Source organism: Temnothorax curvispinosus, unplaced genomic scaffold (genome assembly GCF_003070985.1).
Source record: "Temnothorax curvispinosus isolate PA1 unplaced genomic scaffold, ASM307098v1 QBEX01004417.1, whole genome shotgun sequence".
In the NCBI taxonomy this organism is placed as follows: domain Eukaryota; kingdom Metazoa; phylum Arthropoda; class Insecta; order Hymenoptera; family Formicidae; genus Temnothorax; species Temnothorax curvispinosus.
The window spans coordinates 33-72,121 of NW_020214197.1; the positions used below are offsets into that span (position 1 = coordinate 33).

General features: G+C 41.6%; 1 protein-coding gene across 1 annotated transcript; it reads right to left on the bottom strand.

Moving 5' to 3' along the window:
• Positions 1-5,247: 5,247 nt before the first annotated feature.
• Positions 5,248-16,545, bottom strand: LOC112453502 (the record flags this gene model as incomplete). Its single annotated transcript, XM_025014291.1, has 2 exons — positions 16,285-16,545; positions 5,248-5,471 (listed from the first exon to the last, which is right to left on the bottom strand). Coding segments are annotated over exons 1-2 (315 nt in total), but the record flags the coding sequence as incomplete, so codon positions are not given.
• Between the last annotated feature and the right edge of the window lie 55,544 nt (positions 16,546-72,089).

Below are 72,089 nucleotides of genomic sequence, written 5' to 3' on the forward strand. Positions count from 1 at the left end.
CTCGCGAATATCCGAGCCCGCTACTCGTAGCTGGCTTAACTAATGACACGTTGAAGCGATATCGTCACAACTTCCGGTTCCACGAAACCTCTCTCGCGACCACGCCCCGCGCTACCATCATCATCGACCGACGTCTCAACAAGTTCGATGAAAGGTACAACGACGATAACCGAAGCTGTCTGTTTTCCGAAAATCCACTACATCCACCGAACGTTCTTATTGAGATCAGAAATTCACAATGTTTGATCCTCCGTCATAATACAACCCCTCGTTTTCAGCATCCCTATATAGCTAGACGTATTTTTTCTCGGAGAAAAAGATTTTATAACATTTTGATACCGTTAATAATCCGTGCAGCTTAATTACTCTACTAATTGCAAAGTAAGTTATGAAACAGCTCGCTTTACAATTATTACACTTGGCGGATTTTGCGCGCGTGAATTTCTCTCTCTATAAAAACATTCTAATACTTGATTTTTCCTCCAATTATGTATAAATTCGTTCGTTGTCTCGACTCTTACCGAAGACAGAGCGAAAAATCTACAATAAGCGTGCTCCTCATCGATAAGGAGTTAATTACGTTATTTGAATTAGCAATTAAAGAGCAGATTTTTCCGCCAACTCCGTAGCGCCACCACATTTCTTTTTTTCGCGAACGAAGTTAGCTTAGCGGGCCAAGTTAATTACAAGTTACGAAATTGGAACTTTACCGCCTGTTCCCGGATCCCAGGACGCAAATTAATCCAGCAGGACGGGAATACAAGAAAAAGAGTATAAGCGGATCATGTTAAAAATATCGTTAACTCTTAACAACGGTCGCATTGGAACAACGCAATTTGAAAATTAAAACTCCAGGCACTTCTCACGACAGGAGCTTTCCACCTTTCTGTGTACTCATCTCACATACACAAAACGTACCCGTTCTACTCATACGTAGGAAGAACGCAACGATTGAATATGTATAATATTCAAAGCATTAGGATTAATTGGCAGATCTTTCCAATTCAAACGCCCGTAATATCTTTTTTTTTGCGCGAACAAATTTCCATCTCGGCCGTTGTCAGAATTAAAAGAAGAATTACCATACATCCACACAAGAATAAAATTCTGAAATTGAAACTAAGTTTTTCCACGGTGGAAAATAATAAACTTAGCTCTTTACTTTTGAAGTTTCATTCTTCATTCACACTTATTATTCGTATTCAACTTGCAACGTAACATTTATGACTTCCACTAAAAGTTTCAGTCTGAAGGATGAATAATACATTTCGTGTCCTATGTGATAAGGGCGATACACATTGTATTTTATTTTCCAAAATACAGCACTTTACCGAAGAAACAGCATATCGGGATAAGAGCGCGCTTCGCAAACACATCTAAAAACGGAAAGAAGTCTTTCTGATGAAAAGACGGGTAACATATATCTGAAAATGAGAGGAGAGTGTAACGCAATAAAAAAGCATACTTAATGGCCCATTAGGAAAATAAAAAAGGATTAAAGTTAAAGTACCATTATGCAAAATTGCTCTCTGGCTCTCTGTTCTTTGTCACACGCGTACCTGTGCGCATCAGCGACATGCAGATGTAATATATAAAACAAACTTGACGTTTGCGTATCGCGAGTAAAATATGCGCGGCGAAAACTACCCGCAGATAATTTAAATTAGGAAGATATTCCGCGGATTATTGTGTCGCTTATTTTTCGTAAATTATGCCAAAAATCGTACTCTTCTGAGCTTCGAAAACCGCGAATATCGCGGCAGCAAATACACACACGGGATGACTAGAATAAGATGCAACTAATATTTAAATAGTGTATAATCTATTTATTATCGCTGGCGAGTCTATAGTATATGTTTATTAAATCTTCAGATTATATGAAGAATGACACATTCGATACAATAAAGTATTTTTATTTTTAGATAATACTTGACGACGAAATCATTTAAAAATTATTAGCAGTTTTAAAATTTTCCACACACACAGTGGCTATATCTATATGACAAATCACTTATTCTTGAACTACTGGAGAGTAAAAAAATTGGAGTACTTTTAAATCAATTTGAAACAGCATTTCAAAATAATATTTTTACAAATAGATTTTATTGCAAATAAACCGTGTAAATTTATATATATAGGTACATACATATATATCTTTTGTTATCTTATTTAAGTAATTTTTATACACACACAGATCGAATTGCATGTGATTTTAGCCACCCTATATTGCAGCCGGGCTGCGAACGAGAGCGTTGTTTACGACCGGTGTGGAAGCGTAATTGAGTGCGCTTAATAAATAAACAAGCTCGTGCTCGGATACGCATCCACGGGATGCATAGGTAGGTGAGCTATAAAAAATGAATTCATTTTTCAGGGAATGTTGGCTCGGGAAATATACCGTCGCGACATTCCACTCAAATCGCGAAAGTACACGTGAAAAGCTATATTGCTACAATAATCGACATTGCGCTCAATCAATTTTCTTCTGATCGATGCAGAAATTATTATTTGCGATAAACACATTAGAGACGGAACAAAGCGTCAACAACGTATTTTATTATTATGAAGACTCCGGAAGTATATCTCGGTTGCGAAAAATCTAAGAAGGAAACTTGAGACAATGGAAGAACTGAATCCGTTCGCCTCCTTCTCTCAAGAAACGAATCTTGATTAATGGCGCAAGTTTGCGTTACCATGTCCCGCGCCGGCCATGTTCGGAATGCATAATGGGTGGAATACATTAAAATTCAACCTCACGGGCGAACCTGAGAGAAGAATCTTTCTCTCTCTCGCCTCTCCTTCTCCCCCCCTCTCTCTCTCTCTCTTTCTCTCGCTCGTTCGCTCGCTTTCTCCCCACAACAGCGTCATTCTAAACGTAGAAAATAACATCGTTCTTCTCGCAATTAGCGCGGCGTCTTTGATCGATGACGGCAATTAGGTCGGTCCGCGTCGAATGCACGCGAGAAGTGCATCGGCTGCACACGCCGATCGTTAGGGAAACCCAAGAAAAATCCTCATGGCAAACCGTAAACGTTACGCGAGTGCAACATCAGTCACGATCTTTCGTTAATGGCCCCGCGATTCGCTGAATAAAGTCGTTCGCCGCAGAGTTATCTTCGGCCGTTGATGTCTCCGTCTCGCCAGCGAATTAATCGAAAAGGATCGAGGATGAGGGTTCTTAAATTGATCTCCCTTCATATCTCTCCAATAGAAAAGAAGTGCAGTAGAATTCGTTTTGCATTGAATGTGATTGCGAATTATATTGAATATATCTATTCCAATCTTTTCTCAAGCAATAATTATATGTAATGGGATAATATAAATATTTTACATTAATATATAGATAATGAAATATCAATACATGAAATATAAATATTAATTATCTACAAAAACAGTATTTGACATTTTCTTTGAAATATTAATTGTTCATATCTTCAGCATCTCTTTGATAATGATACAAAATTTATGATTCTGACAGCTTGATATTCGCAGTGCCACGAAGCATCCTTTAAAGTGCTTCATTCTTTTAAAAAGCACAATAAAATTCTTCCCACATATTCCGCCGATTTAGTTTACAGAAAAGAATTTTTTTAGGAATTTTTTACAGACGTAAAAGGCAGTCCCGCACATGCAGTTAACCTTCACTTGCCTTCACTCTTTAAATTTTTTTCCGTATTTCGCCGAGAGTGAGTATATTACATAAAACCCAGGTTTCTCCGTCAGTGGGAAAATGTCTAAAAATAATTACTAACAATACCGTAATAACATAATGCGCGCTTGCGAATAACAAATAGCGATAGAGATGAAAATTAATATTATCTCTGAATGATATCACAGTTCCATTTATAAATTTTTGTTTTCGCCTTGAATGGCGAGACCAAACTCGTATGACACCGTGTATTAGCACGTTTAATACCGTCTGCAATTTCTAGTTGAAACACGAGCCACGCAGCAATTTCAGCGCAAATTGCCGCGTTTTAATGGCTCCCAGTTGATCCTTTAAACACTTTCGTGCTATATAGCATTAAGTAGCTTAATAATTAACTCTTGTGTAGAACTTGCTCCGTCAGTAAAATTCATCGCGAATTAATTGAAAAATAATATCCTTGCGCACTTTCATCGTGTGTCGTTTAAACGTTTCGTATATTCATTATTAAGTAATTCGCTCATTAATGTATCACACATACAAATTCTCATCAGGCAAAACTTCAGCTCAAGTTAGAGTTAACTTATTATAGAAGGTTATCTCATAGAGTTAACCTTCGCCCCTATTAACATTTGGCACACACTATGCAATACTTATATTTACCTAGCGTTCCTAGAAACGGCAGGTATTCGCTAACTAAATAATAGAGAGATTTTGATCCGTACATCCATAATGGTGGCTCACGTCAATTTCGTGTTGAGTAACCTCAAGGTGGTGACTAATCTGAAAACCGGATCGACAGGACGACTGTCACGGCCGCGCATTAATAATTTCGTTTATTTTACATAAGAATATGCTTTATGCGATCACGTGAATATTATCACGACCTCGCCTTGACCCGATTCCTCCATCTCGAAACGATCTCGCGCCGAGCAGCTGCTGACTCGTTCGTTTGCTCGTGTATTCAAATTGACTTTTTGCGCTTTATTAAGCGAATTATATCGCTAAAATTTAGCTCCACGCCCAGAGATATTTATTCGCGCATTAACACAGGCGGGAAGGGTTACACGCGCAAATTGCAGTATCGGCGCGTTTTGCACCCTTATTCGAATAATCAGCAATGTAGCCTCCGATAATCATAATATAATAAAAATGTAAATTAAATCTCTCCATGTAATATAATGTGGCAGCGGAGTTTCAAAACGGGATAATCTCTGCGTTCAGTCTCCGATATCGCGGACACACAGAAGAGAAAATGTTACTTTCATCGCTGAATAGGCACATATAGAGGCTAGTTTCGTATGAAGAATCCTATGATATTGAAATCTCGATTCACCGAAACTATAGCAAACTCAATTTCTTTTGAATTTCATCTCTTTTCCCTTCATTAATTTTTTTCTGAATTTATTCGTCTTATACGTGTTCGTTATCCTCTCGATCGAAATCATTAAGGAAACGTGAGATGTCTTATCGAAGCAGCCCCCGCAATAATTCGCCACGAAGGCCGCAGAGCCGAGCACTCTCTGCTCTCGATAATATCGTTCGGCACATACACACAAACACACATACACATCGTGTAGAATTTCATGGCTGCGACTTACCTTGTAACTGCCGACCGCGTGCGCGCCATCGTAGATGTAGAGATGGTCGTTGCAGTCTAACTGCAGCTGATCGAATCGGAGCATAAACCGCTGGAGGATGCTGTGAGTCTGGAAAGTAATGGTGCAATCGAGGTCCCTCTCATTTTGCGAGGTAAGAACGGCGCCGTCTATCTTCCTGTAGAGATCCCGCAGGAAGTACTTCTTGCAGACGTCGCTCATCTGGTCTGTAAGGAAACAGACGAAAGGGAGTTAATCGATCTGACTTGCTCGCGACTGAGAAGGGTTCGGATACATCTGCATAAATATCCTCTGACGATCAACACCCTCCACGATATTGATTTAAATCATGCAAACGTCAAAATATAATTGTAAAAAATTCAATATCGCTTAAATTGACAATATACCGGATTTTTTAGAGGCTGCATGTGTGTGTATAATGATTTTTAGGAAAGCTTGTATCACAAATTAAGAGAAATTTTTCTGTAGAAATAGCATCTTGTACTTATTATGATCTGTGTCGCAAACCTGCATTCGAAAGAAAAGAATACCAGCATTGAATTTGCACAACTCAATATTTCCAAAAATTATGAACAAAATGAAAGTCAGCATTTCGGCCGGCTACAATATTTCGCGTTATACGTCTCGACGGAATGAAACAAACATGCAATCGCACTTTTGCTCCATTACGCGCACGCTTTAAAAACCGCGCTTACACAAAGATGAAAATCACATTTTTTTTTTAGGTCAGTCGCGGAAAATTCCACTTTTGCACGCTGATGACACGACGCGACGCGACGCCTCGTATACAAATAGCTCACAATGCTAGCGCGCGATTGCAGCCGGACAGATTTGCGGATTTGCATTTAAAACGAATGATAACGAATGCACGACAGTTGGCAGTCAACGCAGTCGCGAAATAAGTTACAGACGCACTTTGTCCCAGACTAGGACGATATTGCGATCGCCGTAGTTCCTCGACATTACACGCCGTAACATATTTCGGGACAGGCAACAGAGGTTGCGCAGGTTGCAGTTGTGGAACTTTGCGCGCTCGCGTCTTCGTCTCGCAAGTCTTCCCCTTTCCCTCTTTGTTTTCAACCCATTACCATCCCTTTGCCAGCTGGGCTCTGCAACATCGAAATTACTTACTCCTAAGACCCGCGGTTCTCCGTGACGCATGCGTTTGCTCGCACCGCATGCTGAACTGCAGCGTGCAAAACGGTCCTTGCGTCACCAGCAGCCCCGCCGTGTTTTCGGGAGAGTGCGAGTGTGCGGCGAGTAAATAGCCGCGGGTAAATCCAGCGCCGAGCATTGCGCCGCGCGCGATCAATTACGTAGTAATAATTTACCGGTCGTCCCATCGGCAAGATGCAAGTACGAGATAGACGAAAAGCGTTAAGCGATGAATTCTGTCGAGCGCCGTTAATACGAGCGCGAGTGCGATTATTAATGCGATACATGTATTCGCAAAATTGTGAAACGTGTATTATAGATTCTCTCAGAATATATATTAAGCTGCGCGAAAAAGTTTGTCTTGGGAGCAAGTGTTTTCGATTAAATAAATTTTAATGCGTCTCTCGAGATCTTCTCGTGCCAAATTGAACTTCAATCTCTTACGACACATCTGCGGCGGCGGTGGCACATGTTACATTACACATAACGCGGCATATTGTATAAATGCATTTGTTTCATCGACTTGCGTGTACTAACAATAAATTGTGTGTGTAATAACAACTTCGTCAAGCTGTTAACTTTTACTGCCATTGGTATATGAAATTTTACGAGTCTTCCTCACCGCCTCCGCGCCGCCGCCCGCTCGTCGAACACGTACGTTGCGTTGCACAACTGGGTGAGGCGGGTGAACAGGAAAAACGTGACTCGCCGTTAAGTAATGTATTATGGCACGCGCAGGTGGCATTCCGAATCGCCGATATAGAGGCTGCCGTCGATGCCACCGAGCCTATACCTTATACCCCCCGATCACACGTGAATCGAGAACCGATGCGCGATATACTTCTTCCGTATCGACAAACATCGTTATTTTTGTAACAGCACGATGAATTGAAGATGCGTCCGATAATTACAATATGTATACTCCACTCTGCTGAGTCGAGCGTTTCGAAGGGACACAAAAGCGCCATTACTTTAATATTGGAGTAAGCTGGAGCTCTCTCTGTCATCTAGATATTCAGGACAAGTATATAAAAGCGGCACGGCGAAATTTTAGCGTTTGAAACTTCGAATATGTACAAAAGGCCTTTGTGCAGTCGGGCAAAACTGAGGTCTTAAAGAGACTAAATTCAGTACTACTACCCGGAGGGAGGGAGGGGGGATTTTAGAGATCAGAAAAACAAGTACCGGAGACACAAATCTTCGTCGAGTTCAGGATCAGTTCTGATGGCGAACATAAATTTCGTAGGAACAATGAGAATATTCGAGAGAGAACCATTTTCTCAGAGACGACCATGATTTAGCGAATTTAGCGAATAAGTAACTTTATTGTAGCAAGAAATTTCGGATCTCAAACTTCTCTTATACGAGATGATCCCATTATAGACAAAATGTCTAAATTCCTTCCTTAAGATTTTCAACAAGATTTCAATGTCTTCTAAAGACGAATATAAAATAGATTGAATTTTATTAAATTTATTAAAATCACAGTTTTTTTTTTTTAACAAATTAAACTTAGAGAGATTTTGTTCAGTAAAATTAATGAACTATTAGCGGTTTTTAAGCAAATTTAAAATCTTCCTTATCTTTTTAATATCTTCTTGAAGTTTTTAAATCCAAGATATACACGTGATATTTACACTTCAATCGTGTTTGTATTAGAACATTCTATTTCCGATGGATCCATGGATGGAAACGCTTAATATCAGGACGCTTGACCAACGGTCGGTCAGCTCAAAAGCGATTGCGTTCCTCAATAGGAAGCGCCTATTCAGATGGGCAACGATCAAGAACGCGTCCTGCCGTACTTAATCATTTACAGTTCCTCATCGAAGAATCGATTCACCGACTCGTGTAATCGTTTAAATGCACCGTTCTGACCGTAAATCGGACCGAGTCGAATTATTCGACCGATTGGCAGCCGATTGTGCACCGTCAAGATAATGAGTCGACTCGATCTCATTGTCAGTGCAGCCACGATTAACTTTAATCTACCGCGTTCGTTTATCGCGATGAGATAGAATTTCCTTAAATTTTCAGTTACATTTAGAGAAACTAGATTGTAATTTTAGAAGAATTGGTCTCATCTTCGCGCTTCGCGATATTTTATATAAGAAATTTTATACGCTGCAAATTCCCTTCCGAGTGTGTTATTTTAACTCTTATTACACATTTCTTACTTTTAAATCGCGTGATTTAACACGATTAAACGTATTAACTTTTAATTTATTAATACGATTAAACGTGCACATAGAAAAGTACTGCGCTGCAAATCCAAGTATGTTATTTTAACTGAAGCTCTTCTTTCACATTTCTTGCCATTTTAAATCATGTCATTTAACACAGATAAACGTATTAACTTTTAATTTAATACGTATTAATTTAACACGCAACAAAACATGTAAAACGAGCTTCAGTCAAATGTGTTATTTTTAGACGTTTATGCGTGTAAAAATAACACACTTGGATTTACAATGTACGCACCGATAGCGATGTAACATCGCCGAAGGATTAATTTGTTAATTGCTTTACAGTAATGTCGAATCTCTTGGAAGCGAGATTTCCTTGGTGAGACCTCTGTTCATCTTATTTTTTAGGTGAATATTTATTGAATGTTATGCATTGAATGTGTCGCATTTAAGTGTCAGAATCCGTGAAATTATATTATTTTTTTATACTACAATATTTTATTTATTCATCAAGCAACATAGAATATGCATTGCTTGATTGCCATTTTTTACAGTTTTATTACTGCTTTAGCTTGATTACACCTATATATTGCAAGGAAAGTAATTTGTCGATGTAATTAATTAACTGTAGTTATCCGATGTTATATTCCAATTTAGAAACAATCAGTTTTGATTACTTCCAGTGAGTAATTCAATAAAATTACTCTCGATGTTTCGCGAATTATTCCGAGGTCGCAATTTCCGCTTCCTCCGCCTTATATTATGATTCCATTTGAGATGAATATTTGTACAGAAATCCCTTTTAAATAAACGCTCACATAAAATTCCAAATTGTTTTTTATGCTGGTCCGCTGAAATAAAATTTTTAGATGTAAATAATTTTTCATTTTTATTAAAATTAATTATTTAGAATTCACGCCCTCCGAATTCCAAAAACACATGGACAGAGAGTTCACGTGTATTCTTTAACATATATCCCAAACATGTTAGATGTATTATAGCTGATGTATTATAACTGTAATTTTAACAATTTGTAAAGGCGGAACAATTTGCGCAAGGCATTCCGCGCTCAGAAAACCGTGAGGAGATATTTGTTCGACTCGGTTGAGCTTCACCGCGATCGAGATTTCTTCGGTGCCGCCGATTCGTTCCGGCTGGACGAGCCGCAGGAACGAAGGGACGAAAATAAAAAGCTCGTAACGAAGCCGCTACGCGAGGGGGTGAGTGAAGACGCGGCATCGTCGTCGTTCCATACAAGAAACTCGATTGAAAAGTTTCCGCTCGTCTCGCGACGAAAGATAGTTTTCCGCACTGCGCGTCCTCGCTCCTCGCAGCTGCCGATGGACCGTTCGCATCCGAAGCAAGAAGAACATTTTCGGGGCGAGTCTCTCTCACGAAGATTCCCCGTGAAGATAAAAACGCCGCTTTTTCCGCCGGCGGTCACGACTCCGGTGTAAATAAGATATGGCGAAGCGACGATCAGCGTCGTCGGAATGCCACATGCGCGCTGCATCTCGCAATTGTCAAACGGTCTGACTTCCTTCCGCTAGAGTTTCACTTGCCTGCGGATGCCTGCCATCCGAATAGATGAACTACTACCGTCGCGTCCGCACCGCAAATCACATGGAATGATTCAGATTTAGGACGTGTGTAAATAAATGATTGAGACAAAGGTAGGAACAGATTAATAATAAGACGAAATTTATCTCTCTGACGATTTAAGGAAACTTTTGACGCAGATCGTTTGTTGAAACGCTCAAGAATCAGCCTGCATAATAAATATAATTACTCTCCCGTTCTTCCTGAGAAAAGGAATAAGAAGTGCACACGCAGAAATTCAATTTCGACTTGAAATTGACAAAGAAAGGAAGATTGTCTATGTGCACCCTTGAAACTTAATTCGTTGAGATGAATTTAATCTCCCGATGTTAAATATCTTCGCAATTAAATCTCCTTTCAAATATTTGCTGAGAAAAGGTCGACTCAAAAAGTCGAAGAATCCGTCATTGAAAAGACATTGACGTAAGATGAGATTAAATTGCAGCGGATATACATTTATATCAAACTGAAAAACTGTTCTAAAGATAATTAATAACGCGCAAAAAGTTAAGCGGCAAGTAGCAGAAATTTTTCAGAGAATAGAACAAAACTAACAATCAACTTTCCTCGATATTAAACGATACTGCAATTTTTACTCACTTTGCAGTTAAAGTTACCCCCCGCAATCTAACTTTGTCCCGCGGTGGTGGTTTGATGTACCTACAGTAAAAACTTTAATACAGAGTGCTCCCGTTTCTAATAATTTTACTTATAATTCGTTATTGGATTTATGCGTCGCTTAAACTCATAAAATTTGTCGTACACGTGAAATTAATATCGCGCAGCTACTTTATAAGCGTTAATTCGCGTAAACTTCAGCGTAATTTTTTTTTTTTTACATCGCTATAATATTTCCCGATAAACGCCGATAAACGCTCATCATACGATCGAGGAAGCGGTTATTTGGGAATGCGCCCGTTCGCGTTGCAAATATCGATCCGTTGTTCGATGGATCGCGCCGTGTAATGTCACCACGAAGTTTCGAATTTTGCGTGAAGTCGCGTACGAAACGAGCCAGACCACGGGCGAGGGGGCGAGCGGGCTTACGCGAGCAACCGCGGGAAGCGAAACGGGAAGGTGTAGGAAAGAGAGAGAAAGCAAGCGAAAGAGAATGCGAGGGAGGAAGAGAAGAAGACAGAGAGTGCGAGAGAAAGAGAGAAAGTGAGTGAAAGGATGAGGGACATAGGGAGGGAGAAAGAGAGAGAGAGAGAGACGAACGACGTCGAGAGGGAAGGAGACCCTTTGGTCACGATGGTGCGCGTCGGCCCTACGACCCTCTGGCAGCCCACCCCTTCTCGTATGCCACCATCCAACGCGACCCTCCCTCTTGTACCCGGTGCGCGCCCTCCGCCTCCCCCCTCGCCCTGGTTTCCTTTCTCTCTCGCTCCCTCTCTCTTTCCGTCTTTCTCTCTCGCTCTCTCTCTCTCTCTCCCTCCTGGCACGATGTAAGCCCGTTCCGTCGATCAATATTACTCTCTTCGAGCGCACCACGGCTCGTCTGAGCGCCAACCGAGCGCTATCATATTAAGTTCCGAGCACTTTGCTCCGAGCACTTGGAAGGAGCTTCGGCACATCGCGAAAGTTTTCTCGCGCGAATACGCCGAGAGCGCGCGCGATATTATCTGTATCTCTCCCTCGTGACGGAGGGTCGCATCGCCATTTTTACGGTCGTGCCGGGCCACCATATATTTTCTTCCTCGAACGATGCGAATGCAAATTTTTACTTATGCCCGATAAATTCCACGTCATCGGATGCTGCGTCTCTCTCGTCGTTTGAAATTGTCATAACCTTGCCTCTCGTGACATATACCCCTCGATGAAAATTAACGCGAGCTTTCAGCTTGAACGGGGACGCTGTCAATTTACGCGAAATCTGGGAAAAATGTTTTATATAGACGTGAACCTTAATTTTTCTAACTATATTTTGGAAAGCGCGAGAAGTAAGAAAATTATCTCTGAATGACTTTTGATTGACGCGAATCAAGAGATCTAACACTTAAATTTACGTGTTATCAACACGTATTGTCTTTGGATTTTTATTGTTTCGTCGAAACGGTAGTTTACAGCCTGCATGTGTGTGTGTGTGTGTCGCGACGCAAAGTTACTCCCTCTTTCTAGTCGAATAAATTTAAACCCATCTTACAGCAAGTGTTTTCTCTTCAATTTTCGTTCGCGTTGGCGCGAAAAAAGAAGCATCGTGTTCCGCGACTGTTTTGTCACGAGAGCGCGCACACACACACACACACACACACACAATTTGCGAGTTTTTCTCGCAATCTTCCGCCGGAAGAGGAAACCCGAGAACAATACTATCAACGCACATATAACTCGAACGCTCTTAAAAGTTTACCTGGGGGTGGCCGTGACCGGTACGTTCAAACCCCTGTCGCACCTTTCTCGCAGGGATGACTGATCCGCACAGTCATTTGGGCTTAGCAAACCCACGGACCCGAGCTCGACACAGCGGACATCCACATACATTTACACATCACACACACGCATATACACACGTTTCTGTGTGAAGCGAGATAAAACATATAATTGAAAATTAATTTAAAAAATAAGAGTGAAAAATAGATATTATAGTTTAATAGAGATAGCAAAAGCTATAAAACTTATTTTTTACTTATAGCTTTTAATTTAAAAAAATTAAGGGATACAAGTAAACCTCTTTAAACTGTCAACATGATTCATCATACTGTCGAAGAAAATTCAGTAGTGATACGACTGAAATGTAAATGAATAGATGATTCAATAATTTCTGTATTCAATAATGACATAGTTTATTCTTTTTAATATTTTAAGAATATATGTTTTAATGTACTGCAATTTGACTCTGTGCCAAGAATTAAATATCGTCTTTATTAACGTTATTAACAATATTAACGTTATTATAATGAAAAGAATAGTGTATATAGTATTGTCTATACGAAATCGCTAAATTAAAGTCTGTGGAAAGATAGAATGTCTTTTCAAGTGCTGCAGTTTTATGAAATGAGATATATGGCATTTATCCGCGATTCGTCCACGTCAAAATAATTAGGGGTATTCCAGCGTGTTTCTCAAATATTTCAGCGTTTATGATACGTCCGTAAATTCGTGCACACATCACGATTGCCGTCCACGTTGGTCCGATCAAACGTTTTATCGACTATGAAATGCTGAAATCTCGGTCGTGACGCAATACTAAATTCACGTCTAATGAAATCGCGGGAGCGAGAGCGAGGGGGATATGTGTCGATCGTAAAAATTCTTCGTTGCGAGCCCCGAAATTACATATATGTTGGACCCACTAAAAAACGACACTCGTGTTTTGAATACGCGAACTCACGGGGTCGCGACCTGGCCGTAAAAATTCGCGACACGGGCGACCCGCCGTCGTAGAAATGGCACTTAATCCGCGTCGCCGCGCCCGGAGTATCGACGTTTTCGGAAAGAGCTCTCGACCCCAGACTTTTCGTGAAGTACAAACTTATGAACAGGAAATAGCGACGTTTAATTCAAACCGCATTTCCCACGAATCCCGAATTCGAATAATAAAACTTAAAGTCGTACTTATTGCCACGGCGCCTATCGTGTTTCTTATATCAAAGAAAACTTCCTTTTTTTTATGAGCCATGTATTTAAAAAACTTATCATAAACTTATTACTAATATAAAATTGCTTGATTTAGAAACCATAATATCTAGCTTTAATGCGATTCAATACATAATAGATTAATATGTCATTATTTTATTGAATGCGTTTCATTAAGTACTCTATGGTCGCATACATATGTTAATCAATTAATATAATAGTTTATTAATATCCTCGTTCATTAATATAATACATAATAGTTCGTTAATGTTCTATATTAAATTCAGTCATTAAATTAACAATGACAAAAGGAAAAGGTCGATTGATTCATATACGAACCTACATACGAACTATCATTTTACGGCACGCGTATTGCATCATTTTAGATCCTCTATTATTCGTTAATTAATACGATTAATGCTAAAAATAGGATTATTTGTCAAATCCTTCGAAATTTATTTGGATCTAACGTGAAATCTTAAATATAATAACTTTATGTACTTTTAGCTATACATACTGTTCAAAAACTGACACGAAGAGAATTATCCACGCGGACAAACGCGGTGGACGTTCGTGCTGGCTGGTGTACGTGGTCGCGAAATCGATTCTCGCCACGGTATCGTAAACCTTACCAATCCCAAGTAAGAACCGGAGGCGCACCTCGCACAAGTAACGCTAGACACATGTGTCCCTGATGCATTAAGACAACTTTTCCTACTTCGCAGCGTATATGGGCGCAACCCATTTTCCGCCGCGCACGAAGTCGCGGATGCAGTTTCAGGACGCGAAGACGCAGCCGCCGGGAGAATGTTACGGACATAAGCCGTAAAGAGTGAATTTTACAAGAGGGGAACAAAAGGAGCGGAAAAAAGTAGAAGATATTTCATACGGTCGATTCACCGTTTCCGAAAGGGATTCCGCGAGAAATCCTTTCTCCCTTCGCCCTCCTTGACGGACGGAAATAATACTCCGGTTGTACCCGTCTACCCGATTACGAAGGAGAAACAACTTTGTAAAAAATTGACTTAACAAAACTTTCCCATTCGAATAATTCATTCGCAAGCTACTTGCTCAATGAGAGAAACGACCGTAATATTTCATTCGTTTCCAAAGAAGCTAAAGAGTTTCCCCTCAATAGAGGAATGCAACTCGGTTTTATTATAGCTCGCGCGAGCTAAATCCAATATTCCTCTTAGTGCTCTACATATGGATCAACGTAATGGAATTCGAGCAAGACATGATTTGCGCGGCGCGCCGATAACGTCGGGAAATCTGATACTACGTGTCGTACGACTTTGCCCATAAACCGGTATTTTTAGCATACGTTGGTGCCGAAAAGCGAGCGAACGGACACGGCGGGAATATCTCTTGAACCTTGTCTCTTCTTCTTTTCCCTCGCGAAACCGCGCGCGCCGCGCCGATAATCCGTGACGCGAATTCTCGTTCGATTTCATGGCACGAGACGATTTTATTGTGCGACGCGCGTTGTCCGCGCGCGCTTATCGAGAGCAATGATAAATTTTCAGATATCATCTCGAATTCTTGCCTCTCGATATCGGGAGGTGAACGACATCGATGGATGGGGGATGTACTAGCGATGTGTGTGTCTCGCAGGGATATATTCCGCTTTTGTGTCGTGGCCATTTTAAAGGAGCTGATGAAATACGCTCCTTTAAAATCGGAGCGGCTTATGGCCTATAATATTCTCAGATCGGCTTAAATTCTGAAGATATATAGCATCTATAGCTTTAATCTTATTGTTAGATAAAAATAGAAAGTTTTGATCGAAAAGTAATTCGTCGTGTAATCGCATTTTGAGATAACATCGATAAGTGTGACTGGAGTTAAATTAAAGTATCAAGCCAATTGCAATCTTAACTCAAACATTTTTAAATATCACTTGCGGATAAGTTACATGTACACACAACCGATACACTGCCGATAAGTTGTGTACATCCCGATGTTCCACAGTTTACATTTTTATAATTCACTGCCGATTGCAGCGTCATATTCGTACAATGATAACTTTATCTTTTTCTGCTCTAATGTTTTCTAACATTTACCTTATCATTTAATACGACATGGCGACCGTAATTGCATCATTTTATTGTAAGTGCTATTATTCAATTTACATTTAACTAAACGTAAAGTATAGTTGGCTAAACCGATGCCATGCATGCACAATTGGTAAAGAAATTTTAAATGAATCGAAATTAGTTTGATAAAATCCACAATTATAACTTTAAAACGGTAATAAGCATCTTCACATATTTTAAGAACATTAGCACAGTTTTGAAACATTTGTACACGATGCACGAGAGTCAGACATTTACAAAGATTAAAGGAGACATGCTTTATCTAAAATCTCATACAAATGTGGAAGCATTTGAGCCTTTCGCGCTTCAGCACCCCATCCCTGGTTCAACATTACGATCCTCCCTCACGTTACATCGATAAGAGGGCACGAGGTGTACGACGTGTGTGTGTGTGTGTGCGTACTCACAGTTGTCATTCTTGCCATCGACGCGGCCGGCACGCTGGCACAGCACGAGCGCCAGGAGCAGGAGGGCTCGAGTGCCCCCCGCTAGGCACATCCCTGCGGCGGCCTTATCGTTATCGGCACGCGCACATCCTCCACATCCACCCCCGCGCGAAAGGCACAGATAGGGTCGTCGTCTCTTTCCCGCTTCGCACGCACGCACGCACGCACGCACGCACGTACTACCGCGTGACCGACCACCACGACGATGCAACCGCACCCCGCGACGTGTCCCGCGCGACTGAGCGCCTCCGCTCGGTGCGATTTTACGCGCGAACCACCCCCCCACACACATCGTTCCCCGTCGTCGACGTAATCGTCGTAGTCGTCGTCGTCGACGTTGAAGCGAAAGAGAGAGAGAGAGAGCGAGAGGTCGCGCGTGCGCCCTGCGAATTTCGAGAAGGGTGTGGATATGGACGGGGGTTGAAAGGACGTACTATGCCGACACCCACGCTCATTGTTGAGGCGAGTTAATGAGGACGAGCGTAACCGGCTTTTCGACCGGATTACGCTACGTCGCGGCGCGGCGCGGCGTGGACGCGCGAAAACGTATCGCGGAACACGCCGCCCGGAAAATGCGGAGGGAAGTGGTGATGACGATTGCCTCGGGAACGAGAGAGAATCCCAAATGAGATCGTTCGACTCGATGTTGTTCGCCCTCAGGAATGTAATCAGATATCCACTTGCAAACTCGAGATAACTAAGCTCGCGCATCTTTTTTCCATAATTGTTTCATTAAACAAATAATTGATAATTGATCAAGGCAAAAAATGAAAATGTACTTATACATAATATATGTATTAAATATATTAATCTAAACCAAACTGTGACATCGATGAAGTTATTTAAAAATGTAGTTTTGTCGAAATATTTTATTAGTCGTGTTTTTTAAAAAGATCTGGAAGAAGATTAATTTCGATTCCATCGCTTGTATACTCACGAGTGTTTTGCGGAAGGTGTAGTAGCACGTATGCAGTTTTACGAATAAGAGTGTAGTTACGCATAAATTATAATCGCGTCCAAAGACGCGAATTTGCGAGTTCACGTAGGAAAACAGATGTCAACGAATAACTTTAAGTTGAACTTCGACGCGTGTTATTCCGGCGTTCTAAACATCGTCGCGCAACCATATAACCGAGCGCGCACAATGTGTGCCCCTCTGGCGGAGCCAGATGCTGCATACGGAAGTTACAACGCTGGTTACACGTTCCCGCGAAAGCTGCGAATCGCGGCGAACTTCCCCGGTAGCATTCAATTTCGAGGAAATTTAGAATTCGTCGCGGACACCGTCGACCCCCCGAGGCATCGCGTCGGCGCGGCGGGGCGGGCAGACGTGGTGCGGTCGGATGGCAGAAAAGTGAAGGAATTGCAAATCTTGACCGGGTGACTCGCGAGTCGCCAAACACGCGAAGTTTGCGCGGATCTGCAAGAAAGCGGAGGCGGATTGTCGTTGGTGCATACGAAGTTATACCTCGGCGCCCCGAACCGTGAAAAGCCGACCGAAAAGGGGAACCGTCAAAGTGCCAGGTGTGCTTTCGCAGCGTTTCTCGCTAACGGGAAAAATCTCGAGTATGCGTTATGAATATAAGAAAATTGAAATAGCTGATATTACACGGACAGCAGAAGTAAAACAGAACGCGCGGGACATGTGTAAGAGGAATCGATTACTGAAGAAGGAAGATATGTACTCGGATTTTATACATTTTTCGTGCGCACTTCGTTCTCCAGGCTCTGATACTTGAAAAGTTTTCTATGATGAAAATATTGTTTACAAAGAGATTCAATTTTCAGCGAACCTCTGCTCTGCAGTTCTAGAAATGTAAAATATGTTTTAGTTATTTTCATACTTGTTATTAAATTACGAGAAATATACTAGAATATGCAGTTATAAAGATTAATACTTTCTGAGAAAAAAGGTGATAAAATTTACCGTGTATATGGCAATTAATTAAGAAAGATCATATATAGAAGTAATTAAGGCGGCTTCCGCTGAAGTACGTTAACAAATTACAGTCGGTAAAAAAGTAACTTGGGCGTCTTTCGGTTAACCGTTAGGGACCGTTAGGGATTCAGGCGACGAGCGATTAAAACCCTTTCCTTTTGGGCGGAAAATTAGATTGCCGTCGGTGGACGGGGTAACGGGTGAGGTGACGAGATTAAGAAGTCGGCTGCGGAAAACTAAGGAGGTGCGAAAAGTCGCCGTGGTAAATCTCATTTTATAAGCGACGCGAACGAGTTATTGTCCAGCGATCGGTCGATTTTCTCCATTCGGAAAATGCTCTCGTCGGGAAAAAAACTCGGCGAAAAATATTCCGGCGACGATTGTTGCCATGAAGTTCGATCGTGTAATTTTCCTACGGAATTGGTGGGGTGAATTTTTCGCGTGAATTTTTCGAGTTCGCGATCAGATAGGAAACAACGAGAATCCCATTCGCGCGCGCGAATGGGATTTAATCTAATGTAAAAAGTGTGGAAGTTCACTGAGAATTCCATGATCGATTTGCTCGACGAGGTCGTACTTATATCTCCCGTGAAAAAGATCCCAGAATAATACGGAAATCGTTAGACGCGATGAAAATGTTAATATTTTATCGTCATTGACAACCGAGAAAGAAAGTGGTGCATATTTTATCATCGCTGACATATCCTTCGGGTAGACGACATAAAACTAGACACTTTGGTGCACTTTTTGGTACACCTTTTATTTTTATCTTGCAAAAAAATTGATTAAAAAATTAATGTTAAATATAATTTATTTACCTTTTAATTATTATTAACAGATTTACCCTATTGACACTTGAAGAATTTATTCGTGCAATTCTACTCATGTAAACTACATTCACGTCGAAATTTACAGCGTCTCACAAAGCTTTAAACGTGTATTTATTGTTTTAATACAAGTGTCAAAAATGAGACAATTGTTTGACAATCTGGGAGAATCGCTGTGTAAAGACGATGATTAATGAATGAATGGCATTATATCGTGACGTCGATGATTATACGATCACATAAATCGACGGATGACGGAGGCACAATCCAGTCAATAAAATCCCGCCAACTATTACAATGCCACAATTTCCAGCTTCGCGGGTCGTCATACCGCGACGTCATACAAGCGAGAAAAATCGATAACACACGACGTGTCCATCATATCGCGATGTCGTGAAGCGATGGCGTATCGTAGCTAGTCAAAGGGCTAAATCGATATCAGACTGTATTGGGAAACCCTCGAAAAGTAGTAAAATACAGTAGTAAAACATGGCACATTTAATCTTATATTTTATAAATATGAGGTTCGTTATTGGCAATATTTTCTTTATCCCAAAAAATAAAAGATTTAATTTTTAAATTACACTTAAAATTAACTGTTTTCGCCAACGATGTCAATTATTTTTTAAATAATTCAATAAGAACGTTCTTAACAATAATCATTGCTGTTTATCGACAATACAACACAGAATGTAAACTCTAAGAAGCATTATAATAATCGATATTACGCGACAATTCTATAAATTTTTATATTCCTCACAATCAGTCATCTCCAGCATTGCGCATCATTTTGCTTCTTTCGCTCTGCCTTTGTCTCGTATTGCTTTACATATCAGCGATTGTAAAAATCTACTCTTTTACATAATCCGCAAACGTTTTATTACGCTTTTGGAGCGCCACTTATTAACAGGTCTTTTCTCTTTTATCATATTTCTCAATCTAGTTTTCATCGCGCGACGGCTTTTCGCGTACGCCGAAAAAAAAACGCTTACAGCGTTACGTATTTTAATAGCAGCGCTTTAAATTAGTATCTCGGTATTAAAGCGAACTCTCCATCGCCTCGGGTGGTTTTGCACCGAGGCATTAAATCGGACGTTGCAACGCAAAATTTCGTTTTAGAGAATTAAACGGGAGAGATGTGCATTCGAAAGAATGCAGCCACGCTCCTGGCTGCGAGCTATCACGCTCTCGTACTCTGTTCAGATTACGTTTACCGATTAATTTATCTTAATTTCGATTAACTGGATACAAAAGCATGCAACAGCGGACACCGAGCGTTTTTCTCGTATGTCTCTTGGTAAGTAGATTTCGACGTAAATTACGGCTTGGCGACACGGTGAAAGCGGCGAGAGATCAGGATCGTGGTCAGAAAAATGTTCATCCTAAAATACTTTTTGATAGATTTATCTTGAGATTTTCCAAAAAATACCGCCTTAAAAGACAAAATAATGCTTGAAAGCCTCGATTTTATTTCAATGAGAAATAATTAAATATTCACATATGACTATTATCATTATTAACTCTAATAACTGGCTAAATAATTAAATTAATATTTGATTATTATTTCTACTACTATTATTATTACTATTATTATATCGTGATTATCTATAATTTCTTAAATAGTTGAATTAATTTTACATTTAATCGAAAAGTTTAGATTCGCTACAATTTGTAATTGCTACAATCTTAAGTAGCGCACGACGAAATCCACCTTCTCCGCGACCGGAACGGAAATTAATTAAAATGGAAATCGCGAGAAGAAAAGCCGCGGCGACATGGATAACATATGATCATACGACATGTATGATCTCGGGATCTCCGTCTCTTTTAACGATTGCACGGACGTGTTCCTAATGGCCATGCCATTTAAATAATTACACGTTCCGAAATAGTCGGACATTTCTTTCGCTTCTTCTCCTTCTTTTGTTCCTTCTCTGCTCTTTTTCAGATCTCTTAGGAACGGTCAAAGTCGTGTACTAAGGGTGAGAGAAATCGCGATATAAGCGCGAAAAATCGCCTCACTTGTCCAAACGTTCTCTCACAGTTGGGTAAAATGTAGGGAATTTTGTCGCTTTTATTTTTCAAGTTTAGAAAAAGATCAGGAGCAATATTGAAATCCTAAATAAGTAATTACCAGACAACAAAGATTAGAATCACTTTTCAAAATTCAGATATATGCATAACGTGATGTATTTCTTGCTCATATTACTGAATCATAAAAAATTCAAGAAATAGGTACTTAAACGTAGATAATTACACGAATTGAAATTATATGCTCGTGAAAGTTCTGAAGGCGCACATCAATTTCTTATTTAATACTATTGAACACGTGAGTTTCTCCGTTTACCGCCAAAATAGGCATTATTCAAATCGCGCAATTATAAACCGTCTGTACCTGGCTTCCGTTAAATCTGCGAACCTGAGTGCGCCAGCGGCGCGGCAGAAGCACGATAATTCCGCGCCATACCGCTAAGGTATTCCATATCTTTGAATAAATTTCGCGGATGTAATCCGCGTAAACGTAGACGATCGGTTTTAAGTGCTCCGGGGCGGGCTCGTAGCCCGCGGAAATCGTTATGCCGGTATTGTTAAAGCGATGCATTCACACGCAGATCGCGAAACAAATTTGCACCTCGACGACGAGATTTGTCTCGATGCAATCGTTATCGATGCAACTGCATCGCGTCGTAGAGGACCGCCAGACTGTCTTCCCAAGTCAATTACGCGTCTGTTGCATAGTTACGATGAGAATTCGCCCCGAGAGGCGGAATTTCGATCAAATTTCGAACAATAGAATTAATGATAGATAATAATATTCGACAGAAATGGAAATAATCGCTTAATTTTTTTGAGTGATTAATTTCACGAAACATCCTCCATACTCGGAACCCTCTCCTGGCTAAAAGTGGAACACTTTAATGATTTAATAATGAGCGGGCAACTTGCTAATGTTGCGTTCAAATAATTTATAGACAGCCGCGAAACTCGACCGTTTTACCGTGATGGAAATTTAGCAACATTATTCTAAAATTGCTTTTTGTAAGTTATTTTTGCATTGAAATCGAGTGCTTCAACACAAGGACAATTAGACTAAGTATCAACGACGTAAATATTTCACAAGAAATTTTCCTAATTTTATTTTGATACGTCGACGTCGTGACTGCGACAAAAGGCAAACCTTTGACACTTCATTTGTCAATTCCCGCGGAAAATAGCGCAAGGCACACACGTCGCGCGGCGTTTTTCTCGCCCTCTTCAACATGCACGGGGGTTACCGCAGAATTGGATCACGCGTCCGTTTTTTTTTTTACTTTTTATTTCTGTATCCGCGACGTGGCGGTTCGCGATGCTAGGCACGCGTCGCTGCTGAAAATCTCGTTTCGCGATCGATTAGAGTCGGCTGCGGAGAGACCCGCCGCGCCGGTAGCCCGGGGTCTTTTTGCCGCGCTGCTCCTAAAAATGTCGACGAAAATTAATCGTCCGTAAAGCCGGAGCAATAATCGTAAGCATCGTCGTTACTTTCCGAACTCGGCCATTATTGGCCTTCGTCGTCCCGATCTTGCCACGAGAACACAGAAAAGGCCGATGAAACCGTCGAGTGGTAACCTATGGTGTTAATCAAGCCACTAAAGTTTGCACCCCGCGAATGTATTGAAACAGTATTATACGAAATCGAGAATCGATCGAAACGGCAAAAGCTCGAGCATCGCAACGGGACGTCACGGAAAATATAATATAATTTCCTATGTTGACCGAGATGCAGATGCGTTATCCGATAAGTCTCTAAGGTCATCGATTACCTTAGAATTAACTTTCACTCAGGCTTCACGCGACCGCGATCGCTCTCCGACCCACTTTTAAGTTTAAATTGGTTTCTTCTAATTTTATTGCGCGCGAGGTATCGCGCATTTTTATAAGATGTAATATCTCTGCGTTAAAGCAAAATTTCATTAAAAAGTAAAATATAGAACTGTGTTTTCGACAGTATAAACTTACAAACTACTCACAAAGTAGTCAGAAATGTCTCCGCTGTCTGAAGGTCAATAACGCGTTTCAACATGAATAAAGTGGCCTCGCCACATCGGCAATTTTTCCGCCCGGGCGGAATTTCATTTAATTAAAAGGATTCCCCGCGCTCGCGTAATTCGGATAATACCAGCAAACATTCTGCCGATGGACGGCAGTAATCGAGGCTCGTCGTAATGCGAGCCTTAATCCCGGGATAATCTCACGGACGGACTATACGTTCTACCTTCGAGATAACTGTCGCGTAATTCTGGCGGTCCCCCGGTCCCGACGGAAAGATTAAAAACTTTCTCCTCGGCGAGCAGAAGAAACCCGCGTCGTTCGCGTTTTGCGGAATTCGCCGGATACGATTAACTGAGATAGGAAGCAAATCGTCGAAAACGCCCCCCGATCGAGAAAAGATATGATTCGTTGAGCGGCGAATTTGGTCGAGCGAGCGATGTAGTCGCAGATTATTATTGAAGGTAGCTAAGAAAAAGTCGTCAAGGTAGCTCTTTCGAAGGAAGAAAAATTATTCTGCTGCGTTTACCTCGTGTTCATTAAAACGGCGATACGGCAGATTTATGGAGTATTCAAACCGCACGCGATACGGTACTATTTGCATCTTCGAGCGAATTTTAATTTCAAGTTAACCACAGAGAGATAAATCTATGGTTAACTTCATGAGAATTTCGATTTTCCGGCAAAATAGATATGCTGAAACATGCTTGAAGCTATTTCTGAATTAGGAAACTTTTTAAATTGGATCAAAATCTTGGATATTTATATTTATATTAGATCAGAAAGTTAAATTATTTATATTACTTCTATAGAAATAGATTTTCAATGGCATAGATTTTTGACGAATAAAATTACAAGTATAAAATTTATTTTTAAAAATTATATTAAATCTATTGTTCAGACTATAATAATAATAACAATTACATTCGCTACAAATTTATATTACTTCTTATATTTTTAAAGGCTGTCTTTAATCATATCTCGCTGCATACCCACTTTAATCCTCGTTTCCATCGCATCGATCCGCCGAAGTCGCTATAGAAAAGAATTCGTTCTGGAATTTATTTAAAAGAAAAAAAGAAAAAAACGGTAACTGGGTCTCGCACGAACTCCGACATTTGACCGGCAAAAACATATGAAAATCTGGGACACGCTTTTTTATACGAAATATCGATTTGGCGAACGCGGGGTGCGGATCGGATGTAACTATTCGTGTTGCAATCTGGAGCGCTGACTCGGCTTCGAGAACGGAAGTCGTTCATTCCGTTTTTACCCCGTCGATACCGGGTAAGGAGGGGAGAAGGGTAAATGAGACCGGAACGAGAACATCTTTCGAACACGACGGCTGTTTAAATCTTCACGAACAAAGTGAATTAATTAACCTTTGTTCGAAATGTATTCTCGACCTTGGTATGCATAAAGTGGCCCTTCCCCTTTCCTCACCTTTTCCTCGGCGCAAAGTGCAACGAAAGAATGTCTCGGAATCAGAGCGCAAACAACAAATTAACCGGCTAACTCGAAGTTGTAACGAGTTTCAAGAACGTCGTCGCCATTTGTTCCGGACACCTTACGGTGACTGTGCTCGGCTCACAATCAGTTCAACCCTGCTTCTCTCTCTCTCTCTTCGCTGCCTTTCTTGCTTCAGAGTAATGTCGAGAATAATTAAACAACCTGCAGACAGGTGTAGGTGTTAGCTGGCGACCGGATATTCCACCTCACGAGAAAGAAAGATTTCTTCCCCGTAAATATAGCCCCGCGTAAATATAGTACATAATCCCTGAATAAACATTCCGAACGCGGCGAATGAGTAAAACCTTTTAACGTCGAAGTAAACTTATTTTTATACCGGAAAAAGATACTACCGTATTCAGCAGATACGAGCAAAGCATATAAGCATATACATATTATATATAGGTGTATATAAAGCTGTTAATTAATTATTGCTTCAGATTCTACGTTTCTGTATACGCGATGATATCAATCGGATAGAATGCAGGAGTTCAGAACTACAGTTCATATAAGATTTGTCGTAAATACCGCTTCGTATTCTCGATGCAAACATAATAAATTATGGGCCATGCTTGACTTGTGCCGCAAAACCCTCAATTAACACTCGGGTTTGGCATAACCGCGATCGTTAACAGCAATTTCATTCACGTAACGGCAATTTCGTAGTGAAATTTGTGCACATCGTATAGCGAGAATGGCCCTCCCTTATTTTCTTCGCGCGGTTCGAAGCCGCGAAATATAGCTTTGCCTATCAAACGAAACAGCAATAAATCTTGCAAAATCGACCGCATACCACGGTAATGCAAACACGATCGATCACGCGTACGACATGAAAAGTCGCGTAATGTCTCCCCCGACAGAGAGGCCTCTTTTTTTTTGTTTTATCGTCAAATCGACGGCTTTCGGAATACCTGAATTTTATATGGATCCTCCCCCGCGGTCTCTCACGGCCGAGTTCTCATTTCGCCAATGGCGCAGCGAAGTGCGGCAAAATTGGATTACCACCGAATTCGTGTGAATTCATATATATATGTGAATTCATTCTTGTGATATTTTTTTTAGATTAATAGGTCAGACATTTTTAATACAAATGGGATTAAATTTTATACACATGAATTATCTAAACCTTTTAAATTTGGAAGTATGTATATTCACATTTATTTTCCTTTCATTTCCAATTTTATCTTCTCTCCAAGAAAAAAATTCATGGTTCTATACTTTGCCCACGATCCTGCAATCCGTCGCTACGCCTCTGTCCTTCATCGAATTTGCTTGCGCTTCGGCGAGAAAATATTCGACAATGATATATCGCGTTAAAGCAGACTACGAGGGGGGGGGAGCGACAAAGGCGAGAGGGGCGCGGGACAGGAGGATGGGGACCCGACGAAATTCGTATTAGTACTTGTCAAAGGCAAGCAGCGAGGTAGAAACGCGCGAGAGATCGGGAAGCATTTCCCCGGTTATGTCGAGCGGACGATTCGCATTTTCTTTCGCGTTTTTCTTCGCGACTTCTCGAGAGTTTTTCCCCATCCTTCCGCACCTCCCTCGCTTCCTTCTCCCGCTGCTTGCACTTCGCGGTCCACCTGTGCATAAAGAGATGAAAGACGTGTATATATAAGCTAAGAGAAATGTTTCTGCGCAGATGCACCGACCGCTTTTTCCGCGTAACTGCCGTTACACGGTCGTTCTCGTCGTCGCTCCTCAACTTGGAGTCGCGAAAGACGCCTTTTTGCGTCTCTCAAGTTCCTCCGTGTAGCGCGTGTACGTATACGTTATCTTGATGTCACAAGATGAGCGATGGTAAACGGAGGAAATGAGGAAGTTGACCGCGTCGCAGGTGTTTTTCTTTCGGTCAATACTGAATGCGGTTGCATATTTAAAAATAAGTGTATGTATGCCGACACATACACTTTTCTTTTGATTTACAACAATAACCCATTTATCGAGATTAATTCGAGATGCAAAAAGAAATGGGGTGTACTTGGAATCTATATTAATTTTATAGTTAGATATTTCATGAAATAAAAATTGAGCCAGTTAATACGGACGTTTCTATTTGAGAAACCGTTTTATATCGCATTCATAACCTGTTATTTTTATCATTTTCCGCTACTCATAACCGCGATTCTTCTCTATAATTTATGCAACTGATAGATCGTCTTACACGTTAGTTTCCACTCGCGCGCCAATTCCGCGATGTTTTATCGTTGCAATGGTCAATGCACTTTTCAGCATGACGCGCGAGATTTCCGATGCGCCCAGAGGCTGCCGCATTTTTAAGGAATGCGGAACTTTATTGGCGCGAAAGGATTGATTTAGGAATTAATGGCAGGTGACTGGCAGGATGGAAAGTGAAGTGTCGCGGGTACAGAAGGTGGAGGAGAACCTTCGGCTCCTCCGATACTCCATCAGGTTCCTATTCCGGTATCTTACGACGGAATCCAATTACCCATTTATTTTCGGGGACATCATCCGAGAAGGGAAGGGGCCACACGCGAGAGAACCTATCCTCTTAGAAGAGCGCGCTGCGACGAAACTTGTAGGATATTCTGTCGTGATCCCGTCCGGACAGTTAGAAGAAATAAACCGTAGTTTTCTGTTTCTTCGCGAAGAGCACTCGATCTAATTACTTTCGCCGCATTAAATCTCTCCACACGATCCACGGGTAGTAATGTAGAACACCGTCATTGTGTTGTGCTGCAATTATGTGGCGAACGTATTTCAACCGTGTCGCACACACAATATTTTTGTGTACGTCGCCGTGAATATCGCCCGTAGAACAATAGTCGTTGAATTGAATGGGGTCGAGTTTTTATCAGCTTTATTATTTCTGTTACATTCATTCGTACTCGTGTCACTTACTAATCTGTTTGATCAGGTTCATTGAGCTTTTGAAAACATCTTTTAACTGCAGGAATATATAAATTTTCCGCTAGCGTGGAAGTGCTGCTTTAAGGATGTATGTGTGACATCTCAAAGCATTACCAAAAATCTAATTTTCATAGATTGTTCTATTATTACGTCTAAGTATCTGTGTAAAATTTCAGCACAATTCTTTTACTGGTTTAAAAGTTATTGTAATTAAGGATGTATTGGAGGTATTTCAAATATATTCAGAAAGTGCTGTAAATTGTTTCTAAATTAAATTAAAAGTACTCTGTAAAATTTTGAAGTTATTTAAGAGTTATTTAAGTTTAAAGTTGATAAAATTAACATTATCCCTTATACAGAATCGACATTTTTGCTGTAAATATAAATAAAATATAAATAAACCATTAAGATATTTCTTAAACTTTTTTTATGTGTAAAACATACATCATTGATATTGAATTTTAAATTTCAAAATTTTTTGCCTCAAAAAAATTTTTTTAATTGTTTAAACAATACTAATTATTTAAATAACAAAAAATCATACTTAAACTGTTAACGGTAATCCCTTCTAACATATAACAAATTTTGAGTCGTTCGACATACATGCAAAGTCTTCTTTTATTGAAAATTTAACTTTTAGCAAAAACTGTACGACACATACATCCTTAAAAGACAAAATTAATCATATTATCATTTCTCAGTAGGAAAACAAGTATAATCTTTTAGTCTTCATGTTTGAGAAAGTAATTTAAAAATTATTAATTTAGAAAAAGTAATAATGGCAAGGAAACGATATCTCTCGCAAGATTTTTGAAAGTTTTGTCTTTGATTAATTAAACTCTGAAATATTGTAGAAGCGTAAAATATGGGGCGAGTCGACGAGGACAAGGAGACGAGCGAGATCATTACATGGAAAGTAAAATATCTTTAGAATGGTGACGTATATATATGCGAAGAAAACCGCAACGCAGGTGGGCCACCTGCTCCAATTACGTTCATTAAGTGTACAGCCTTTACGAACGCGACTTACCCCTTTGCTTTCGTTGCGAAATTTCTGCGAAAATATGACTGCGAGTCGCACGCTTCAATGCATACGCGAAAATAATTTCATACAGAAATTATTACATTGAAATCCGTTGAATATCAGAATCGGCTACGAGATATAATTAAATCATAATAATATAGGAAATTCAAGAAGACCCCCCATAATTGTCTGCTACCATTTCTTCTTCTTTTTTTTTAAATTTTTCTCCAACATTTATAATAATATTTGATTATTTTATTAATGAGAAAAAGAGAGAAGGACGTTATTTAATATTAATTAATTTTATTAAAATATTCGCATTCTGTTGCTCGTTGCATTTCATTACAATGATAGTAATTGCTCTTGTTGCCCACGCAGCCATCCCTCTTATTATTTTAACGTTATTAAAATGAACCGGTAGAGATGTTTAATTATGAATTTGAGGTAAATATGTAATATGTGGTATGCGCTTGTGTATTGCAACTCGTTTGTTGCGCAGGTATGGTAAAAGCAACCGCATTATTAGATAAAACAGAAGGCCGACGAAATGTATATATATATACGATGAATACAGATAACAGGCAAATGCCAATTCCGCGAGAAATGCGGTTCTCTCGTTTATTATTGCCCGATTTATACGGAGTTTCGCTGACTACTAATAGATAGGGCTCCCGTATATATATACACTTTACGAAGTATCTGGAAAGGGTGTAGCCATTTATGTACGACTACCGAGTGGTTGCTAAGACGACGCCTTTTCCGGCAAAACTTTGAGGGAAACTCTCCCGCCGTGCAATTCCAGTCAGCTCACGTTCTTCAATAGCTTCAACAGCAATAACTTTTTCGCGGGTACCGCAAAACGACGAGGCATTCGTATAGATCGATGACTCCTCGCTTCTCCGAGATCGCTTCGGAGTTCCCGCACTCGTCCTGATTGCAATTAAATTTTCATTATTCATGATTCGATTGCGTTACGCGTTCCGGTAAACGCAGAATTGACAGAGGGCGAAATCAATTTCGCGTTTTTTGAATCCAATCATCATTGCAATGAGTGACGCAAAAGATAAAGTCTGAATCTTCATGGATTCGCGATTCGCGCGAATTTTGATCATTTTAGTTGATATATTTGTAAAAGTGATAGAATGAAAATTAAATCTAGACATTATTAAAGCAATTTAATTGCTGAAATTTTTGAGATTTGATTAAAACAGACTGAATTAATAAATTTTTAATTTGTTTAATATTATATTATCTATTATTTTTATCGTTTGCTATTTTTATTTACCATTACAATTTGACTTAAATATAGGATTTTCCAATTTGATAACAGAATTTGCTTTAATATTTAACTGCATGGGGTCTCCTTACCTTGGAGTCTGCCTGGACCTCAAGCACTATTCTTGTTACGTATTTTCTCAGTAATGCGAGATATCAGTTATGTGTTTTATTTATTATATACTATAAAACACATCTTACATTACTTTTAGAGAAAACAAAATAAACTTGTAGGGATTCTTGCAGATCCCATTTGTGACTATTGTTACTAAAAATAACTTAAAGATTAATATTGTGAGCGTATCAACGAGCAAATACGACAGGAGCATAAAAAAAGTAATAATAAAAAATGAAATATTTTTGACACCAAAAAGGAACAAAAGAACTTGCCCCGTTGAATTATTTGAGCTTCACTTGCGCAAACAACTTTAACGATATTATGGTTTCATTTTGGATTAACGGACCATCGAGCAGCGGGCTCGTCGGTCGTTCATGGAACCTGTAACATCCGCATCGAATCCGGGGTTTCCCTTAATCTCCTACCCTTAATCCCGATTAACGACAACGCAATCTTTTACCAGACCCCGGTCCGGGTATATAGATAAAGAGGTCCCCAAGATAACTATAATTACTGCCTTCCACTGTCTTTTAATAATTACACCGGGTCTGCAACTTGTCGGATAAGACAAAATTGCCAACTGCTAATTATTATTAAAAAGTATCATTCCATTACTAGCTGCTAATTGTTATTAAAAAATATTATCTCTCTCTTTCTGAATTTAGCAGAATAATACTATACTATTTTTAAAAGAATACACAAATTAATAATTTTTTATAATTTTCTAAATTATTAATTTATATATTTTATCACCAGAATAAAAACGTAGCCATTTTCTCTCATAAGAAAAATGTCAGGTGTATTAATAATACCACAATTTTAAATCTCATCATGTAATTTGAATTTTTGTAAATTTCCAAACATTGAACTCATTATCTTCTTGTGACAGATTATTGTTACATTATACTGCTCCTATTATTCTTTCACGAGCAGCTTTTTTTTGTTGCACTTGCAAAATTATCCCGCGAACCGCATTACGTGAACAAACAAAGCGAAATCCGCATCAGATTTTTCAATTCAATTCGCCCGAACAGGTAAAACGCGCTCCGTTTCTACAACCATATTTTTCCAATTACAGCCGGTTGCATAAAACGCATATTGTTTGTTGTGCGTTCGCGTCGCGCGATGTACATATGTATATACGCGTCGCGATAACGGTGTAGCGATGCGATCGCGAGCTGCCGATAACTCAAACTCTCTGTATGTAATCGCGCCACTTTCAATCGATATACATACACTGGATCCTCTGCCGTTATCCTGCTATTTTAATCCTAAACTTGCCAGCGTACAATATATGTCTTTATCCTTTATTATCTGGATCCGAAACTTTACTATCATTATTTAAAAATTCCAAGTGATTAATTTTTATAAAAATATATTACGTTATACACTGTGAGAAAAAAAGTAAGACTGTTTTTTTATCTATGAGAATTAAATTGAATGAGAAGTAAAAGAATCTATTGAAAAATTTTTATCACTATTCTGCGTTCTATATATCTTCATATGCTTTCTGATAACGTAATTTTACGTGTCTATTTCCTTAATTTAGGACCTCCAAAATCTGGAAAAAAATCACGCTAGATTTATTATCATATCGAGTTCTATTTTTTTTTTTTGCAAATGGTCTTCTTAACGCTGAACATTAAAAATCGCAGGGCCATTGAATATTTTCGCCGTAATGTTATTTGGAGATCGATTTACGGGTTGCACTGTGCATTCTCAAATAAAAGGCATAAAAGATCGACGATTAAGTTCATGATTCACATTCACGAGATCACGTTCTTCAAACGAAACGTACATATTTAATCAGAGAATTCTTCGTTAGGAATAATTAAGGATTAAAGATATAATGTATAAGGATTAATAATTCGGGAACACATATTTTTATTTTTAAAAATGTCAGAACGTTTTTAGTGTGAATCGATAAATTCAATTCTGAAATTAGCAAACATGCATGAGCGAGCAAGTAACATTTTGTTTACTTATTCATGAAAAGTGACAAGGCCGTTAAATAATTATGAACGGAGATTAATAATAAGAGAGGATATTTTCAACTACACACACTTGCACATATGTAGATAATATGCTAATGCAGCTACCGAGCCAAGTTGCTATCCACCGCATTAATTTTAGTTTCCCTAAGTCACATATTCCACACATTCTACCAATTACTCATGGCATTCATTACAATCTGCGACTTTTCTTCTCATCTCATCTCGTCTCGTTTTCTGTCTCATGTATTATAATTTTCCATCTTGATTATTTCATATTATTACTGCGTTAATTAACTAACGCAATCTAATTTAAATTTTCTTTTACTATATTATTTCACGTGCGATTACCTCGGATATCAAATGTACCTATTGTGAGTATAAGACAGTACATAATTTATTAACCAAAATTAATGATCGATAAACGATTTGCAACTTCTAACTTCTTATATATAGCTTTATTTTATTAATTTTGCTATGTGAAATTCGGGAGAGCGTAATACAGATATCTTTAATCAATATTTTTTTAAAGTTGTTTTTTAAATTTATTTATATAAACTTCCGTAAAAGCAATGAAAGCTAGAAAATAATATAACAATAAATAATGTAACGATAATTAATTATAATAAGTCTAATGTTTGAAAACCTATAAATTTAAATTAAAATTAATTAGAGATGTGATTTAAAATTGCATTATTATTAATAACATTTATTTTTTATGAGAGAAATTATATACCTTTGTACTTTTATCATATCGTAATTTGGATTAATATTTTATGTATTCCTCATTAAATTATTATAATTTATACAGAGCAAGATTAAAATGCAGTAATTATTATAATTTATACAGAGACAGATTAAAACGCGATAATTAGAGTCCTTCGCAATATGTATATTTTTTACGTCGCTTGCGCAAAACCAGTTCATCACAGTATTACACGCCGTATTTACAACGCGATGTATACCGATTGCCGGATACACGAGCTCGTTTCTATCGCGGGATTAAAGTACCCCTCGCGAGCGGCCTTGAAACCCGACGAGAGAAAGGGGCCAATTTGTTACGACTCCCCGGCAGGATATGTATACCGCCCTCGGCGACGGCCGGCGGTGGCGGCGGCACATCACCGGTTATAATTCAATCAACTACCATATAAATCCAGTGGATCGAATAAGCAGAAGCCAATGAAAATTGCAATTCGCCAAGCAAAGTCGCGTTGCCGTTTGCGCGCGTCTGCTCGGCCTAACGTAATTAAAAAATTCAGCAATCGCAGGGTACAAGATTTCTATAGATCGCCTAACGTGTATAAATTACACAACATTTGTTAATCCAATTTTGGAGTTGTATTTGTTAATCTCTTTCATTCATAAATTTTGATTACAACCTTTTTTTCTCCTTTTTATGATGATAAATTTGTGCTTATTACTTCTTGCGACAGATGTATCCGTGTCGATGATGGGAAGAGATGTACTGAATATTCTTAGTGCACACTCACCTGATTGCACTGTTGCAGGTGCAACATCAGACTTGTTTGTAAACTGATCTCTGTTGTGGATTTCATCTGCCCTCGCGATTCTCTCTCTTTCTCTTTAGAGTATAGATATTTGCAATTTAACCCTTTTCGTTGCAACCCTCGGCATATTCTCCGATGGTACGCACAACCCTCGACCATTTAGCGCGCGGAGATTCCTAGCGAAACAGTTCGCCTTACTTGGCGAAATCAATTACTGTAACCCGATTAAACCCTCGTGCTCACGATGTATATGCAAAAATGCAGTGAGAACCGTTGCTTTTCTGCGCGATGTAGAAATCGAGATAAAGAGAGAAACTTATGTTTACCACGATTTTAGAATTAATCTTCTAAAGAATACAAGGAAACATAAAATCGTTAATGCGATCCACTTTTTTTTCGTCATATCTTTGTACCTTCTCTACATATTTGAGAATATGTGTAAATAAATTCAGGAGAATTCTATTTTCAGCGATAAGCTGAAATTCATCTTTTTGCGAGTTTTACATAATTTATATTAATACACGTACCACTTAGCGAAGAATTCGGTCTCCCGGCAGAATATCACGCTGATTTCCGTCAATAGAAGTACAGTGTTCGTTTGGAAATGGTTCGATTAATTGCTTATCGGCACGCCATGTCGATGCATGAAATGTATCTTTACATTGCGCGAACCAATATGATTTTTGACTGATACGAGCGTCGTCGATAAAGACCGTTTAACTCGACATAACGATGGCGAAATTCGGATACGTAATTGTTCTGGAGGAAACGTAATCCCGAGCGAAATCTACGCGCGATATCTTCCGCCATTCGGCAAGTGTGACGTTTTAATTAAAATCACGACACGTATTACCCCTCGGAACGTTTAATTGCGCCTGTGATTAAATCTGGACGCCAAAATACTTCGCGAGAATGATAATTTTTAATTATACCTGCCGACGTGTCCGCGACGCGGCGGTCGTAAATGAAACGCGGTTCCAACGTGTGGAATTAAAGTGTTGAGACAATTCGGGGGGAAAAAAAATTATTATTTATAGCGTTATAAATTATAAATAATTTTTTCGGACTTTAATGGAGTGATTTACCAAAAGAACATTGCACAACTGGTAAGCATATCGTTTTAGAAATGTGGAAATATCGAAAGATTCGAGTAGTGGGATTTGTCCGCACACTAATTTCGCGCTGTATAAATTCGAACGAACACGGTCGCTTCTCATATTTTCCGTCCAGCTATCTCCATATTTCAGCGAAGTGCACTTAACGTCAAGTATAGTCGCAGATTCGACAGAACGAAAGTGATGCATCGGCCGGTGACATATTTTCGATTGCATTGTAGATATCGCCTTTATTGCGTACGTCGTATCATACACATATATTTAAGCGTCCAACAGATAAACTATCAACATAAAATTTTATTTTATTTGTTGCTTAATATCTTAAAATAAAAAAAAAATTTTTTTAGTATAAATATTTAAAATGAAAGTGTTTTATTATCATTTTACAATTTTCTAAATTTTTAAGAACAGAACATATTTTAAATATTTACGAACAGAATATCTTATTATATTGAGCTCTATATTTAAACTAATAATATCTATTCTCTAATTCATAATAAACATTAATAGAATAAAGTAAATAGAATATAGAACAACTTATTGACTCCCCTTAGATTTACCAAACTTCCGTTTCTACAATCATAATATACATTGCGCTTTATTACAGCTTACACTAACTTGACCTAAATCGCCTAACCCTAATACATACACACACACGCTTGCTTATATAACGCAACCTAATCTAAATGCCGACACTTCCGTTACAACGATCTCATTTCTAATCCTTTTTTCTCTCCTTCATTCCTCCTTCCCTCTCTCTCATCTCTCACACCTCTTCACTTCCCTCTCTCTCTTTTTTTCTAGTCCTTCAGCCATCTCTTCTCATCTTCACCTAAAATTTCCCCCTCTCTCCCCTGCCATCTCCCCTCTATTTCAATCTCTACACTTTTCCCAGACGTGTGTTCCAACGTTTCCCTTCCATTCCCACACAATCTACATATCTTACTCTCCTCCCTCTCATTTTGTTTCCTAATCTGAACCTCGCCATCTCCTTTTTCTCCAGCCTTTCTTTAATAAACATTATTAATATAATTATAATTATATTAAAATATAATTATAATACAGTAAAATATAATTATTCATTAAGCGTCATATCCATTGAATGTACTATTAAATACCACAACATAATCCATATCGTGTGAATTGTGGCATGTAATAGTACATTATTTCTATGAATTTTATAAGTTATATCATGGTCGTAAATTACTCTAGATAATTTAGATAATGATCAATACATTCTCATTACGCGCTACCCTTAGAAAAGTAACAGAACACGATATACACCCTTCCTATTGGAAGACAAGAGATAACGCAGAGGTAAGGCAAGGTGGTAAAATATCGCCACTTACGAAACTGTACGGAGAATCGGAAACGCTTCCGCCAGGCAAAAACCAATAAGACAGAGAGCTTTCCAGACACCTTCATTGGTTTCGACGGCGGAACCTATCGGTCCTCGGAGAGGACGCCGAAAAATGCGGAAGGACGAAATTTCCTCGACGTCTCCGGGAGACGACGCGTTCGATTAACTCCCGCGTACTCTCGAGCGCACCGTCATTAAATAAACGCTAATCCAGCCGCGTCGCCATTTTTCTTGAATTCAACAAACCGGAATGGAGTCCCATACGTTTTCAGCAGGTTACGGGATTTTCAACATTAGGTGATTTCCGTGCAAGATTTCCCTAGGGAGATAAATTAGACGAACGATATTTTGGAGAGACCTGGGGATATTACGAATTATTAAATTATATTAAAGGTACATTTTCGCTTTATAATTCTAAAATTAATGAGAATAAAGAAAATTGAGTCAATTATAAATTTAATCAATATATAATTCGTAATATTATTACGTTTGTAACGCGATTATACAATTATTTTTCCCTCCTATCGTTATACATAACTTCAAAATTCATTCACGATATCGCTATAGTCATGCGATTGTGCAATTGTTAAGCTACGTATCCTACATGCAATCTACCTACGATTTTATCGAGGTAGTCGCAAGGGACTTTTAATCTAACCGTTCTGCGAATATAAACTACAATCGTCCTCGTGTGCAATATGCGCGAGGCGCGCCTATTCGAGAAGCGTAATATTCTTTATTAATTTTCCGGGACCTGTTCTTCCCTTTTAGGACGGGCGCAACGACGCGATTATCGCGGAAATTCCGACTTGATGTGCGCGAGACGCGAAACGCGCGGTACGTGCAAAAATCACGAGACAGGGAGAGGGGGGCTATATCGGGGGGGGGGGGGGGGGGCGAGCGCGGAACATGAGCGCGACGGAATAAACGCGGGCTTCATGTGGCCGTGCAAGTGCGGCGAGGAAAATTAAAAATTGGGAATTATCGTGCACATTCGCTTGTCAGCGGCTCTGAAAGATACGTGCAATTTTCGACGGTTAAATCCACGTGACGCCCGACCCCCGACGGTCGCCGACGTCGCCGCGTGACGCGACCAGCCAGAAGTCGACGCTGCATACTTCGCCGGCCACTTTTGGCGAAAATTCAGCATATTTTTGCATAACACCGCTCCCTATTCCCATCTCCTTTTACCCCCGGCTGCGACGGCGGCTTTATTATACGATAAAGCCGCGCCAGTTGCCGCGCCGCCCCAGCAGCGCTGTGGGACTCAACGCGAAAACGATGCGCGCTTCACCCTTTCATCCGCTCCTCTCGACCGGCGCGGCGCCTCGTCGTCCCCTGTCGCTTTTTGCGGTAATTAAAAACAGACGCGCGCGTTCCGAAAACATCGCGGGCAGGAAGAAACGATTAAAAAAAAAAAACTGTCGTCGGTCAGTTTTTGTAAACGGTGTCTGCGTCGCGCTGCCAATTGAGAGACATCAAAGTCGAAAGAGATAAAACGATTTATCATCGTTAGTGCGCGTGTCACGATTTAATTACCGACATTTTTTTTAACCCGAGCGTATGAAACAATTGAAAACATGCGAAAAGCGGTCGCGTCTCGCTTTTGAACGCCCCCCCCCACTCCCGTGCGGCAAAATTTCAGCCGCGTCGAGGTCTTGATCGCTGGTTAAGTCGGAAACTAAGCAGGCGGGGAACGAGATCTCGAGGGGACTTATTACACTGGATTCCCGGACGTACGCTGCTGCTGCTGCACGAAATGTCGATTTCGAGAGTCGAGCTTTTCGCGGAGCCCCGATTAGAGCGCCGTTTACATCGGGTTCGTACAAAGCGCTGCGATTCGAACCCCGATTCGGCAATCCTGGGACACTAAGCGGTAGTATAGGACCGAAAAGGGATTTAACCGCGGATTTGCTCGAAATTTCTACGAGACCTGGCGCTCTGGTAACTAGTAGATCGGCTACACATACACACACACACTCAAATACACGAGAAGATCTTGATCAAAATTACCATTAGATCTTATGGCCGTATCGCATATATAGAAGGTCATCGGTTTCATGCTTATCGGCATATTTTGAAACTTTAAATTTCTCTTCGTCGTGAAAATGGCACAGTGTTCCTTGAGAATCGATCTCACTATTCAAATATATTGTTTAAAGCGAGCGAGATCTCAGACGGAGAAAGAATGGACCAATTGGTCAATTGGCCGAATTGTTCAAATGTGCATGATTTGTTAATTCTTTCTCCGTCCGAGATCTCCGAGCGATTTTAGCACCGTGGACACAAGGCTCAATAAAATCTTCATTGACAACTTTTATTTTTTGTTATTTTTATTTTGATTCATGTAAATATCAAAATTTAATAAAAAATAATTATCAAACGTTTCGAGCTTGACTTGAGTGACTTTAAATATTTTACTAAAAAAAACTTATATTGCGAATAGTCCAAACAATAAAAACTGTTCTCTCTAGTTATTGCCAATCGCCACTCAACAAAGCGGGCAATGGATACGAAAAATATCGTGACGCCAAACGAATAACGGAAAAGTAAATTAATTTCACTTCACGGAAACGTGCTCCTCGTGAAAGCGAACGGACTGTAAAAGCGTTGAAAAAAATCGGAAGGCGGATGAATCTGCGTCCCGACGCGCGGAGGAAAGCACCGGGGGAATTAATCTGTAATCCCCGTCTACGATTATCTTGCCGTTGCAGCATCTCCGCTCCTCAGCGGAAATCACTTCGGCGGAGATTTCACGCAGCAGCCGCGCCGCCGCGCCAGTGAGAAAAGCATGGCGCAATTCGCGTCTCGCGAAAATTCCTCGTTAACGCAGCGCGAACGTAGCGGGGTACGTTTTTGACGGAGATCGAGAAGACGCGGATAACTCCGCTGTCAGTGAATAATTTGCGGTTGTGGAATTTGCATTGATATGCAACGCAAGGCGAGAGAGCTGGCTTTCATCTTGAAGCAAGAAGCATGCCATCGCGCCGTGGAAAATGCTGTTGTTGGTACAGCAAACGTTGTAAAGAAGCCGTCGTCGTGTACAGCGTGTCTCGAAGTACTCGCGCGGAGAAAATCTATTTCACGCGTATCTCTCGTACACGGTCACCTCCTTAACGTGGGATCTAATTGGGAAAACTCGGCGGTAACGGTATAACGATCGCGAAATATTCTCTCGGCCGCCCGTTGAACTCCCGTTTCACGCGTTTAGAAATATTCACGGTGGATAACGGTTTATGAAAAGGCGCGATCTTGAATCCCTCTCGGGAATGAAATTTCCGCGTTGATGCACCGTTTTTAAGGTGCACCCTGTGTCTACGGATGTAAGTATATAACGGAGAAATAGCGCAGCGCGAGCTGACGGCGCACCGCCTCAGGGCGTCATACTTCCATTTTCGCGACTACATCGAATTAGCTCGCTCTAGTAACGCGAACGTAAGGAAAAGACGGGGTGCGTGTATACGTGTGCTTGAATGTGTCGGCGCATGCATATACGTACGTGCACAATCTCAGCACTCTCGTGACTTATCGTGGCACGTCACGTGTTATCCGATATCAGGGGAGTTACGGGGATTATCAGCAGCAGTTCCCACCGTACTGTATTTTGCGGTAACGCGATCGTTCCGTTTTTGATCTCGGCGTTTCTTTAAGACTTAATCCCTTCGATGGGGAGCTCAGCGCTATTTTATTGCGGGACGTGAAAGAGATTTAAAGAAGCACGGAAACGGACGTGTCCGAATAGTATACACGTAGAAGAATTCTTGAATTTGTTTGAATCCATATTTCATAATGAAATGTTGTTTATACGAAGTTTCGAGTTCGTATACAATTTTCAAAGAAAGTTTTAGCCAAAGAAAACGTAGACTCGAGATTAGGAAAATTCGAACTTCAACATTTGACTAAGAACTTCTGCGGCTTGAAAGACACCGTTTTATAAATTATGCGGAATAGTGAGATATCGAAACTTCTTCAAACAGTGGAATCTCTGAAATCCCCAAGAAGGGGCCAAAAATTGAAGGAACTTTCTTACATTTTCATTTGAAGCTCACCTCGCGCGGCCAACGAGCAAAACGAGATGGAGAAAGAAAAAGAGAGAGAGATTTCGAAAATCTAGGACGAAGCTACCATAGCCAGCAAACACCGTTTGAAGCTAAAACTTGTGTAGTATTAACCCGAACAAAAGCCGCATCCCGAACTCCGGGAGGAAGGAGGATCTCGACGCTGACAGAATCTTGAGGGAGCAATCTTCAATGCTTAACGGCGAGGAACAGCCGGAAGATTGCGGAAAAAGGAAACGTTCGACGCCAAGCTATACTACCGAGTGCGTATTCTCGAGCGCGAATCGACGTGAGAGAACGGAAAAGAAAATCTCGCTCTTTTACGTATATTTTCGGCGACGCCACTTTATCAGAAAATATATGGTGGCGCGCAAAAAACGAGAACGAACTTGACCGTTCGCTCTCGTTCTGATGTCCAATATGTCTGAAGGTTCGCACCTGCGGGCGAAGCGAATATATATAGGTCACCGCGTGCCGGTGACATTTCCTTCCGCAAGTCGGAAGCCAGTCCTGATGGCGAGACACCGACGACGGTACATACGCGTATATATACGTGTGGGGGAGGGCTGTCCCAGATTTCTCGCTCGATTTTTCCTCGAGGCAGGATTTTCCGTAATAAAACTGTCAGTGTATCAAAATTATCGGAGTCACGGAGCGATCGGAATTTTAGGGACGTGTTTCGGAGATAAAGTTTCCAGCGACGCGAGCTAAATCCAATTCGCCCTTTAATGCCGTAATTGGATTTTATTTTAACATAATTTGAGCGGGAAACTACGCGTTTATTCGCTGTTTCAATTTGTCGAATTTACGAGAGAAAGAAAAAGGAGAACCCTTCCTTTTATACGTATCCGGAATTACGTATGTAGTTGAAATTTGAAATATCCTCTCTCTTGAGTTCATATTCCGATTTCGACCGCACCATTATTTCGGGCATTAAATTTCCTGAATGAATCTTCTGTCAGAATGCAATGAATATACCATGGAACGTGCGTAATAAATCTGCGTGTATCGGAGCCAACGGCGACGGCCGTTGCAGCGGTCCCTCAGCTGCAGCCTCGTCGGCGGAATGAAACAAAGCGAGCGATCGGCGCCGGGTATTGTCGGAGACGCGTCGCGGGTGCAGCCGCCGATTTCGTGCTGCATTTTCAGTTCAGTTTCTGAATCGGTGACAAATGGAAAACCCCGCATGTATACGCGCGTACGTAAACGACGTACTCTTAAATCGCAGCCCGGCGCTCGCGTTAACGTTAATCGATATACGCGCGCTGCAGTTCACGCACAGCACGGCGATTGTCGTAAATATTCGCGACAATCGTCCCGAGAGGGATGGCGAGCGAGAAAACGTCGCCATAAATTCGATTTTTTAAATCCTCAACTCGCCGATAGGTGCACGGTGCATTTGGATTAATTCATCCGTCATTAATCGTGTTATTATTCATTGCCGCGGCAATTGCGATAGAAAACGATGTTTTATACTTTAGAAAATAATATTTTAAAGTGAAATTTTTTACTAAACGTTTAATTAATTGCTCGAATTTTTCTTTTTTATTTGTCATTCGAAACTAATTAGAAATAAATATTTGTCTGAAAATATATCAGTTTCGATTAAATCATTTTGTAATAATATGGTTCTTTACTTACAGTTTGATTATTTAGTGATTTTAACAACATTTAATTAGCAAGTCTCGTGACTAATTCATCGCTCGTTTTAAAAATATAGCATAGTTTACATTCCAAGAACTTGCAACATAGAGGCGTAAATTGAGACAATTGCATCTTTAATTTAAAAATTACGGTAATAATATAGCCACTCGTATCGCAGTTACATCTCCGTCGACACGCGAAGGGAGTCGAAAGAGGTCGGACAAAAGGAAATGGCAAAATCGCCAGTTGTGTGACGCCTTCATAATAAACGGACGCTGCTGATTTAACGTTAATGCAAGCTGCTCACACATAAAACTTCCGGGAAATAAAAATATCTTTAAAATATTTAGATAGAGAGAAATAAACTTCGATTTTCACTTTCGTGTAGTAATAATCCAAAATAATTACACAAATTCCGATATTATTTCTACATTATAAAAGTCGGGTTTAGAGAAACTGCAGAAACTGCCTTGGGCTTTCCATTTCCGGGAAACTGCCAGCCTGCGTGAGAAATTTTTTCCCTCTCAGACTGTAGGATGGAGGAAATCGAAGTCGCTTTCCGTCCCACGAAAAAACAACGCCCGGCTAGCCGAACTTAATAGAGGGAAAGCAGTGTCCATTTCCTTCAATTCTACGAAATCCCAGGGAGATCTCCCTCCCGGTAATTACATTCCTCCACGATAAATATGTTAGAAGAGACGTTATCAAATTTCGCTACATTCCGTTTTTTCTGCCGCCGTTTCGCCTCGCACGAATTCCTTTACAAACATTTTAACAGAATGTCGTGGCGAATATAACGATTCAGGACAATCTTCTATAAGTACTTCAATTAAACATGTCGACTTAATATTGTAAAACTTTCTGTAGCTAAGAAAAAATAAGATCATATTTAAAAAATTAAAAACTATTTTTATGCTAAATAATAGAAAAAAATTATTTCTATCTTATTGTTACACTACAAAGTTGTAGAAAAACCTTACTTATTCGATACTTCGTAAAAAGAAAGATTTGCAACAAAATGCGCAATGACAACGATGTATGCGGCGGCTTAAAAGCTTCATGTATCAATACGGTGAAGGCACATCGTGCGTAACGTCGAGCGATAATTCGCACGCATGAAAATTCGGAGATACATCGCGCGACGTTGCGCTTCTTTTTTGCGAATCGGTCGCATTCTCGCAAATAATGTTTCATGCGCGCGTCGCCGAAAAAGAAAGAGAACAGCGAACGAGGAAGGTGGTACATACAGTATCCCCGTGTGTTCACCACTCACGTACACGCGTGCACACGCGGAAACGGCGTGGCGAACGGAGCTCCGGGGAACGCCGAGATTTTCTGAAGAGATTTTTCCCCGGATCGCATTTTCCAGGCGGGCTAGCTCGCTCGGATAGCAGCCTCGTGTTTCGCCGGGATTTTATCGCGGAGAAATCCGCCTTCGAGAGAGAGGCAGACTGCAAGTCGCAACTGCAAGTTGCAACTGCAAGTCGAACGATCCGACGGAGGGGGGGGGGGTACACGCGCGTGCATGTGTACGTCGTGTGTGCGTGTACGCAAGTGTCACGAGACAGTCGCCATTATTTCTGTTTCTTTTTCTTTCGCCCGACTGAAGAGAAAACGGATTTGCATCGCGTTGGACTTACCTCACCGCTGAGCACCCGCGACAGTTCGCGGAAAGAAATCCCATACGGTCGAGAAATCGAAATTCGCATAACGCGATACTTCCGCCTTTGCGGAAGTATCGCGCTGAAACGGCGATCGAAGGGGAGTAAAAGAGGGAAATTGGCGCGAAACCCCCGCCCCCTTTCGCCGCAGATTTTCCGCGATCTGTCGTTAAGAAAAATTGCGAGAGAAAACGTGAATAGATGCATTCAAGTACCGGATATGTAACGAGATTCTGACATGCAATTTTTACAAATTAACTTTATGCATTAATTCACAGTAACAATATTAATGATCATTATTTATTACCGCTCTCTCGTGATGTTCTTCTTATTGTAAATTAAACTTCATGTTCCGACACGAGCGGAAACGGCATCTGAAATCGCGCGAGTTACTTTTCTTTCTTCGGGCGAGTTTTCTGCCTTGCAATTATCAGAAACGAGGGAAATTGTATAGGAATGCAGCGAGCATTTCCACGCGCGGGTGCGCGAGGCCATTTCAGTAATCGCGTTGGCACTTTTAGACCGCGCGCGCTAAAAAAGCTTTAAAGTATATATGCGCGGGGGGAATTCCGGCACAATTACGATTAAGGCAATTATCGTAAACGTCACGCCGCGGAGATATCGTTACCGTTGCGCATCGAGAATGCATTTCGTGAATTCGCAAACATCCTTTTAAGGTTACTGCCATTCGACGCAATTTAGTTATGGCATTGCCCATCGACCAACGATTGCTATATCCTCTTAGAGCACGCTATTTTAACCCCGCTATGATGCTGGTACCTCTTAATTGCGTTAATATTGATTTTGCGTGAAGTACACACTTCCGGTAAAACGTAGAAATATTTAACTCAATTGCTACATTTTTTCACCTGTCAAATAATATTATATAAGGTAAACATACCAATGCATAGACATATGTAAGACCTATGTCTGGACACCTTTATCATTTTAGTTTTTAAATAAGTATACCGCGAATTAAAATCAAAGATAAAAATATAATGCAAAAATTTTTATCTTTGATTCGTTGATTTTAATTCGCGTTATAACTTATTTAAGGACTAAAATGATAAAAATGTACAGACATAGGTATGTGTGTAATGCAGGCATTGGTACATTTACCTTAACTATCGACAAATATTAATCTTCTACACGCGGTACCTCCGACTGATAACTTGACAAATTCCATAACTGTCTTTATATATTCAGTTCCTTTATGCAAATTAAAAAAATAAACTTTCGAGCTGCGCCAGTTTTCCGTACGAAATCTATCAACGCAAAACGATACGCTATATCGTGTATAACGGTGCAAGCGGTAGTGGAGCTCGCAGAAAATTGTGAATATCCATAAAAACGTCGCGTTAGCCGCGACAGAACGACGATAACGTCTGGGATGTGAAAGAGAAGCCAGGCTCGGATGTTTCTGTAAATTCTGTAATTTCGCGCGGAATTGCGAAAAGTACGTTCGCGTTATCGTAAACTCGGGCGTTTTAAATATAACGAGAAGGAGAGAATATCGGAGCCAGCTACTTTCGCGCTTCCTTCCCGCGCGCGAAATTGTAAAATTATAAATTCCAGTCAGATGTGACAGTCGTAAAAAAGATTAAGATGTGAATTAAGAGTCGAGTATTATCGCGGGAGAAAAGGGGAAAAGTTATAAAATTCCACGAAGTAATTTAAGCAGGAATTTTCGAAATCTAGATGTATAGAAGCTCATATTCTCGCCCAGTACAACATATAGATTAACATGATAGATTTGGAGAGAAGGAATTTTCTCTCGCCGAGATTTTTTATTTTCCACGCTTGCAGCCCTCTTTACGCAAAGCTCTCAATTATCAGCGCTGTCACACACTGGCGAGCAGAATAGATGAGCGAAGTATATGTATCATATCAGCGGGTGCGTGCGAAAACCTCGTGTCGCTTTAATCCCGCATTGAATGGGAGAGAAGCCGTGTAGATATCTCCGCAAAATATTTTCACGACCGACGCGACGACGCGACGTGCCGACATCGGCGAACGCGCGGAAAAAGCCGACGGGAAAGCTTCCTCCACCATGGTATTCATCAGCATCTCGGCGTAGTCGCCGCCGAGTGGATGATGGAGCAATAATGACATTCGATCGGGCGGGGATTCGGAGGCGGTCGGAATATTTGCACGAGCCCGCCGGCACTTCCGCCGCCTTCTCGTCGTCGCAGGCGCGATGCGACGCAACGCGATGCGACGCGATGCTGCACAATCGTGCCTTCGCATAACTTCGACGCGATCGGTCCGTATGCACCCGCATGCGCATTCCGCCCCCCCGTGACGCGATTTATCGTCGTGCGATGAATTAACGTGGCGAATTGCAACCGGCCGTTAACCCTTTCGGAATTCCCGGCTGCAATCAAAGCTCTAGGAAAGTTTGAGCAATTCCATACGTGAAAGCTTTTATTTCATTTTCTATATACTTATTATTCTCTGGTATATTTTGAATGCTTAATAACTGCGGCGTTGTAAAGTTCTGATTTCTACATTGGTATTGTGATTTGCGAGGATTTTCGAGACAGCTGTGTTATATAAGTTTCTATGAGGTCTAATATATATTAAAACTTTGTCGATAAATTTTTATCATACCTATATATAAAAAGGAACTGCGATAAAAATTTTAACACTTCGAATAAAATTATCAGACAATCAACTTTTTCTAAAAATTATTAAATATGTAATACAATCGTGAAAATAACTTAGTCAAGAAGTATTTGCTCAGAATACAATCTCATGCATAATTAATGAATTTTTTAGAGTGGGTAATTGCTCGGATCATTATTAAAATATTTAAATTAGCTTTCTTATATCAGAGGCGAGATAAAACACAGGGTTATTATTAGACTTTTTCGTGACCAAATCGAATAAGTGGGAGAAAATATAAATCCTTTCTTCAAAAATACCGTAAAAGTGGCGTAAAAGAAGGGCAGTGGATGGCGCAAGTTTTCGAGGTTTACAACCGTTTACGAGCTCACCCCAGTTTCTGAGTATTAGGGTCGGGGCTGGAGAAACTATGTTTCCCCCTCGTACTCTGGGATTTCAGAACCAGAAATTGTTGGAAATGACGCAAGGTCATGGTCGAAGTAAAGATGAGCGGCATGCCATTGATAGGAAATATACATCCTCAAACATATCTGTCGAACATGTCTATTTCTCTTTGCATTTCTTTTGCTAATTATAAATCGAAGTAAAAATTTATTTCTCATAGTCGCGTAATATTATTCACTAATTATTCATTACATCTTTAATTTAGTACTATATTATGAAAGCAACTAAATTGGATCGCTGTGTTATGTAATTTATCATCGATAAATAATGTGTCTCCGAACGCTTTCAAATGTTACTCGCCTAACACAGATCTGCCCGATCTGCCTTAATCTGACTTGAAATTTGACACGATTTACATACATTTCTTAAAGATACATGATATAATGTTATAACTTTTCGACGTGTGTAGAAATATATGATGTAAGGATATATTCTTTATAGCGAGAGTTAAATTCATCGATCATTAAACTTCATACAAGTCTCGTTAATTAGCTAACTAATACGGAAACCGTTACGCCACTCGTCACGATCGTAATTCCACGATGTAATTCCAAGGATACGATTCTTGACAATGAATACATTTCGCGCATTCATTCCGCGTTGTTGACGGAACGGCTGAAATTAGTCAAACGTCGGATATCAACGTGCGGTAGCCATCTTCCGCGCATCTGCAGGATACAAGGGCCGTTGTTAGAGACCTTAATTAAGGAGCCTCAAGCACCAATCTACCCCACGCTACTCCCCTACTAAAGCCGTCTGATCCTGCGGAGACGAGATTGTCGGGCCTGCCACGGTCAAGAGTGGCTCCCTTGACACCGACGGGCGGAAACGAGACGCGTACAATGTACATCGTTACACAATGTGTACACCCTATAGTACCCGCGGTATTGGAAACGTCGCTTCGGACAAAAAGCACCCTTCACCAGGGCTCCCTGTCACGTCGTTAATTGCACGTTCGGAAAGATGCGCATTGAATCTCGTGTGACAACGTTATTTAAATCGTCCGATAACCCACGATCTATAATACAATAATTCAATAAGATCCACTTCGATTCATTTAACATCGACTAATATTACGTAAAAATTAAAACTATAATGATGTGTTAGCCAAAAGAGAAAAATAGCAAAATTTGTTGAAATTTACATTTTTCTCGTGGAAAATTAATCTCGGATTTAATTTGTCGACTGCGTAATGTTGAAAATAAGAAGAGAAATATATACTGAACATTTGAGACCGAATATACATAATGTACGTCGAAAATCAGAGACCAAAAATCCAATCATTTCTATCAAGAACGATATACAATGTTTAATTTCATTAAAAAATTTCAGTATAGTAGCGATTAAAATGTAACAAATGAAAATTTCAGTACTATTACTGAGAAATACTTTATACTTTCAAATTCCTCAAAACTCGAAGCATGTTACATGTGACCTATACCCGGTTATGACCTATATAATCAGCTGGACTGGCTGTTGCGAGTGTCCTGGTATCGCAAACTGGGTCGTCCGGGACTCCAGGGCGCTCCGAAATTTCCGCGGAATGTCAAGGTCGAGCGTTGTCCACGACTCGAAAAGAATTCCCGAGTGCGTCGTCGGGGTGGAGAGACATCCGAACTATGCAAAGATAGAGGAGAATGCCGGAGTATCCCGCGAAGCCGCGGGATGTCCACAGAGAATCGAGGCGTCGCTATCTGGAGCCGCGAAAAGCTTCCATCGTCATCGTCACGCATATATTGCACGAGCGTGTGCGTTCGGGGCGCAACGCTGGGAACGCCTGATAGCCGGGGCGGCCCTATCTCCGTCGGATCTTGATGAGCGCACACGTCCTGCCTCCGCGTTGCGAATGCACGCGACGTCGTAGGGGAAGGTCCACGCGCGCGTGAAACGCCATTCATAAGAGCGCGCATTGCGACATGACCGGCTCAGCTGAATGCGCGATGCGATGCGCGAATAGCGCATGGTTTCCCCGGCAGTTTGTAGCACCGGGGTGATACAATGGTCGAGCTCTCTTCCGCGGAGATCCTCATCCGTCAACATCCTCTGCGAGCGGCACGAGGTCGGAAAGCGCCTCTCACGCGAATTAATCTTTGGGATCGCGAGTTGGCGATAAAATATTGGCTCGATTTTTTTAAAGATCTTTATTTGAAACTTTATTATAACTAATAACTATTTTAATTTTATTAAAATATGCTGACATATGTTACATTGTCGTTGAAGCTAAGTGGAAAAATGAAAATATGTCCCGCAGCTATACGCAATGTATTACCTGAACATTATGGCACTTTAGTCACAATCGCGCAATAAACTTGAATTTAGATCGTTTTGGAGTAACTGGTTTCCGGTACATTGATGCAAAGCAGTTGGCGGATGTGGCTGCATAAATCATGTAATCTACGTTCGCGTATAACGAGGTCACGAGCCACCTCGTATACCCCGACATATCTCATTGTCAATTTTGTATGACGTATCCCAGAGCTCAGATTTTCATAAAGATGCTGTATCATTCTGTCCGTGTTCGCGTGACAGCTGAGATCTCGTGTGAATCGTAGCAATTGTCTTTAGATAATGCATTTTCCGCGTATTTCCGATTTGCATTAATCCATTTTTCTCTCGAGAAAATCCGCTGAAACGCGATTGAATCTCGGTATATACGTAACAAAATATGATTATTACAATGATGTAAAGAGAATTAACTGTTTTCTGAAATGGTTAAAGTGTATTCATCTAAAATTAAATATTGTAATATTAACTGCTATAGAGCAGTTACAGTGCGATTGTTATGAATCTCTTCTGTCACACAATATAGTTATAAAAATCATTTAATTTATCTGACAGCGATTAAATAAAATATAACGTGACATCTCTCTTTCTAAATCTCGTGACGCCTGGTGAAATAACGGAAAAATATGCCTCTGGTCCCCAAATGTGTGCCGAAATACGGAAAAAAATTGTTTCCACCCGGACGAAAAAGGCAGCTAAAAAAGGGAGTAAAAGAAAGACGGTGTAGAGAGAGCGGAAACGGCAGAAGATGCGGACGAATAAGACGTTAAGCTTGGAACAATGAACCCCTGATATCACCGCGGCCTCCATTACAATCAACTGCGTTATTGTTCCAGCCGAGCCAAACTGGGAAAAGGCGGTGGAGATTAACGAAGAGACACGGCATCGCCTTAAGGAGGAATTAGCAAACACACAGATCGCCTCATCAATGTCGTCGTCACCGTCGTCCTTATGGAGGGGAAACGCGAACAAAGCGTCGGAAGTCTTTGTCGGAATTCAGGACTTAGTCCTGGAACTTGGAGGAATCGAGACCCGGACTGTCGAGTTGACCGAGAGAAACGTCTCTTATTCCCAAGACAAAGATTTCCGAAGTCTCCCGGGGTAGATCTCGCGAGATAGTCTCTACTTGTGCAACACTGTGTTCTCGAATCGCTTAACATACAACTAACTATTCGCAACTGTTGTCAGCGGTTTACGGTGTGTGGGCATTCTGCAGTTATTAATATTCAAGTTTCAGGACACGCTGTAGACAGCAAAGCCGAGAATTTATTTAAAAAGTCAAGGAAAGGAGAGTCAGGAAGACGTATTTATTAAAAACGTCACTTCTATTCTTTTCCTCAACCGTTAAATAGCAGTTTAACACGCAACTTTATATTTAGCATACGATTTTCTCTGCATTTATTGCATTCTCATCCATAAGTTCAGCTTTCTCATAGTTCACGTTTCTATCATCGATAATTATACCTGTTAAAAAGTTTTGATTTTTTTACTGGTCTATATCTGGCCGTTTAAAGTTTCTTCCTTTTTTTAAAAAAATAGACGGGATATACATATTAAGGCGAAAAGGACCAAATCCCACGGTCTGAGACAGGACACGGTCGTTTCTGTCGGGGATATGCTTTGAGCCCGTACAAGTGCCGCGTAAAGCCGGGCGCGGCTCCTCTGCTAAGTGCACCTTTGCAGCAATTACCATCCATTAAGCAGATAATTCGATCCCGTAAGGCCGGAGAGCAGGAAGGTGGTTCTTAAGGATCGTGACCCCCGCGCGGCCCAACCAATCATATCAACTGAGTATAATTACTGCGCTAAAGTCGAAAAAGCGGAACGTCGTGCTTTTGCGGTACTAAAGCCCGCGGTGGGACTTCGAGGGCTCATGGAAAACCGCGTCCGTTTTTTTTTTTAAACGGACGCGGTTTTCTGCATCTGTTCGTACGTTAAGGAAAGAACTGAGAGAGCCAGGCATGTTTCGAAACGGGACGGGATAATAGCGACATTTCTGTTGAAACTCAGGTCAATTAGGAATAAAGTTAAAATAGTAATTAGAGTATTAGAGTGAATAATATAATAACGTTAATGCACTGCTGAATAATTAATCGAATTTAAGAAACAAACAACAACGCAAGCTTTCCATTAAGAATTATGAGGTGTAACAAGAAATTATATTCCAAAAAAGACGTTGTTGAAGAATATAATTGATCATGATTAAATTTTTAACTAAAGATTTATTAAATAATAAGTATCTCATAAATATACGAACGTACATACACAGTTCTCTCTTATACCTTTAATGCCAATTATATTTGCGAAAATATAAAACATAATTAACAAGTATGCTGTACAATACTGCAGATAAATTCCCTAAATTGATAAAATCAATTTATATTCTAAAATAACTGTTACACAGTGCATTACGTGCAATAACGAAATAGATCTATCTCTTAAATTAACGGGTGCTACACAAGCTCGTTACCACCATCTCGTGATTGAAGCTATCGTATTGATTCGTTTAATCAACTTTTATGCTTCTGCCGACACCGTCGAGGTTCCATTTTGTCTTAAGCGGGTTTACGAGCGTGGAACAAACCTGGTAACTACAACGAGAAATCCAATATAACGCGAGAAGACGAAGACGGAACAATACTGGGCGTGTACGTGTGCGAGTACACGCTCTGTACGTGTATGTGCGTTATAAACTTCTCCAGCAGGGGAAGAGATATAGTTATATGTCGGTCGCCGGAGCGATTCCTGTCCGCTGTTGACTGCGAGACGGTAATTCCGCATGATAAGTAAAATCCCATCGCGGAATTTTCATGGCCATTTCGCGTCCCGATTTTCATCGTCCCGATGTATCGATCGGCGCATCCCCGCGCCGCTAATAATTTCCGACGTCGATATACCGCCGCACAAACGCGATAGACCCGCGTTTCACGATCCCGGCGCAAATTCAGCAAGTCACGAATATAATCGATGCGCGGAAACTGTAAATGCCAGTTGGCCAGTTGGAAAAATACGGCGCGAATCCGCGAAAGCGCGATGACTTCAATTTAATACCAAAGCAATTAAAGAATATCTCATTTGTAGAGATTGCCTATTGACGGCTCCTCTGTGTGTGTACAATGATTATTTCCCTACGGAGAAAGAGAGAGAGAGAGAGAAAAAAGGTTCCGTACAACGGGTGTACAGTAGGATGGGTTCGCAGAAGGGCCGCAAGCGCGGAAACGGACGATCGTAAAAAAAAAAACGGCGAATCGCTCATGCGAACGGAGGCGCGCGTTTAACGGCGCTTTCGACGGCAAACGCGCGGGAGCGTCGGTTGTAAAATACAGTTTTAATTCGCGCCGCGCCCAGCTTTAATATGCACCGGTGCACGCCGCGAACTCCATGCGTTCTCCAGAACGCGGATGCGGATGCGACGCGGCGCGGCGGCGGCGGCGGAGGTCGCGGCGAGACCAGACGAGTTAGTTAAATTACAGAAATAAATCACGGGAACATTGTCGCTCGCGACGCCATTTTACGATTTGACGGAAAATACTGTCGCGCGCGCGGATGCGTTTTAGTATAATTAACGTGACGAAGATCACGTTTATGTATCACACATGCTTATTACACGCACACGTTATGCAGTCTCTATCATCGATATGTCATAAAAAACGAAAAAGCACCCGGAAAAATTTGAGAGAGAAAATCCGGAGACATTTAAGACAAAGAATGACATACATATATGTTTTAATATTTCTTCATTGCTCATCCATAATTACCTTCTTATCGTTAGCTCGAAATTAGAGCTTGAATTTAAGCACGTCTTGGACGATTTTCGCGAACGCAGAAAGCATTGGAGCATTTTACACCTTTGCGCATTCGTCGATTGATTTAGAATGTTACACAGGGCGACACTAATCTCGCTATTTGCCGATGGTTTTCCGATGCACGTGTTCGCGTTTTCGTGCTTAAATGGGGGAGGGGGGCGAGGGGAAGTACGCGTAATATACGAGAGCGGCGGCCGCGGTCGATCGTCGCTGGAGATCGCCGCGTTTGCCGACGGTTTGCCCGCTATACGTGCATGCCGATTGCGCCCGTGTAAACGTGTAACACGCTCGATTAATCCGCTCCGTGCCGCGCGCGCTGTTAACAACATTGCTACTGCGGTCTCCCTTCGATCCGCCGATACCGGCGGATCGAGTGACTCGTGTCCGGTTTGGTCAAACGACAGAAAGCGGATAACGCTCGAAATCTTTCGGGGATTCAATCTGACGATGACTTGCGTTTTCGTCGCCACAAATATTTTAACTGCAGCTGCTGCCACGTACTGCTCTCTCGCGCGAAAACAATTTGTTTAAATGCTTTAAATACTGACTAATCGATCGCGCTATCAGATTTGTGACTCAATAAGCGAAAATTGTTATGAAGTTAGAGTTTAAATCGAAGTATTTGTCTTATCGCAAAATCTGTTATTCCGCTTACCTATTTCCGCACGAAAGACTGAGTCCATTATTGATTAAAATACATTCCGACGATATTTGTTATTTCAGCTCTCTCTCTCTCTTGTTATTAATTCCTCTGCCTTTGTAAGTTAATCAATTTAAACGGAAATACTAATTAGAAATCGCTCCTCTAAATGTTCAGATTTCGTATTTCGCCCCAGATAAACATCGAGACTCTTCGATCGAGCCACACGAGATCGCGTGTTTCGAAAAACAACCCTATTCGAGGAGAGATCGATTCGCTGACTCGACGAGACTCCACTCTGTCCTCGCCGTATCGCGGCGATTCAATTTTAGATTGCGTCCTTACGACGGGGATAAAACTGACCGGAAGTCACTATTCATGGCGTGTGCTCCGAAGCATGTAGATCGCCTTTACGCGAGAAAATAATGAAGACAAATGCATCGCGAGAGTCCGAGAGTGCTAAAAGATAGATATGTGACGCAGTACCGCACAGTAATATAGTTGTCTCTACGTTCCGTCGACATTGTTATTTCGCGTTTGATGTGTATATATGAGGGAATTAAACACAGGAGCGCGATGCCGGTTCCCGGTCTTGCGTCATTTTACAGCGCGCTTTGCGTATCATTAACTCGTGACCAGATAATCCGCGGCAATAAATTAAATTTAATAAATTCGAAATAAAATTCGCTATCGCGTGAATTTATAAAACAAAAAAAAATTTGATTTACGCGCGTCACTACGAATAGTACGAATACGCGGTGGATAACGTGCGAATTATCGCATTCCCGATATACACGAGCGATTACACGAATATAATGTAGCGCTCTCTTCTCTGATATTTTATAGCGACTTCGTGCGTTAATTAATTCAGCTACTTGGTTTCCAAGTTGAACAAGTATGAGATAATGACATCTTCATTACGTAAATTAATATAAAATAGCGCTTTCGCACTCTTGGCACGCAAACGGGAGTGCGGATTATGCGGACAAAGGACGAAATTGTGTGGGCGATGTAAAATGTGAGAGTATATATGAAAACACAACATTCACGCAACGGGGTACGCATGAAATAAAACTATAAAGCAGCCGCGCGTATCTTCGGCGGTGTCAGCTTGCACCGAACCCCCGGATCAGGGGCACATTGCGCGGAAAACTTCTATCTTTCGGTTTTCAACTTACTTGCGGAAATGCATTCCGCGGATCGTGAGAAGAAGAGTGCGGTTGCGAGTCTTCCATTAAAGAGAAAAATATAACGCTCGACCTGCCTATCCGTAAGGCGAATACGTTCCGACACGGCTAACTTCGACACTATTCCGTACTTCGAGAAAGAGAAAAGTACGACTGGCGCGCGCGTCCATCGACTTTCCGCTAAGCAAACAATAATTAATAAAAATGAAAGTAGATTGCGGTATACGAGGAATTTTTACAATCGATCATTTGGAAAGACTCAGCCTCGCGCACGTTCTATTTACGCGGAAAAAATATCGTCTCGTTAGATAATATTTTTCTCCCATTAATTTATGAAACAGTATTTTTATATTTATCATGGATGATCAAAATATTCTTTCGCCCATTCTCACGGGAGAAAACAGCACTTTATTGCGCGTTACATTGCGGAATTTTGTAAAACAATGCATTGAGTAAGGAGAAATTAATTCAAGCTGCCCGCTGTGTTTTCAGAATTTTTACCCCTGCATTCATATTTATGCGCATATTTAGAATGCCCGAGCCCTTCTCGCATGCAGCTCTCATATAAAGAAATGTATCGCGCGTTCCATTTTTAAAAACGAACCGGCGGAACCAATGTGCCGATGCGTCGCCTGGTATATTCGGCATTCGGCATTGTAAAAAGAGCTCGCGTCCTAAATTCGGAGGGGGAATCATGCAACCGGTATACGTTTTATCTCGCGCAAACAATTGCGGGTCGCCATTCTTTTTATCTTCATCGCTGAAAGCAGCTGTAGCTAAAATCGCATCACGTGATTGCGTTTTAATACCCGGTTTTCCAGCGCGAAAATATCGATAAACGGAATCAAAAAATATGTATCGAAAAATGCTGCACCGAGATCCGATTCCCGCACGAAAGAGTTATTGCCGGAAATAATGTAAATTTGAATGAAATTCAGCTGTAATTCTATAGCTAAATACGGAAGAGAATAATTATACGTTTACTCGCTTGTTTTTTCCACTGTGTCATTTTCTTAAAATTTCGTAGCAATTTTAGCGTGATAATAGATGGTAATTGCTGAGAAAGAAAATGAAATGAATTAAGCTTAAAATTGATTTTTAATTTCTCGTGATATATTTTAATCATTCTTCATCATGTCTGTATTGAAATTATAAGAAAAATTAGTATTCATGTATCAAAAATAAAAACATCTGGTTTTTTCTAACGTCTTTTAAAAGAACTTTTCTTCTGAAGACTGACAATGTTATTGCTTGAAGTTTGCACTTCGTTGGAAACGAATTGAACTTATGATAGAAGCCGAGATTTAGAGACACGAAGAAAACACGTCCGGGAAACAATCCGTTCAATAGAAATGCGACGCCTCATTGATAAAATTCTACCAGTGTCAGCAAATAACATCATCATTTAATTCGAGCCGGGAAGAAAAGTGAAAGACGTCAAGCACAGAGACCAATACCGTTTTCAAGTTTGAAGGAGCTTCTTCAGACCACTTGCACGTTGCGGGCCTTTCTTCCAGTAGTTCTGAAACAATTTAAGTACCGTCTCGGGTCCGTCCGAGAGTTTCTTGACTGTCGAATCTAAGTGCAAATAGACATCTCGAAAAGTTGGTGAATACTGGTTCTTGACTTAAGCGATCTCAAGAGGCAAAATTCCGAAAAATAAGTTTACCTTGCGCGTCTCGATATTTAATAAGTTCCACTGCGGATTAGTATACTTCGGAGTAGCGGTGTAAATATAATAACAGTTATATCAGACTTTAAAAGCACCAAGCTAAACTGCGATTCTGTATACGAGGATGGAAATGCTCGAGCGCTAGTCTACTGCAAATTATATAATTACCATTGAGTCGTTGAGTCGACATCGGATTTAAGGATACGTTATAGGAATACGTCAGCAATGCGGTTGCCTAGAGAGACGTCTTAGCGAACAGTCATCGATAATTACGCGCCATCTTCACCTTGCCGCGAAGTCGATATCGAGAGGCAAATTGGCAGAATAATTAAGTGCGCGATAGAACGAGGACGGTCGATCTAGAATGCTACGAATTAATATCTCGTCCTATTCCCAGGCTTCGTACCAGTTTCCAGCGATCCATCAGGGATCCGGAATCAAGAGCGAGACCGGACCTCGCGTCCCGAATCACAATACGACTTTACAGAAACGCGCGAGACGCGGTTTGCATTCGAAATAGCTCGCTTCTCCCTCTCTCTCTCTCTCTTTCTCTGTCTCTCTTCGGGCGATATGATTTCGAGTAAGAGTCATTGTCACTCGATTCAGTTTCGCAGAAGGATATCGAATGTCGAGCTTGTAATATCTGGGACGAGCAATCGACAAAGCAGATAACGTCATCAAGAGATGAATCGCGAATCCATTGCTTAGAATACTTATTGTTAGATTATTCTTTCCTAGATTTCGAGTAGACTGTTCTTTAGACTATTCAATTTGATATATCAAATTGTTGCCTTCTCTATCTTTTCTCTAACATCTTATGGTCACTCATAGCTGCTATATCGGAAAAGTATTTATTCATTTAAAGCGACAATTAGAATACCCAATTTGATTTTTAAGGGTTTGACTAATAGCCGTGTATTTGCAATTTAATTGCAGTACGTTCCGTGAATCTCGATAATGGCTGGCACGGGACTGTTCGGCGCGGCCGTCGAAGAGAGAATACGGAAACATTCCGGCCGTTACCCTTCTTTTTTTTTAATGCTTACACAAAAGGGGCTGGTCAACGGTAACCGCCCCTTCCTGATGCAAGTCTTTTTCCTCGAATCCTTTAAATCCATCTCGTTGAATGATTCCATTTGCGTAGCTATAACTTCGGACGGTACCATGAATTCCGAGCGCCGCCGCGGCATCGTCCGTCTGGATTCGTTTGCATAATTATGGCTTGAGTACGCGCTCCGTCGTCGACTGGTGGCTTTGCGATATTAACGCAAGTGCATGATGCGAACTGTATTATTAATTAATCAACACAGGTCTCTTTCAGGCTCTTGAGATTTCTTCGAGCGTTTCGTAATACAGAAAAGTAACAAACTGCTTTTTGTAACCGTATTCTCTTTTATAAATTAATTAATGGCGAATGTAAATCAAAGTCTTTTGACGTAGATAAGAATACAAATGTGACGAGAACAATGGAAAATAATGTCTATAATATAACATTTATATAGTTAAAGATATCGAAAGAATAGATTCTCCATGACATCATAAATTATGACAATTATCAAATTCCAGGTGATCCATAATGTTGCATTAGCACAACACTTCGAATAAGCTTTGTTCTTATTTTAATTAAGAAATTCACGTATTTTCGGTTATTCTTTATTAACCAATGGTGGCAGTGGACCAGTTTCCGGGGGGAGGGGAATATAATTTAATACATAGACATTCTATCGATTATTCATAGCGGTGCCGGATGAATATACTGAACGGAATTTCCCAGGAGAAAGAATTACACCGTTATATATATTGGACAATATCGCTCTATCGGCAAGAGCCGATATCCGCGATGATCCGCGAGACCTCGTGCGCCGGCGAGACCCTTCTCTCCTGCAAGCGCAACGGGCCCTAGCAAATCTTATTTGCCGAGAGAAGGAGAATGAGTAGCAACGGCAGTAGAAATAGCGCGTCGACATCAAGGTGCGTACGATCGATGTCACCCTGTAAACGACAGTGAGGGAAGGGAGCTTCTAACGACCGAGTTTCGCTATTTTGCTAATTATCCAAGGCTCACTCCAGTCTCATTGCTCGAGCACGGTGCGCCCATCTCTCTCTCTCTCGGTCTATCCATCTTTTCTCTTTCTCTCTTATCCTTTCTTGTCGCGAAGCCCAGGAGCTGTCGTCTCGACGTTATCCTAGTTCGTACCGGGTCGCCGGCTTCTTCCACCTCCTTTGCGCGCATCATTATATCGCGCCCCGTCACGGGAAGCGACCATTAGTCAAGGACCTCTCGCGTACAGCCATCCCATTCTCGGGACACTATCGATCAGCGCGCCGAAACAAGTGTGACTCGCGTCTCCCGATCAAGCGTCGCCGAGCGTCCGATTTGTCTCGACGAAGAACGAGAGCGGTGATTAACGAACCCGCGAGCCTGGAACGACTGACGCTTTAATATACTTGTTGTTTCTTATCGTTCTCCGCGCGGGGGAATTAATTGTGTTAAGTGGAACAGGCGTGTTCGTGTAATTTTGAGGAATCAGCAAATATTTTAGCGAGCTTTCGCTCGCGTGACAAGTCGTGCGTTTGTAGAATTGCCAAAGAATCGAGCGAGCCGAACTCGAGCGGTTGGAGAAAACGGAAAGCCCGGTCTACAATTGCGTAAACGTAGGGTTGTAAGAGTAGGAGTAGTAGTAGTCGTGAATCTTGTACAACGGATCAATCTACAATAGAGTAACGATACGTTGTAAACATGATTAAAGCAATCAATCAGAGTGCAGTGTGTATTTCGAATGTGGACGGTTCAGTTCTCTGATTGGTTGGCTCTTACGTTCACATCTGGCGTAGTCGTGAAAGATGAAGTTCAACCATCTTCCACAACAGGCTTTACAACCGCAGTACCGCTTTACAACCACGCCGTACAACACTCTTACAACTACTTACGACCACGTTTACGCAATTGTAGAACAGCCTTAAGGCGCGAAGAGAAGATAAGAAAGAAACGATAAACTCCCTGGGATGCGTCGCGTTTTCCATGAACCACATTGTCACAGCGGCTCAACAGTCAACTGGTTATTTCTGCATCACACGCGTCGAAGACGATAGTTCTGCAATACAAATCGCCGATGCGGAAACAACGGAAATTATTCACAAGCCCGGTCGCGGCGGAAATTCAACGGGCGGAGTTTGAGTCGAGGGCCGCCGGGCGGAATTTTCGAGTGGCGTTCTCCGTTTCCCTTCATCCGAGGGGCGCCTCTTCTTTTTGTTTCTCCCGTCCGTCGCGAGTTTCTCCCCGGTTCTCGGGCCGCCGCGAGTTTCGCCGGCGGCGGCGGCGGGTCGCAAACTTTATCGGGGTCCAATGATGCATCGTGTCCGGAAATGGCGAGGGTAGTTCCCGGCCGGAAGTACGGCACATACGTGTGCGAGCGCACGTACACATACCCACGTCGCCGACGTTGTAGGTGCGACCGACGGGCTCGCGTATCTCTTGCGCGCAACACCAACCCCGTCGCGCATAAATAGTCCGGCCACGACATTAGCGATCACCCCCGAAACTATTTTATATCGCTTGTTATCTCTGCGAACCCGAACCGCTTTTATTTCGGCAGAATTTCAGCAGAATGACGCGATCTACCTGCCACTGACGTGAAATTTTCATCAATTTTACAAGTTTCATGTTTCATCGAGCAATGCAATTAATTTCTTCATTTCAAATAGAAATGACTAGATTTTAAAAAAATACTGTTTTTCCTCCAACGCATCACATTGTCCAAAATTGCTATTTTTTTTAATTGAGGATGATTTTGTTTATCTTTCATAAAATAATAGGCATGTCTCATTATAATTAATGAATGTATTTGTACATAATTATATACTTCATCGCTTTATGTAGAATTATTTTTTCTCAGCTTTAATCAAACTTGGAATCTGCACATATACTTATATCGTTTTTTATTAAGAGATGCGCTAAAATCGCCTTCGAACTCTGTCGAATTTATTGAATTATGACAGCTGCCGATTCGCGCAATATTCACATGCTAAGTAAATATGCCGCAAATATCGTTTGCGTAAACTGCGTGAATTCAACTGGCCAGTTACAGTTTATCAGGTGGTTCTCGATTAAATTGCTCGGGATAAATGTATCAGTTACAACCGAGAGAGAAAGAGAGAGAGAGAGAGAATAAAAAAGATAGGGAAGTATCAAAACACACATATTATGCAGAATCTCCCGCGACTCGCGATCTAATTTCCACCAACAGCTTTACAATGTAATCAAGTCCTGTTAATTTTAGTCTAGTAGATAAAATTGTGGAATATCGAATTATGATGTCAAATTATGGAATCGATATATGTATCAATAACGAGAAAATTAGCGAGAGAGAATTTATGATTAATAATGATTCTTCTGCACATTTTCCATCTCGTAAATCAACCCTAAACTATTAAATTAAGGACACGGTTTGTACAGCTTGAGAAGCAACTGCAAATTTCGATTCGTCGAACTCTCTTACGCGTCTTGCCCGCGTGTGCGAGTTAAACTCTCGATTCCCGATTAAATTCCCCGCCGTCTCTCTCTCTACCAACCATTTTCCGCGATAAATCGCCAACGACGTTGATATCTCTTAACGATGTGTGCTCGGGCGCGTCGTTGATTTTCCCGTAAATGATCTCTCCTCTCGTCTCGAAGGGGCATCCACGATGGGGTGAGAAGAAAAAAGCCGGAAGACGGACGTGGGGTGAAAGGAAGGGTGCGGGGCGAGGTCGATGCATCGCGTGAGCCGCGTAAAACGTACGAGGGCGATCGTCTCCCTCCGTGCGGGATTTAATGGCGTAGCCGCCCCCTCCCCCTCCCCCTTTCCCGTAAACGCGTTCCGGAAACGTAGCCACTCACTCGTGGAAACGAGCCTGGGCTAGGGAGAAAAGTAAGGCACCGCGTCCGCCTGTCTGACTTTCTTCCCCTAATCGATCGTGCCTTCGACGATCTCTCGAGCTAATTGAAACCCGCGGGAGTGCACGGAAACCGGGATTGTTGCAACGAAACGGCCCCGTTCAATTTACTCGATCGTTAACCGCCGCCGTCGCCGTCGCCGTCGCCGTCGCCGTCGCCGTCGCCGTCGCGCAATTCTTCTCGAATCATCTTGCAGCGTGTTTTGTATTACGGAAATGAAGTGATGAAATATTTATACCACCCTTTGGGAAATCTAGGTCGATGAGTCTGATAATTAATTGTCGTATCCACGAGACGCTCGTTGCCTGATGATTTTTTTCAATGTTAGAAAATCGTTCTTTGACGTAATGCAAAATATTCGCGGTCAGAGAAGAACACGATCAGCTCGCGCGAATTCACTGCAAGTGTGTTATTTTTACACGCATAAACGTCTAAAAATGACACATTAGACTGGAGCTCTTTTTACATGATTCTTGCGTGTTAAATCACGTCATGTAACACGTTACATTAAAGTACCGTACATTAAAAGTTTATACGTTCAATCGTGTTAAGCGACGTAATTTAAAACGGCAAGAAACGTGTAAGAAGATTTCCAGCTAAAATAACTCACACAATTGGATTTGCAGCAGTGCAGAACTTTAACGACAAACGTCGAAGAACGTCTCGGCTCTCTCCGGGGAATAATAAAATCGATTTGCCTCAATCCGTACTTCCTCGCGCGTTTAATTGCCCGGATTGCGTAATTTCAAGACTGTAGCCAAGTCAGCGTTTGGGAATGATGTTATTTACTGCGGGGAGAGCAACTGCATGGGACGACCCCGTCGCGATACCGCAGACCCGCCGCAATTTATGGTCGCGACAGGGCGAAACGCGCGAGTTCACGATGGCGGCGGTGTCGCCGGGTATATTAGTCGCCCGGGTATATCTGCCAGACCGCGATAGCGTATCGCCGGACGGGCGGAGAGGACTGCGTTTCCGCCGCAGCGCCTGCGGCGCGGCGCGGCGCGGCCGGCGATGCCTCACCGTCTCGAACACGTGCCGCCACGACGCCTCTCGATGACGCGGTCCACCTGTGGTAGTCATGCATTTACGATGCACGCCGTCTAGGCGGTTATCATGCTTAACACCCTGGAAATAACGACGCGCGTGTGCATCGCGTATAGTCACTCGAGCGACGACGCGGCTGGCGGAACGATTGTTCTCGTCTATAAAAGGCCATTGCAAGTAACAAAGATTTAGCCATAATCGTAAGGCCGTAAGAAAATAAACCAATCACAGTCGATTATTCTCTTCGCGCTCGAAGAATAATCGAGTGTGATTGGTCTATCTTCTTATGGCCTTATACGATTACGACTAAAACTTCGTTACGTGCAATGGCCTTAACTTGCATGAAGATCAGTCCCTCTGCCTAAAAATTTAAATACCTACAAAAATAAGAAACGACGAGCGCGAATAAGAAAATTAAAGCTCACGAATTTATTTCTTTTGTGGACATCGATCCAACATATTTAATTCATTTTCCGCGATATTGTTTCTCCACTTATAGCAATCGAGTTTTCGAGGAGAGTTCCTCGTATGAAGAATTGTTGATATTGCATTATTGCACGCTACGTTCGCGGCCGCTGTCCGATGAGCGCCGTCAATCGAGAGACGATGGCTCAGCACGGAAATTGCCAGGGATCGCATCGATATCTAACCGAGGGAATCGCTGGGCGAACTTTCTAATCACTTTTCTTCGTCCCGCCTTCCGGTTCATCTCCACGCCAATATTATCTGAAATTGCTTCGGGACGGCGAATTCTCCCGGGGCGATTTTATTGTTGCCAAGACAAGCGTTTAATGCGCGCGCGATTGCGCCGCGGATGATGATTGAATCGTCGGGAATGTTTCGCTTTTATCGCGACAAGAAATGGTAATACCCAGGGCATCCCCTGCCCGATCGAGACTCTCCGGATCTTCAACGTTTGTTCGTATTATAAAATTACGGACCTAAAAGCAAATCTTCGGGATTTCCATAGCAGTCGTAAAAATTTTATAATATAATTGAACTGTACGATTCCAAATTCTCTTCATTGATGTAGTGGAAATACGTAAATTGTTTTGAAGAGATTAGAAGTTTCGCGAGGAGAAATAGTAGTTGAGCGTAAGATTTTTCAAGTTTTTCTACGCGTTGCACCGCATTATTATTAACAAAGAAAAAAATCATAAACGCTGAATATACAAATTGTTTCCTAGGATTTTTGTCAAATCCTATTAAAACTTGTTACGATTTTGTTATCAATAAGCCGAAATATCATAAAAGCCTTGAGAATGCAATATCTGATATAAACGCGTGTTCCTTAAAATTCCATACTTCACGGTCGAATGTATCCGTACGGAAGTGCACGCGGGGCTTCTCCGGAATTCCATCTGACCTTTGTAGCACATTTCTACGGTGCATAATGTTATTATTACTAAGCTCTACCAGCGAGGTTGGACCATAATGCCGGCTGCACTAACATCGCTCTTTCTCTCATTTGCTTTGTGGTTCTTGTTAATTCGAAAGCCTGGTGCCGCAAGTCGTTTCGGATATTTCTCTTGATAGAAAAGCCCTTCGGGTAATCAGAAATCCAGTGTAGGAAGTCCCGCGGCGAGTCTCAAAGAAGCTAAATGTTTCAGGCTATCCGCTCTTTGACTTTGAGTTCTCTCACAGACGACTTCCACGCAAATGGAATAGGAAATATTAATATCAACTTGTATTCGCGCTGCGCGCGAGTAAGTACACGTTACGAAGTTGTACGCGAACACGAAAGGAATTTCCCGAAACTTTGCGTCTATAGGTCATAATGCAAATTGTCGAATTACGTTCACAAGTAACTGACTCCGCCAAATCTCCAAATGGGTATTAATTTTCCGTAAATGAAATTAATTTACCGCTATATACGGCAATAGTAAATCCATTATAATCATAGTGATATATAAATTTATATTATTGGTAAAAACAAAGATATATTTATATATATCTTTGTATACGTATGTATGTTTGCAAAAGCAACAAGGAATAAAGATCTTTTGGAATCACTCTGCAGAAATGTGTCACGCTCGAGGTCCTTTCTGAAGGGTATTTTTGCCAAGTCGAATATCGCACATCTCCTACGGTAGCATCCTTCGAAAATCCAATATGTCTCAAAGAACCTGTTCGAAATTGTAAACATCCTCGATCAACAAATTTCATCTGATCGTGATTCGCCCAGACGCCTACGAAATATATTTAAGATTCCTAAAGATGAACACACCAAAGTCCCTCGTGTCCTTTCGCGCGGAACGGGTATACACGATGTAAATCAAGAACGCATCGAGTTATCCCGAGGTCCGAGACGACCGCGGACGATCAAAGGAAAGGAGCGGGATCGAGAGCGCGGGGGGGGGAGGAGAGGAGAGCTCGTCGTCGGGGAAGTTATCCCGTCGGAAGTCTGAATTGCACGTAGAACGCGCGGGTAACAGCGTTCTACTGCCGGTTCTATCGCGAGAAATATCATAACGCGAACACGTATCGGCCATGCATTATGCACACGTTGCACCAGGATTCTGCACGACGGGTGGGAAACGAGCGCGGAAGATGGACTCCCATGAGAGGAAATCCTGTCGTGCTGATCTACAGTCGGTCCCGCATATACGGTCGCGTGACTCTTCAAAAAGGACAGACGCAAATCAAGTGGCGGATTTAAGATTTCGCCAGCTGGCGCCGGTGTATAGTGCGTGTGCAACGTTCGCGCAATATTTTAGCAAAATTAAATATTCGACGAAGAAATATATAAATTTTGAAGTAACGGTAAGGTAAAGATCTTTCGCATAACATTTTAGCAAAATTAAATATTCGACGAAGAAATATATAAATTTTTTATTAATGCTAAGGTAAAGATTTTTCGAAATAAGATAAAAATGATGGCTCAAATATATTCCTATTCATTTACACGCTTTTCAGTTGTCTTCCTCCTTTACCATTTACTTTTACTTCCTCTTTCTACTTGTCTTCCCCTATTGTATTTTGTTTTATTGTCCCTGTATTAAATATTAGTGCGACGTTTCACGGTTAAATGTCGCCGAGGTAGACTCGTCGCAAAGATTGGAACTCGGTAATTCCACGACGAAGGACAAGCGCTGATCCAGCCGCGGCTTACGGTGGCGCGGATGCGCGCCCTCAAAATCAGAAGCTCCTCCAACGTCGCGCTCTGAAAATTTCTCCCTGTGAATAATATTTCCCGGACAACGGATCCCGTCGCATCCTGTCGGGATTCGCGAGATTTGCGCGTGGCGAATTGCGCCATGCTGCAGTCGCAACAGCGCGACGTAATCTTCGAGGACGCGCTGAGGCGAGATTAGAGAGAGTGGGACGACGAGAATAAGTTGTAAAATACGGAGCGAGTGTAGTTATTGTAATATCTCTTGAAAATTGGCGGAAATATCGTTAACTTGAAAAACGAAGTTAAATCCTATCATCCTACCTTAAATAGAACGGGCGCGTAATCACCTCTTTCGTTCTTATAACATACAACTCGCGCAGAAATATCTACTTGAAACTCAATAATTATCGACGTGTTGAATATAATTTAATGAAAACTTGATTATAATACTTAACGATTGCACAAAATAGAGACAGCGATGTACAGCTCGTTAAATAATAATCGAATGCGATCGTTAGGACCAGCCTTCAGCAAATTAAGTTGAAACTCGCTATACGAGCCGACAGCTCGACAATTTTCTCTGTTGAGTGCAGCTGTTGTTATATACGCTTTCTCGAAGTTCGTCGAGCATTTTATGCTCGCCGCTCGTATATGATTAATACATGAAGCGACCTGTCCGAAACACTCCACCGCGGGTGGAGAAACGGGAAGGGAGCCGCGTGTTTCCACGACACGTTAGCCGAAGAGGCGGGATCAAGCGGGATGGACCGGTTCGCAAGGGGTGTTGAAGGGGGGGTAGGGACCTTGTGCATAATCGCGCATACGACAGATCGCGACGACGTAACGCAATTCCGTCTCGAGGAAATTCGGTAACCGGAGACGTTCTCCTCCTCTCTCTCGTGTCAGTTGCACACGGCGCTGCTGGCACACGAAGGAACTCTGATTAATCATTAAGCCCGACCGGTTGATGCGGCGAGGCAAGTCCCCCGCTCGGTTTTCTGGTATCGTAAAATGGAAATGGGATAACGAGCTAAGCACACCTGAGAAAATAATTTATAATTTCGGAACGTTACACGGACGGCACTCGCGCATGAGAAATCAAGCTACTGGAAAGCATGGAACGTTCTAAATTTACAATACGTCCGTCCGCCTGCAGATTAGTTGGACTGTTGCTTTATCGAATAAATTAAAGCTTGCATTAACGTTGTCGTATAAACATTATCCCGATACGAGACTTCGTCGCGTTTTCCATTCTAGGGAAAAAAAAACCTCGATACTTTACTGACGTATCTTTTTTCTCCTTTTTTTTGTCACAGGCAATCTTGGTCGTCAGTGGAAGCTCGAGTGCTCGGCGAGCATGCATCGTCAACGAGTTCCAAGTGCGGCCATTGTATCGGCGATCGCGCGGCGACGGCGGCAGCGGCTTCGAGGTACCAGGTAGGCGCGATTTCCGACCGGCTGGTCATGCAAGTAATGCCGCTCGCGCGTATCCGCGACGGTCAGGCTAACGTAAAGGGCGCCCGCTCGTATTACCAGGAAAAGGGTCTCGAGGAATGTTTACGATCACGAACGGCGTGGTTTTACGAGCTCGTACGATGCGCGCGTGCGGATTACGAAGCTACGGGGGCGGTTGACTCGGGTCTACGCCCGGCGCGGGAGGGTAATATTTTTCGAGGCCGAGCGAAACGACTGGAATGATATTCCTGAAGGGTTGAAAAAGATCTCGGGATGCCATCGGAGCCCCGCTGCTACCGCTCCGCGATCCGGCAGTGAATTGACGGGAATAATTGTTTCCGAATAATACAGGCTTGAGATAATAGTCGCGAGTCTCCTGAAATTGGAAGCTCGAATTAAATCAGGAATAGATTAAACTTTTTGGGATTGCTAAATTTTAATAAGAGTTATACATATCTTGTCGAAAGATTAATATATTAATATTATGGTTCGGTTCAATAGGTCAAAGGATTGATGTTTAGGAATTAAGGATTGTGACAAGTGACGAGGGATATAAAAGTCACGATTTTTAGGTGTAAATCAAAATTTAATTGATATATCAAATTATTAACTTGCATGCACGTCATTGGTAAAGAAAATGACGCTGTTTACATCAATTTACATTCAAACGGTCATTTAATTGATGATTAAACATCGGTTTCTATTAAATTATAATTAAACATTCTATTTATATTAAAACTATCTTTTGGAAAAAATATTATTCTTTCTCTCGTTGTTTGACATTGATTCAGATTTGACGGATCTGAAATCTCTTATCAATCGATAAAACCCGTCTGTCAGTGCTATGTCTCTTCTCGCAATAAAAGACAATATCTCGCGGAAGGTAGACGCAGGCCGGGAGCCTCTCGTTCTCCCACTGGAAAACAATTTGCCGATGGTATCGAGGGCGAGATTACGACGAGTCGAAAGTACGATAGGCATCGACGAAAAAATACCGAGTACACTTCGTGTTTATCGAGGTTTACGTTCGCCCTCGCTGCTAACGATAGTGCCCCACTTTTGTAACAACTCGCAACGCCTCGTATTGAATCCCCCAACCGTTGAATTGCGCTCGGGCACTATGCTGCGCTGCACGGCGGCGCGGCGCGGCGAAACACCCTCGTTACCGGCGATATTGCGAACATCATTATTCATTATTCATTATCCATCGTATTATTTGCCTCATCGGCGCGCTGTTATTTAATGATAGGAAGATATTTCGAGCGACAAATTATTGATTCGTACTAATAATTGTCACGCTGTTTTATTATTTATTTCACTGCGAAAAGTTTACCGCAATGTCCATTTCCATTCGCTTTGTCAAAAAAGAAAATGATTACTGTGGCAAATGTAATTTATATTTATTATATCTGCACAGAAAAAATGTATCAAATCAATACTGATGTATTTGTACACATACGCAAGAATATATAATCTTCTCATAAGTATTTCAACTTTTTTTTCTCTCGATTGAACTATTATAGAACTTCGCTTAACTATATAAATGACTTCATTCGAGCAAGTTTTCTTCGTTTAACGTAATATAATCTTATTTCAAGATTATATATTCTTGTGTATACACAAGTACATAGTGTTGATTTAACACTTCTTTTTTTTCTGTGTACATTTACAATATACCCTTTGGAAAGCCATCTTACTATGCCAAGGCTAACGCCCAGGTCTACAAAAGTCGAAGTCTGACATGTACTTCGCATTAGAGCTTTAAAACGATCGACAACAATAGGATTTCCTTTTGATAACCATCGCAACGAAACAAAGTGGTGGCACTTTCGTGAGTGCCAAAGAGAGAGAAGAGGAAGAGAGAGAAGAAAGGGTTCACGCAGATCAAATAGGGTGCCGCTTTTACTGCTACAGGGTAATATTAAATCCTCGATGAAAAGGAACTTGCGCGAGTCCTCAGACATCCTCTTTCCTTCCCGTCTCCCCAGCTATGTGAGAAGGGGCGAACCTGCGTGATTGCCTGCCGCTGAAAGGGATCATGACGGTTTTTTGTTTAATTTTCCGCTCGACGCCGGAGGTCGAGAGAGGAGGCGCGAAGTCGAATACCTATCCTCCGCGCGAGAGAGAGAAAAAGGAAAAAAGAGAAAACGGGGGAGAGAGAAAAAAGGGAGATCGAAGGATCGATACGCGTCGCGCGTGACCGAAATCCGGGATGCAGCGACGGGAGGCGGCGTTCGGTAATTCTGATGACGTCCTGGGAGATTCCTGTTTCGAGATGTCGGCGGCGAATAGCCTCCGTGCTGCAATTAGGCTGGCGCGTGTTTCTCCGTTTCTCATCGCCGGCCGAAAACTCGTAGTTACCTAAGTTAGCTCGTAAGTAAGATAGCCGTTATGCAACGTCGTCACTTGAATTGCCGGTAATCTATACGAGCACCTCGTACGAGGAAATCGACTGGGAAAGTCGGAACGAAGGGAGCGGACGGTCGCAGTATTTTTACGACATGCAAGGAACCGCAATTCTCCTCACCCCCTGTGGTCCCCCGGTCTCTTTCCGCGAGACTAAGAAAAAGGAGGAGGAGGAACGAGACGAGGTCGCCGCGGCGCGGCGGGGTTGAACGTGCAACGGATGCTAAAAACTCGCAGGGTGAAGGGTCGCGTCGGCCGGGCGTCGAGGGTAGGGGTGGGGGGAGAAAGGGGTAGCCAAGAAAGTTACGAGTATCCAATCATAGGAGGATATTGTGGGATCATAACTCCGCTTGCTGTCGGCCCGTCGAAGTCCCGAAGGACTCTCCCTCTCGCTACTTCATTCCCACCCCCCTCGGGCGTAGTCTGCAGCCAGCGCTGACTCGGCGAGCAGCGACAGCAATTGTTTAGCGACCTCTCGTCATTTTCGCGAGGCTACTCTCTTTAACTCAGAATTTTTAGTTATAGATACTCTTGAACTATATACACCTTCTCGTGTTCTTTTTTCCCTCAGAATTTGAAGTTGTCTGCGAAGTATGTAAAACATAGCATGTCTCGAATTTTCCACTCACGAATTAATTTATAGTTTAATTATGATTAATTAGCTCTTTGCAGGGAATAATTAAATTTGTAAGATAATATCTTTATAGAAAAATACTAATCGTTCGTAATAGCGTTACTCCTGTTATTTATTATACACAAGAGATTTCGTCAAGTCTCTCGCGTGACACATTTTAATAAAGAGTAAAACGGACTGGCATTTGTTGGAAAAATTTTTCTTTATATAAGGGGCGAAATTAAAAATATTATAATGTAAGGCGCGGCATTTTGATACACGACTCACTCGTTATATAGCAGTCGCACAAGCCCGAGGCAAATCGCGAGTTATAATATCGCGCACGCGGCGACGTTTCACCAAGCCCAAACACAAAGATAACTGACTGCCGGGCGATAAACAACGAAAAAAGAATATTAGCGAGTTAACACGCTAATGCAGCCGCGCCGTCCGCGCCGTTTGCGCTCCGCTTGCGGGACGCGGTCGCATAAAATGAATTAACGGATCAACGAGACGGAAGGGGAGAAGCTCTCGCAGCTGCGTTATGAAAGTGCGGCGCGGCCGTTCGTCGGCGCGGTCGGGCGACGAAACACGCGGTTCCCTCGAATAATAAGGGATGAAATATGCACCTCGAGTTACCCCGAGCCGAGATGATACAACGCCCGGGATACGAAGCCCGCGCGCGCGCGCGCGGTTCCTCGTCGGGAAGGGATTTCCTTTCTTCGTAATCTTCCCCGCTTCCAATTAATCCTCGGCTTCCTTAACGGCAAGGAAGTTAAAAAATGAATTAACAATTCGCGAGAGTGGTTTATCTCATCAATTTCGGAGCGATACGTGAATTTTACTTCTGTAAAATTTCGCAGCCTTCGCGAATCTTACCGTGAAAGAAATTGTAAAAGAAAAGTCTAAATTAAATCTGCCCGTTTTTAACCCTCATCGTTCATTTCGAAACTCAAATCCGAGGATCAGAGTCAATTTGACTTTGAGCAAACTTATACAGCCTTTTCGGACGCTATAGTTATCCATTACCTTGAAAGCATCCATTTTTAACAAATAGAGCCAGAAGCCAGGAGATAAAGTTAATCGGATTACAAGGGAAAAAAGTTATACTCAAATGAATTTCAAGAAAGGGACAAATTGACACTAACGTCTGATGAGGGTTAATTAGTAGCATAAGCGAATTTAATCGGACGCGATGTTTTAATGCCGAATCCGTTGTAGTTTGTAAATGGTAGTTTATACAATTTTTAAACTGTCAAAGTGTCGCAATCTCGAAACGTGAAAATTTGTCTTGTGCGTTTGCCTGGGGTGGGTAAGCGGCCGTAATTAAAATTTGTCCGGGAGGAAGTCGCCCTGACTTTCGCAGCCGAGAGCGTAGACAGAAAACACGAGTCCAAGAGAGAGAGAGAGCGAGAGAGACGAGGGGAATCACCTGAGGATGGCAGCGACTTCCACGGGATTTCCTACGGCGGCGCCCGGCTCTCGTCTGGTATCCAACAATCATCTCGCGTATCTTAATGCAGCATCGCGCTCGCGACTACGCCTTGATCTCGTTAAACTGTCGCAACTTTTCGAAGCTGAATCGCCGTCATCGGTAAGGGCGGAGGAAACTCGCCGAGGGGTGAAAATTTCAGTGCGGGGGGCGATTTATCTGGCGCGCGAAATGGACAAGGGTCCGCTGATAAATAATGAAGACAGATTCCTGGCTGCGAAAGTTTCTATTGAGATCGACGAGCACACGTCGGATGTATCTTTTATCTCTCACGTCGCGATATGCTTTGAAGTTTACTTTATGTCGGGATAATCGTAGTTGCGCTCCGATGCTTGAAATTTGAAGATTCCAAAGGCGAGGATCCGAAAATTCAAGGATTTGAGAGTCGAACTCACCCATAAGATCGTGTAGATTTCATATAAATTACGAATTCGTAAATTACTATAATAATTTCAGCGCACAAAACATTTTCGATGTCCACAGGACTACCGTATCGCAATCAATTAAGAGATATATTTTCGCTACATTTCCTCGATATCGCTCCAGAATGGTTGACGCGACATCGCGAATCGCGGAGAGACGGTGAGAAAAACCGATTTCGCGCGTTTCGCAATGCATGCGGGATATATACGCGCGATAAGAAGCTCCGCGGAGAGATTTCCACGGTTTCATCGTCCGGGCCAGGAGAGACTTTATTTCCTGGCTGGGGCACACGGGGTGGGGTGCGGAATGTGCACGCTCACACATCCTCGGCGACGCGGTTACGTATCCGCGGGGTTAGTCGAAGAGTTGCGCCAATAAATCTCGCCTCGCCCGGGATATTACTTAACGCACCGACGTTTTCGACGCGCGATAAATCCCCCACCGTTCCGAATCGACGATGCACTTCGCATCCCGTCGAATCGAATCCGCGATCCGCGGGCCGAGCGTGTCGATGCGAATCGTCCGCCGTATCGATCATCCCGAGGCGAAACAACTGTCCGTTGCTCTTCACGCCTCGCCGCATTTTTCTGCGGATTTTTCCCGGGGTGCGGACCGCGCGCGCTGATGTGCGCGGTATACGCCGCGTTTCTTTAGCCGACGCTGGAAACGAGTTTACCGAACGTCGAATCCGCA